The sequence below is a fragment of the Mytilus trossulus genome, unplaced genomic scaffold, assembly GCF_036588685.1.
Source record: "Mytilus trossulus isolate FHL-02 unplaced genomic scaffold, PNRI_Mtr1.1.1.hap1 h1tg000085l___fragment_1__unscaffolded, whole genome shotgun sequence".
Classification (NCBI taxonomy): Eukaryota; Metazoa; Mollusca; class Bivalvia; order Mytilida; family Mytilidae; genus Mytilus; species Mytilus trossulus.
In genome coordinates, this window is record NW_026963295.1 from 4,444,144 (window position 1) to 4,516,232 (window position 72,089).

Genomic DNA, 72,089 nt, shown 5'->3' on the forward strand with positions numbered 1-72,089 from the left:
TCAATCGTCAGGGGGTGCAGTATAATTGCTAACGATAAAACTTATTTACAGAGACCATATGCTGTTTAGGAAGATGCAGAAGTAGTTAAAGTTGTTGTAAATTGGTTTCTGGAGGCGGGTTGACACATTTGCAAACATTCCATATCTTCTTATTTGTATATGTTAGCATGTTTAGATCAACGTCCGTCCTAGAAATAAAAACAATTACGCATCGAAAGCTACAGAAGTCTATAATGTGTTTTAAATCATTAACTTATAACTATTTTTTCGAAGGAATTATGTAAAGTCAAACCTTGTTAACAATGGTAATTACATTGACATTTTTCTCCCGACTTGACGCACTCAGACAGCTTCACCACTCACTTTTTGTTTTTGTTTTGAATAATTATCAATACAGAAAACCTTGAAATTAGTTCAAGTTCACTTGCATAGTATTTGCCTTCGAGTTATTGTTCATATCAATATAATAATGACATTCGTTTTTCGCGCTAATCTTCACTATAAAAAAAGAAACTTTGCAAACATGTTAATTTGAACAAACTTGTTATAATACTATCAAATGTTGCTGAATATATCATTTTCGAGTGCGATAAAATAGAGAATAAAGAGGTTGAATATCGTTTATTATCTGTGTATTGTTGCATGCAATTTTGCAATCTTTTGGTATCTGAATAAACGAAAAAATTGATGAACATTTCTTTTTTAGATATAAAGCAAAAGTATTTTATCGATATTGAAACCTAAGTCGATTTAGAAAAAATAAGGTACAGTAACACACAAAACCTGAATGAATCGCACAACTCTCCAAAAAAATCGAGATAGGGGCATCGATTTGTTTTACATGTACATGTTTTTTGAGAAAAAAAAATATGAAAAAATCTGAGGAAAATTCAAAACGAAAAGTACCTTACATAATGGCAAATTCAAAGCTCAAACACAATAAACGAAGGGAAACCTGGCTTGGAACATTCATTTTTTTATGTGGAAATTCGAAATAGTGGATTTAACCTGGTTGTATAGCTAGCTTAACCTCTCACTTGTATGACAGTCGTTTAAGGATCCACACTTGTCAAAATGTTTTAATTCGGAATAGGACGCCACCATTAAATTCACAGATTAAATGACACTCAATGATAATACATTGGTTAAAGTCTTCCTTTTGAAAACCGTATAAACCGTACTTCATGGAGAGACAGAACATCAGAACACTTTTTAAGCATAATATAGATTTCCTGATTTATGTACACACTATTATTGATCGCAAGTCAAAGAGATATATTATTGTAAACGAAATAACGAGATGTTCAACTCATTAAGATTATATATTTCATATAAAGTAAACTATACGGTATTATCAGACTATTACATAACCTTTTTTATATCGCATGTATTATCAGTCCTGGGTTCAATATCAGCCCAAGAGCCGCATAACGTTACGGAAAGGCATGTGATAATAATCGAAGTATGTGATAAACCTTTCATGTCAGCCCGCTTAGCACCAATTCGCAATATTTGGAATTTACTTGAATTGAATGCTATAATCAAACGGTAAAAATCATATGTTATTTAGTCTTAGTATATGATAATGGTCTTTATCATTAATATATGCCGTACGCTACTTATATGATTTGACCCATTAATGAATTTATCCATGGCTTGGGTACATTGGTGGATACATACATCGTTGGCAATCATACAACGTCTCCTTGTTTTGATAAAGTATTGCATATGATTAAGAGTTTACATCGACTTAACATGTTGTTTATTTTACCATTAAAAAATACCATTACATAAATGCAACTGCTACAAAATTACAACGTTCCAAAACGAATCAGTCATGACGCACTTACGAAGACCAATTACGATAAGTAATTAAGGTATAATTGAACGACATTTGCAAAAGCAATATAAAAGACCAATACGGTTATAAATTTTTTTTATGAAACATGTGGGATATTTGAGAGAAATATCTATAACAAAATGAGGATTTGTATTTGCATTTCAATTTAAAAAAGAAATTGTTTGAACGGTTTAATAGGAAGTAAAAACAAAACCTACAAAATGAGGCAGAGTAATTGCATTTCAATTTAAAAGAAGAGAATATCTAAACGGAAGAACAGAAGATAAAAAACCTTTCTATCAATTTGGAAATATTTAAGGAATGATAACTCGATATTCATGAAGGAACCCAAATGCAATGATTTTTTATTGCCTACACCATATAGCATGCATAGAGAGTGAGACAAAAACTGGGTTCAAGAAGCAAATTCAACCAAACTCATCTGCTTGATAAATCTATGAATCTATTCATTGACGCAGCGTCTGATGGAAAATTAATTAGTTATTTCAAAACGTTTTGCAAATCAACATAAGCAAGGAGCCGTGCAAATGCCTAAAAAGATCAGATATGCTTGATTTAAGAGGAAATTTTGCAATGCACTACAATAAAGGTATAAAATTGAAATCTGGGCCTAGTTGTTCAAAAGTGTCGTTAAATTTAACGATGATTAAGCCTAACGAGTCGTTAAATCTTAACGCAGTCGCTAACTAATCAATCAGTTAAATATTGTTTTTCAAAAAATGTTAACGACAATGTTAGTTAACGCAGTGTTAAAATTTAACGATGTGATTAAAAAAATAAAATTCCCACAATTCTTTGAAAAATTGAACTTCCTGTATTAATCAACATGGCTGCAAATGTGTCTGCAAAATCTACAAGGGAAAGAAAACTCAACTTCACTGCCATTGAGAGTAATTTGATTAGTGAGCTGGCTTCAACCCACCTTTAATTACTCCAGGAGAAGCATTCCCCAGAGGTTACTAATGCCAAGAAACAAGAAATGTGGCAAGACATAACAAGTAAAGTAAATGCCTTGGGTGTGTGTCTCAGGACAGAGACAGAGGTTAGAAACCGTTGGAGAAACCTTACCCGTGGGGCCAAGCAAAACTTCACAACGGTTCAGAGGGAAAGATCACAAACTGGTGGTGGTCCTCCTCCAACCGAGCATTCCCATGCAGAGGAAAACATAATCAATTGTATGAGGGACAGTCCCTGCCTCTTTTCATGGAGTTCCCGGTGGTAAGGAAACTTTAATTGAGGGATCAGAAGTTAATTAATGTTTAAAATGTTATCAAATTACTGTAATAATACTTTTAAAACAGTCTTTTCATTCCAAAATTCACATGACACATTTAATTAAAAGGCTACTTATCGTCTGCAATGTTTACAAATATACAACAGGGGGAATCCCAAATAGTGACCCTGACCTTCGAAATAAAAATAGATGCATTTTTATCGTTACAATCATGAGTTGTAGACTGCGACATTTTCAATGACAGTCTTGTGTGCTTTCTTAAATCATTCCTATAAGATAAATGCTCTGCAGTTTGTGTCAAAATCTCACCTTATGTAGCTTATTTGTTTACAATTCATGATTCCCCCTGCAACTTGGCTGTCCTTGGCCCCGAAAACAAGCCGCTTGTGTCATAGCAAAATATTTATGGGGTGTTAAAGGGTAAATTTTGTGCAACGTTTTTTTTTTTTTTTATATGCATCTATTTGTGTGTTCTCTAATTTGACATTCAATCGTGCATTTAGCTTTTATGCATTAAATTATTGTCTTGCTCATCATAAAATGCGTTTGTTTAAAACATTCTCCCGTGCAGATAACCCATCTCCTTTTATCACCCTTATTCCTGTTAATTTCGGAATCGGCTCCGTTCGCCTTAATAATATGTTCGCCCTGTGTCTGTTCGCTCATCGAGTCCGTTCGCCCTACTTCGGGAAAATAAATATATTCAGGGCATTTAAGTGCCTATATTTAAGTTTACTACTTTTGGCATAAAACCAGTTTCTCAAAGGAAGTAAATGTGTAATATTTCCGTCAGGTAGGCCCTCCTCCTTAGTAAAAAAAAGCAAAAGAGATGAAGGGTCAAATGGAAGAATATCTTCAGAATTGCCAGCCATTAAAATCATTGCCAAAAGTTTGAGATAGCCTGTTGAATGATAATGTTGACAAAACTAAAGGCATCTCTGAGGAAGAGAGAGATGAATTAAATTCATATCTCAGCTTGAAAAACAAAGACAAATTCAATTTATCAGTCAGTTCTGACATTCCATCAATGATGCACAACACTATATCCTTCACAGTCGATCATTCAGGACACAAAGGTACAACTATTTTGAGAGAAAAAAAGTCTTATCTGAAACTTCTGTCACCCCTAAACACCTAAATAACTTACCATGATAAAACATTCATATTTTGTCCTCGTCCACCAAATTCTGGTTTTTGAATATGTTATAGATATTAGATAGGTTAATTTTATATTCTGCTTACAATAAAATACAATTTAAGTTGAAAAAATAGTGGAAAGTAAAAAATAAGAGTTCAGAAATAAACATTCATCAAATACAATAATTATTGATATTATTAACTTATAACCATTTTTAGAAGGAATTATGTAAAGACAATCCTTGTTAACAATGGTAATTACATTGACATTTTTCTCCCGACTTGACGCACTCAGACAGCTTCAACACTCACTTTTTGTTTTTGTTTTGAATAATTATCAATACAGAAAACCTTGAAATGAGTTCAAGTTCACTTGCATTGTATTTGCCTTCGAGTTATTGCTCATATCAATATAATAATGACATTCGTTATTCGCGCTAATCTTCACTATAAAAAAAAGGAACTTTGCAAACATGTTAATTTGAACTTGTTATAATATTATCAAATGTTGCTGAATATATCATTTTCGAGTGCGATAAAATAGAGAATAAAGAGGTTGAATATCGTTCCTTATCTGTGTATTGTTGCATGCAATTTTGCAATCTTTAAGTATCTGAATAAACGAAAAAATTGATGAACATTTCTTTTTTAGATATAAGCAAAAGTATTTTATCGATATTGAAACCTAATAAGTCGATTTAGAAAAATTAAGGTACAGTAACACACAAAACCTGAATGAATCACACAACTCTCAAAAAAAATCGAGAACGAGTGCATCGATTTGTTTTACATGCACATCATTAGCTTTTTTTGAGAATAAAAATTATGAAAAATTCAAAAATCTGAGAAAAATTCAAAACGAAAAGTACCTAACATAATGGCAAATTCAAAAGCTCAAACACAGTGAACGAATGTCATATTCCGGGCTCTGTGCATACATTTTTATGTGGGAATTCGAAAATGTGGATTAAACCTTGTTTTATAGCTAGCTAAACCTCTCACTTGTATGACAGTTGTATAAGAATGAACACTCTGTCAAAATGTTTAAATTGGGAATATGACGTCATCAGTAAATTCACGGGTTAAACGACACTCAATGATAATACCTTGGTTAAAGTCTTCATTTTGAAAATCCTATAAACAATACTTTATGGCGAGACAGATGTTTCTATCAACAAAACATAAAGAAATGCGTTTAGAGCATTAGATAGATTTCCTGATTTTTAGTACACACTATAAGTCAAAAAGATATAGTCTTATAAACAAAATAACTCGAAATGTTTATTCGAAACGTTCAACTCATTAAGATTATTTCATACAAAGTAAACTATACGGTATGGGTCTTTATCATTGTTATGTGCCGTACGCCACTGATATAATTTGACCTGTTATTTATTATATCTATGTCTTGTGAACATTGATGGATATTTACATCGTTGACAACCATACAACGACGCCTTATTTTTATTCATTATTACCATCGGATAAAGATTTAACTTTGACTTAATATACTGATTTTACCATTCCAGTATATTTTCAACTGCTACAAAATTACAACGTTGCAAAACAAATAATTAGTAAATACGCACTTACGAAGAACAATTATGCGAGTAATTAAAGATTGACACAATAACATTTGCAAAAGCAATATAAAGGACCAATACGGTTATAAATATCTTTTTCTTAATTAAACATGTAGGATGTCTGTTAGAAAATATCTAACAAAATGAGGATTTGTATTTGCATTTCAATTTAAAAATGAAATTGGGGCAAAGGTTTAACAGGAGATTGAAAGAAACAACATCAACAAGATAAGGGTTAGTAATTGCATTTAACTTAAGAGAAGATAATTTATAAACGGAATAACAGGAGATGAAAAAAACTTTCTACATGTATCAATTAAGAAACCTTTAAGGAATGATAACTCGATATCTATGAAGGTACATAAATGCAATTATTTTTCAATGCCCACACCATATATATTATTTATAGAGAGTAAGGAGAAAAAATGGATAATAACATTTTTTGAAGGGATTCGTTAAGTCTTTAGTTTTCTATGGTGTGTCATGTGTACTATTATTTGTCTGTTTGTCTTTTTTAATTTTTAGCCATGGCGTTGTCAGTTTATTTTCGATCTATAAGATGGACTGTCCCTCTTGTATCTTTCGACCCTCTTATAAAACATTTTGCAACCAACAAGAGCAAGGACCCTTGTAAATGCAAATAAAGGTATAAAATGGATATCTGGTGTTATTATATATTATATTAAAAAAAATCATTTCTTATCTGGCACATCTTAGTATAATATGTTATGACCTAAATGAATTTAACAGCTAATATTTAAAAACTAACTATTGTACTTTAGACATCGTGATAAAAGGTTTGAAATGAACAAAAATACAACAATGATTACCCAATACAGAATACCAGGGGTTGAAGTCATAACACTTTGTTCAGTGCTTGGAGCACAAAAATCATGCTCGAAACATAAAATCCAGCATTTTGATTGGTTAATTTTTTAGTACGAGTACCAAAAACTGACTCGAAAGTTTTATGACCGCAAGGCCAGGTCTTGTAGATAAAGCGTTTGTCTAGAGTACACGAGTATCACATTGGTAGTTGGATCTGCTTTTTGAGGGTAACCATCAGACATGGGGTAATTGAAATATGTAATTGTAATTGACTGTAATTAATTACAATTTATCCTGTAATTGAATGTAATGTGTAATTGAGCATTTTTCCAATTACATGTAATTGAATGTAATTAATTACATAGCCAAAATTGCCTGTAATTGACAATTACTTTTCAATTACAAGTCAATTACATTTGAAATTTTGGATCAAAAGATTAAATCTTGTGTTTTCTCAAAAAATTATTAAAAGCAATAATCTTAACAAATGTTGTAAGCTGACAAAGAAAAGCCTTCACAGTATACTTTCTGTATTAACACAACCATGGTAGATTCTTCATTTTGTATTGAATGATAAAAAAAATGTACATGTTTAAATTCTTGAAGGGATAATGCATATGAAAAAATCTCACTTGCAAAATTTGTTCACTATATATATGAATGTTGAAAGAAAACATTTTATCAGATTTAAAAATGAGCTCCAAGAGTGTACTGGAACATTTTACTGTTCCTGATGACTTCCAAAATGGAAATACTTTCAAAGGAAAATGTATGCATTGTGGCACCCTCATTAGTGGAAGTTATAAAGTTACATCCAACTTTGTTACACATATGAAGGTAATACTATATAAGAATTTTAAAAATTAATAAATTCATAATGCTTCTTTTTCATTTCTAACCAGATTTCATTTATCTTATATCCTCTAATAGCTTACATTTAAATTGGAAAATATTTTGTTTATTAAATTAATTAGTTGTGATTAAAACTAAAGTTTATTTTTGTTTTAAGAAGTCAGATTTCTAAATCACTTATTTAAGATAAATAATTTGAATAAGCTGGGATAAAAATGAAAATCATTTCAAAAAATAAAAAATAGTGCTCTTTTTTTGTATCATTTACAATCAAATAAATTTAAATAAATGTAAAATTTCAATAGGTAAATTAAAACAATTTAATATTTTCAAGATATTAAATAAGGCCTTTTGTAATTTTCAGAGAAAACACAGAGATTTGTACATTCTGCATTCTGAGAATAAAGAAATTCAACCAACATTGACACAATGCATAAAAAAAAGTGTAAAATATTCACCGTTTGATCCAAAACAGTTAGAAATGACAAATGCTCTTATAATGTTCATAGCTGGGGATCTTTTACCACTCTCTATTGTCGAAAGTGAAGAATTTAAAAACTTGATGGAAAAAGCTGACACTAAGTATCAAGTGCCTAGCAGAAAGCATTTATCTTCGAAACTTCTACATGAAAAATCGGTTGAAATAAAAAATAACCTTGTAAATACTCTTAAAAGAGCTGAAAGTGTGTGTTTAACCATTGATCTCTGGTCTAGTAGACAAATGAGAGGATTTTTGGGAATCACAGGCCACTTTATTTTGGACTGGGCTATGAAGTCTGTCATGATATGCTGTAAACGATTCAAAGGTAGACACACAGCAGAATCCATCAGGAGTGAATATGAAGAAGTTGTTACTTCATTTGAAATAGGTTTAAAAATTGCTGCAATAGTCAGTGACAATGCTAGTAATATCATGAATATGGTCAAAGCATTTTCAATTCCTGGCTTTGATGACTTTAAGGTAGATCATGAGAGTTCTGATGAGGAAATTGATGATGTAGACAAAGAAATTGAAGATTACCAGTCTGATGATTTACATTTATCCGACTGCTTACCCAAACATTCAAGATGCTTTGCACACACCTTACAATTGGTTGTTAAGGATGGCCTGAAAGATTGTTCACCCCACCTTAAAACTGTTATTACAAAGGCATCAAATATTGTCAGTTTTGTTAGGAAATCTATTATTGCTTCAGAAATCCTTGAAGATTATAAAAGATTGCAAGCTGCTAATGCTACAAGATGGAATTCACAACTGCATATGATTTGCTCAGTTTTGAATGTGCCAGAATGAGAATTGGACAAAATAGACTGTAAAACTAAGCTTTCATCCTATGAGAGAAAACTGCTTTCTGAATTATGTACTATACTTGAACCTTTTGACAAAGCTACAGTCCTTGTCCAAGGTGAAAAAACTGTAACTGCTAGCTTGCCAATTCCTGTAACACTTGGATTAAAACACCAGTTAAAACTTATATCAGTTGACTATAATTGTAAAATGATAAAATCATTGAAATCTTCTGTTGAAGAAAGATTGTTTCAGTTTGTAGAGGATGAAGCATATATTCTTGCTAGCTTTTTAGACCCAAGATTTAAGACCAGATGGTGTGAAACTGAACAGATTGATCAGTGTTTAGCTGTTGTTAAGGACAAACTTAGTCAAGTCCCTACATCATCTGAGCCCCCTTGTGATCAAAATTCTCCCCCATGTAAGCGAGCAAAAAATGATGATATTTTCAGTTTCATGCCAGCCCCATTAGTGGAAAGAAAAAGAAACCCTTCAGGGATTTCTGTAAGTTCAGAAATGGATGATTACTTGTCAGATAATTGTATTGATATGTCAGAAGACCCTCTTTTGTATTGGCATAGTAACTGTCAACGTTTACCACGTCTAGCTAAGTTAGCAGTGCAATATTTAGCTATTCCAGCCACATCTGCACCAGTTGAACGCTTATTTAGCACTGCTGGAAAAACATTTAGGCCGGAAAGGTGCCGACTGGCTGATGGAACATTTGAAAAGCTGATGATGGTCAAATGTAATGGGAAAATGCTTAAATAAGTTATATGACACAATACAAAAATGTATATACTAGTTGAACACTGTCTAATTGTTATAACTATAGAGCAATGTATAATACTTATGTACATATCATAGAATAAATGCATGTTTTCAATGTTTTATCTTAATTTTCCTTTCAAATGTAATTGAAGTAATTAATTACATTTGCCAAGTAATTGGAATGTAATAAATTACATTGGTAAAAAAAGTCAAATGTAATGTGTAATTTAATTGAAGATTTTGTAATTGTAATTGAATGTAATTAATTACTTTCAAATGTAATTGACCCCATGTCTGGTAACCATGCTTTTCTATGTTTTATTTATACATTTCTTTGGATTCAGCCGTAAAATTCGTTGAATTTTATAAACGAAAGTACCTACAATGTATTAAAATACAGAAGCAATTAAAGTGACAATCAACACACATACCAACAATATTCCTGTAACGAGAAAAGAATTATTTTACTGTTTATATTTTTAAAATCTAACATTCTAACTACAATCTATCCCTTTAAAAGCCCATTAACAAAATAAAGGTCCTGTATATTATACATGATATAGTAGTATTACTTTTTGATATTTGTAAGAAATGATGTAAATATTATCACACTAATAAGACAATAACAATCAAAACCAAGAAGTAAAAAAAGACTAAAAAAACAAAGGACATTTACATCCACAGTTATAAATAATAAATTAGAAACAACACAAACTCCACTAAAAACCGGGAGTGAAATCAGGTGCTCCGGAAGGGTAAGAATTTCTTGCGCCGTATACGGCACCCGTCGTGTTATTTCTTTGTTCAGTTCGGTAATGATGGTAGGTTATTATGACTGAGGAAGAATATCAGATATGATTTCTGACACACTTTTGTCATAATGGCCAATCAGCTCATGATGGCGACCGTAAAATTTCTTAAGTGATGAATCTTACGGTAGTACAATTTACAAAGGAACTCTCTGAACTGCTGGTATATACAATGATAACATAAAACATAATTGTCCATTAAATGAAATAATACTACTTTCGTCAAGTTTATCAATAATGTTATATATTTGAGGTTCACACTTGAAGCCTGCAGCATTTCGTGTTTTACATAAACATTGTAAAAAGACAAAATAAAAGCCTTTTTTTCAACCAAACGTAGTGTAGTTTTAATTTTTTTTTCATATATTTAGAGATAGTGTCTTACTAGGTTTCGTGTAGCCCAATTAACCTTTCACAAACTTCCAGGTTTTCATCCATTATAAATCATAACTTCAATCATTGTTCTTTAACTACTTACACTTAAATAAACATAATTTTACTAAACCGTTCCAGGACCCAGACAAAAAGGTTTTAGCAAGTTCTTTAACTTGGCAATGAAATATATCTATGATTTATCTATCGTTTCCTCTCACTTCATAACTAACATATAAGTGTAGGGTCGCATCCCATGCAGCTAAGTGAAATTGAATATAAGGAAACAGTAGTATACCGCTATTCAAAACTCATAAATCCATGGACAAAAAACTAAATCGGGGCAACAAACTTAAACCGAGGGAAACGCATTAAAATGTCTGCTCTTTGTTCGGGTTGTGGTCTCTTTGACACATTCCCCATTTATATAAGGCTACTTTATACAGAAATATTCTGTCGGGGATTGTGACAAATGCAGACGACAAGCGACACATCCTACATACATACTTTAATAGCATAGCTCTGTTCTAATAGCAATATGACGTTTAACTACTGATGTTGACAAACATGCAGTGTTACGTTCACTATGACAATTTTCTTTAATATAGTGGAGCGGTGGAGAGGACAATTTTTCAGAAATTTCAATAAGCTAACTATCTCATGGCATTATAAAAGCTCATTGGAAAGCTGAAATCGTGTCCTTTTTGAAAATATGCGTCGTAAATATAAACGCCGGTACAATCTTGCCGTAAATCAAGATCAAAGTTCCTCATTTAAAAATTTCCTATTTTCATCTGCAGAAAAAAAAACATGATATTTTACAGAATTGATAACAAATGAAATAAATTATATAAGTAGTATTAGGTAACAACACATTAGTTCATACTAGATGTTTGTCGATATTTGCAAATGACGTCAAAACTTTTCCAAACCCATTAAATAATTTACAGTAACATAATACCTTGATATTAGAACGAGACAAATAGCATTCTGGAATACTTTAGAATATAAGTGTTCGAAAGAACATCGAAATGGTTTGTTGATAAATCAGACAAAATTTGCAGTCATGTTAATTTTTGTTTAAGTTTTCCGGGATTCGACATGTCACTGAATTTTCTAAAAATGAATGTCAACTGTCCCAATGAATGATGACTTGTCCGATGATGCGATTTTAATTTTTAGTCGACATTACTGCAATGAGTGAAAGCGTGTCATATAACAAATATAAATAGTAAGACATTATTGTTTCCGTACAAAATGAAACGTTGAAAAAGTCAAAATAAAGTTAAAAACAAAGTTCATGATAATTCATCTCTGTCATCAGAAGCGTCGGCTGATACGGCCTGGCCATTGTTGCAACTACCTACATTTTGACAAAACCATAAATCAGTACAAAGAAGACCATGTTCTTTGCAAACACATGCTTCCTGTCAAGATTGTTCTTCTTATACACGGACAAATAATATCTTATAGGATGTCTAATGCCGTCTGTCCTTCAAAGAAAACTGGCTCCAATTGTCATTTTGCACACTTTTTGAACCAAAGTCACATGGTGAGTCATTATCGTGGTTGTCCAAGTTTGCAAACACCAAAACTTTGCTAAGCCACAAAGCACGTTGTGAAAATACTGATTCATATAGCGGAATCTTTATACGAATTTTAACTGTATTTATAGTCAACTGATGTCACCGCATATTGCTTAGGGGTGCAAGCAATAATAGGCAACCGTACGGCCTTCATGAATGAGAAAATCCAATGCCGTATAGTCGGTTATTAAAGACTACGACATAATAAATAACAAAAAGTTACGGCTTTGTTTTTAACAAAACAATGAACAAAAAACAAATATGACCGCAATCATCCAACGAAAACCACCTAGTTACAGGATCCTGATTCTCGAGAGACAAGGTTTTCTAAATGCAACAATGAACAAAATTGAGAATGGAAATGGGGAATGGGTCAAAGAGACCACAACCCGAACAAAGAGCTGACAACAGCCGAAGGCCACTAATGGGTTTTCAATGCAGCGAGAAACTCCCGCCCCCGGAGGCGTTACTGGTCCATAAACAAAAATGTATACTAGTTCAGTGATAATGAAAGTCAAACAAACTCCGAAATATACACAAGAAACTAAATTAAAAAACATACAAGACAAACAAAGACCAGAGGCTCCTGACTTGGGACATGCGCAAAAACGCGGAGAGATTAAACATTCTTTTTCTAGTCAGGGTAAAAAAACTGACATGAAGTGCTAATGAGTAACGCCTATACGTTTTGTAATAATATAATTAAATTTTGCTGAATACATCAGTGTCGATTGGGATAAATTAAAGAATAACGAGGTTTGATAGCGTTCCTAACAGGTGTATTGTTGCATGCAGTTTTTAAAACTATTGGAATCCAAATAAAAGAACAGTTGTATTGTTGATGAATGTTCCTTTTTTTAAATTTAAGCAACAGTAGTTTATCGATATTTAAAGCTCATTAATCGATTGAGAAAAATTAAGGCACAGTTACACACAAAACCTGGGTGAATCGCACACACTCCAAAAGAATCGATACAGAGTGCACCGATTTGCGAAATCCAAAGAAATTTAAAACGGAAGGTTCCTAATCTAATGGCAAATTCAAAAGCTCAATCACATCAAACGAATTGATATCTACTGTCATTATCTTGACTTGGTATATACATTTTCGATGTTGAAAAAGGCGAAATTAACCTGGTTGTATAGCTAGCTAAACGTCTCACTTGTATGACAGTCGTACAAGAATCCACACTTGTTCAACATATCTCAATTGGGATTAGGACGCCACAAGTAAACGAAAAGATTAAACGACACTCAACTATAATAACTGATAAAACAATGGTAAAAGTCTTTAGTTTGAAAATCTTATAAACCGTACTTCATGGCGAGACATAACATCAGAACATATTTTTCTATCGACAAAACCTACAAAATGGTGTTTAAAGCATGATATAGACTACCTGATTTAAGTTCACACTATTATTGATAGCAAGTCAAAGAGAAATATTTTTATTAACGAAATAACTCGAACGGATAACTTTTAATTCGAGACGTTCAACTCATTAAAATTATGTTATACGAAGTAAACTAGACGGTATGGGTATTTATCATTTGTATATGCCGTACGCCACCGGAATGCTTTGACCTATTTTTGCTTTTATCCATGTCTTGTAAACATTGGTGGATATATACATCGTTGACAATCATACAACGTATCCTTAGTTCGATAAAGTATTCCAAATCATTAAGAGTTTACATTCACTTAATATGTTGTTTATTTTTCCATTTAAAAATACCATTACCAAAACGTAACTGCTACAAAATTACAACGTTGCAAAACGAATCAGTAAAGACGCACTAACGAAGACCATTTACGATGAGTAATTAAAATATGATTGAATGACATTTGCAAAAGCAATATAAAAGACTTATACGGTTATAAATATCTTTTTTTTTTATTAAACATGTGGGATGTTTGAGAGAAAATGTCGAACAAAATGAGGAATTGTATGTGCATTTCATTTAAAAAAAGAAATTGTTTAAACGGTTTAATAGGAAGTTGAAACAAAACCTAAAAAATGAGGGTTAGTAATTGCATTTCAATTTAAAAAAAGAAATTGTTTAAACGGTTTAATAGGAAGTTGAAACAAAACCTAAAAAATGAGGGTTAGTAATTGCATTTCAATTTAAAAGACGAGAATATCTAAACGGAATAACAGAAAATGAAAAACCTTTCTATCAATTTAGAAACATTTAAGGTAGGAAGGGTGTCTTCCTCCATCTTGGATTTGGAAATACCAGAAAACTAGATCTTTAATAGAATGTGCAAATTTTTAGAGTAGCAGGTAATTCATGTGTTAGAACTTTCATTTCAATATAGAAAATGACATGTTTTGTCATATTTATGGTTGTTTTTACAAAAAAACATATGGTGTAGTTTATGCTTTATTGCAGAAAATTGGGTTTTCCATGCATTACCTATACAAAATTTGTCAATTTTGAATACCGTGTAGCGTGAAAATAACCCCGTGACCCATTCTTTTTATAAAAAAAAATTTCAAAAGCAGAGTATTTTTTTGGCAAATTATTAAAACATTCTATGGATTATAATTTAGACACCCCATCTTCTTTAAGGAATGATAACTTGATATTTATGAAGGAACCCAAACGCAGTGATTTCCCATTGCCTTCACCATATAGCCTGTGTTTAGAGTGAGACAAAAACTTGTTTCAAGAAGCAAATTCAACCAAACCGATCTGATTGATAGATCTATTAAGTTATTCATTGACGCAACGTCTGATGGAAAATTGCATGTATATGCAAATCAAAAACATTCGATAATTAGTCATTTCAAAACGTTTTGCAAATCAACATGAGCAAGGAGCCGTGCAAATGCCTACAAGGATGGGATATGCTTGATATAATGGGAAATTGTGTAATGCACTACAATAAAGGTATCAAATTGACGTCTGTTGATATTACGTGTAATATTTTTTTTCTTTAAAGTTGAAAATACATATTATTTATTCATATTTTTATTGCACTCCTTAATACAATACGTTATGACCTAAATGACTTATACATGAATAAGTCCGTTTGATTTATCGTTTGAATTATTTTACATTTGTAATTTAGGGGCCTTGTAGCTGACTAGCGGTATCGGCTTTGCTCATTGTTAAATAACCATGTGGTGACCTATAGTTGTTAATTTCTGTTTCATTTGGTCTATGTGCAGAGTTGTCTCATTTGCAATCATATCTTTTTTATAGATTAATCGCTACTCTTTTTTAAAACAAATTATTGCAAGTGTAAAGTGACAATCAGCACAGACGAGAATGATTTTACTGTTGATATTAAAGCTAAGATTCTAACTACAACCTATCCCTTTTAAACTAACAAAATAAAGGTCCTGTACATTATATTAGTAGTACCTTTTAACAGTTGTAAGACATGATGCCAATATCATCACGCTAAGAAAAACTTACGGCAGTACAATGCACTAAGTAAAATTGGGAAAGGAAATGGGGAATGTGTCAAACCGACAACTACCCGACCATAGAGCAGACAACAGCCGAAGTCCACCAATGGGTTTTCAATGTAGCGAGACACTCCCGCACCTGGAGGCGTCCTTCAGCTGGCCCCTTAAAAATATGTATACTAGTTCGGTGATAATGAACGTCATAGTAAAGACTAACAAAGGCCAGAGGCTCCTGACTTGGAACAGGCGCAAATTTGCGACGCGGCTTAACATGTTTATGAGATCTCACCCCTCTCCCTATACCTCTAGCCAATGTAGAAAAGTAAATGCATAACAGTACGCACATTAAAATTCAGTTCAAACGTCCGAGTCTGATGTCAGAAGATGTAACAAAAGAAAATAAACAAAATGACAATAATACATAAATAACAACAGACTACTAGCAGTTAACTGACATGCCAGCTTCGGAACCTCTATTAAACTGATTGAAAGATTATGTCTTCATCATTTGAATAGCAGGCACAATCCCTCCCGTTAGGGGTTTAGTATCATACTGTCATAAAATATATATGAAGAACATAACCCGTGTCATGCCAACAACTGTATTTTAAATAAATGTGTTTAGGTGCGATGCAAAGACCCTATAAATGAATCAATATTAAAGCCAAAATATGCAATCTTTAATGACCTGACAACAGTATCGTAACTATATCCCTTCTTAATAAGTCTGTTTAAAGGTTTTGTAAGCTTTTGAGTTGAATACTGACATTTTTGAGCTCTGTGAAAAATATTACCATAAAAGATTGGATGTGAAATACGTGAACATATAAGATGTCTGCATTTTGAGTTATATTTACGAATTATTTCCTTATACCGATGATACAATTTAGTACATGTTTTGACTAGATTGTGATATCGAAAACCCTGGTGTAATAATTTTTCAGTAATACATAAATTTCCATAGCTAAAATCTAATACGTTATTACAAACACGAGCGAATCGTACAAGTTGAGATATATAAACACCATAAGATGGTGACAAGGGAATGTCTCCATTTAAAATGGATAATTAACGATAGGAAAAGACAAATCATCTCTTTTATCATAAATTTTTGTATAAAGCTTCCCGTAAATGATATAGGTATCAAGATCGAGGACAGGGCAGTGGTCATTGTTAGTATTAGCTTTTTTTAAAGTTAGTTCAACAGGATAAATTTCTTTAGTATACATACTGAAGTCGTCATCATTGAGAGCCAATAGATCATTCAAATATCTAAAAGTATTGTTAAATTTGGTATCAAATGTTGTTTCAATGGGTCTTTGCTAATTTAAGTCATAAATTGTAATTCATAACAATACAAAAACAGGTTTGCAATAAGTGGTGCACAGATAGTCCCCATTGGAATTCCAACTAAGAAACTCTTTGAACTGTTCGTGTATAAAATGAGAATTTAAAACATCATTTTCTATTAAATGAAATAATACTTCTGTCGTCAAGATTATCCTTGATGTTATCTTTTAGAGAACACATTACTTTCACTTTGAAATCATGCATCATTTCGTGTTTTACTTACTCATAAAAAGACAAAATTTTCACCGAAACGTAGAGTAGTTTGAAATTAATTTTCATATCAAGAGACTGTTTTTTGGCAGTTAATATAGTCCAATTTACCTCGAATGAACTTTCTAATTATTCAGCGGAATTTATAATTAAAATCGCTGTTCGTTTCCTACTTACACTTAAATAAAGCAGAGATGATCTGAAACCTTCCAAGGACCAAGACAAAAAGGTTTTAGCCAATTTTGCAATATCTTACTGAAATTACATTGATGATTTATTGATCGTTTTCTGTCACTTTATAACTAAAATATAAATGTGGGCTTGCATCCCATGTAGCTTAGTAACTTGCGGTTACTACATACAGCAACGTCTGTTTTACATTCTGTCAGTGATATTGACAAATGCAGACGACAAGCGACACATTATTCATACATACTTAAAACATGGCTCTGTTTTAATAAGAAGATGAAGTAAAATTACTGATATCGACAAATTATGAAGTGTTATGTTCACCATGACAAAATGTTATGATATATCTGTGTATCAACTCTTCACCGACAAATTCTCTTAGTCTTAGATATTTATTATAAGGAAGAGTCGTCATATTTGTGTATTTACTGATTATGTCCTCCTTCCCTATTGTGATATTGGAATAAAAGAGAGAAAAAAAAACATTTTATAAAGTTTGTTTGTTTGTTTGAAGTACTTATCAAATTTTGCCTTCACCTTGTTCACCATGACAATTCAAATCTCCCTATTTAACACCAAGTACCTATAAATACGAGAAAAACGTGCAAAGGATGTAAATCCAGTCAAGGTTGTTAAACACTTCCATCATCATCATCATACGATAAAAGCGTAGATTGAATGTGGATTCGCAAGGATAATGAAGCATGTATGTAAAAAGCATTCGTGAATTGCAACCAAAAACAAAAAGCTAGTTAAGATAAATAGCAGTTTGTGCTATGTGCGTGATCTATGTATTAATGAAAAAAAATATAATTTCAGTTAGTATAATCTATGTAATACTGATGAATTTTTTAGTCAGTTATTTCGATGCCACAACAAGTCTTTACTACATCTTTTATAAGATACAGAGATTTGGTTAGCAAGTTAAGTTGTACATATAGAAGACTTCTTTCATACGGAATAGCATATGCCATTTGGTTTATGAATGGTTTTGCTCAGACCGAAATTTAAGATACGATCCATGTAAATGTATCCATCATTAAAATAGACTTATTCTACAAGGTCCCCCATTCAAAACTGTAATTAAATCTATGAATTTTTTTTCAGTTATACACATATGCAATTCATGGAACTACAATCTGTCGACACCTACATTTGGCAGTGTACAAGTCACTTTTTTCTCTGACTGTTAATGATTTTTAAAGTTATACTCATTGAATGCTGGATGTGAACTGATTGATGTGTCAGTCTTAGATACTTGCTATTTTAAATTAGTTTTTTAGCTTTGAACTAGCTGTCAGTAACAGCAAAAACTGTTAGATCTGCAATAGGTGTATTTTTGTTGTGGGATGGATGTATACGCTGCCACGTCCAATGTGCTAGATGTTCTGCTTTGCTTCTGTGAAATCCACTTCATTTAAGATATGACAGTTATTTTACCAAACCTCCTTATTTGTATACATTATAGTAAATGGGTTAATCACTAGTATCATGCAAGAATCATCAAAACGGTTAAAGTGTAGAGGTTTCAGTATATTTGTATTTCGAATTTATCCGGAGAGTTTTACATGAAAACATTTAATAGAATTGAGAATGGGAATGGGGAATGTGATAAAGAGACAATCCGACCAGAGAGCACAAAACCGCCGAAAGATATATTTTTTGCAACAAAAAGACAACAATCTAACAAAGTAGCAGACACCAGACAAAAGGCCATTAAACTGATTCAAACACAGCGAGAAATTCCCGCAAACCCGGAGGCGGGCTTCAGTTGGCCTCAAAACAAACATTTGTGCTAGTTCAGTGAAAATAAACGGCATGCTAAACTCGAAACCTTATAAACGAACAAGAATTAAAAGGCACACAAAAAATACAATTGCCAGTGGCTCCTGATTTGGGACAGGCGCAATAGATGTCGTGGGTATATAAATGTTAAGTGTGATCTCAGTCCTTCCCCTTTTAATCCTAGTCAACGTAGAAAAAAAAACGTTCTGTTAAACTTAGTTTAAAGATTGATTGATTGATTGTTGGTTGTTTTACGCCGCATTAGCACAAAAAGGCTATATCGCGGCGAGAGCTAATTCGAATATTTTTACAATTTAAAGCATATTTTTAAAATAAGACAAAAAGTCCTTCAATATACTAAAATTCTTGACTAAAGCAAATTGAGTATATACAAAATAAAAATCAACAGTAAAATAACGTGATAAAAATTAAAATCGATTTAAATATAATAACATTTTTATATTCTATAATAAATTCCAATTTCTTTTAAAAAAGCAACAATATTTGTAAATGGAACATTATTAAATAAATCATACATATTATTGACATTGAAATGCTTCTTACGAATATCAGCAAAGTCAATACAATTAATTAAAACATGTTTAATAGTATACTTGCAGTTGCAAGGAACACATTGTGGTTCATCTTCATTTTTTAAAAGATATTCGTGTGTTATTCTAGTATGACCAATACGACATCTAGTAATAACACACTGATCTTTTCTGCACATAATATTATTAAAAGGTTTGCCTAAATTAGGTTTAATTTCATGCAATTTATTATCATCTTTTTTACTCCATTTATTTTTCAATATATTAAAAACATATTCTCTAATATTAGATTTAAAATCAGTATATGGTATATCACAGTTAGATAGAGGGTCACCCAGGGCATTCTTTGCCTCAAGGTCTACAGCTGTGTTTCTGTTCCGGACCATATGAGTATTTGGACCATACGCGTATGGTCATGACCATATGCGTATACTCATATGGTCCGACCATACGCGTATGGTCCGACCGTACGCGTATGGTCGGACCATATGAGTATAATACTCGTTTGGTTATTAACGGGCCGGACCATATGAGTATTTGGACCATATAGGTATATTTATTTTTTCCAAATGACATTATAAACGTTTCAATAATACAAGAACTTTATCTAAAAAAAACAGTGATGGTTTAAAACATGACAATTTTTTAATTTTATAATCCAAAAAACTACGTAAAAATTTAATATTGATGCCATAGTTAGTTTTCATCGCTAGTAACATTTGTGCATGTAGGCTTGGATGACATTCACTTCCACACGGTATCATAGCTTTTTTGCATTTGCAAGAAATTTGTACACGATCTTTTTCATTTACACATTTCGTTTGCGAGTGAAAAACAAGCCTTTTTTTGCAGCTGCGTACAGTGATACCGAGGTCTTTGGCAATTCTGATGTCTACGGTGTTTTTAAGAAGCTCTAGATCTCAAGTATCGTAAAATGATTGACTGCAATACACCATCTTCACAACACAACTTAAATAAACTAATAGTATGCTACTTTCCAGTGACTTCTTATGTAACAGTTCATTAAGAAATTTTTGGAATTTAATTTTTTAGTCGACATATTGCCATTTACTCGTAATAACAAATCGGTAATGACCATCGGTAATGACCATCGGTATAAAATGTGTTTACTTTAAATTTGACAATTAAGTAAAATAAACAATGTGAAACTTCTTATTTTTATTTAGCTTATCTTTTTATTATAATATAATGATACAATAACCTATATGATAGCGTCTTTTGAATGAACGGTCATACCATATGAAGAGTTTAGAAGTATTAAAGTAAACTGTAACATAGTGTTAATTACCCCGACCATACGCGTATGGTCCGACCATACGCGTATGGTCGGACCATATGAGTATATACCCATATGGTCATGACCATACGCGTATGGTCCAAATACTCATATGGTCCGGAACATTTCCAAGGATTCCAACATGACTCGGAACCCATAGACATATTATTTCTTTCAGAAGAATTTTTAAATTCCTCATTACATATAAAATTTTCAGGATTGTTGGGTTTTTAATTTTAGTATTTCGTATAGCTTGTAAGCATGAAAGTGAATCCGAACATATAATAAATTTGGATTTATCTGAAGAAGCAATAAATTTCAAAGCCAAAATTATTGCTTCTGCTTCAGCAGTAAAGATGGATGCATCAGATGGCAAACGGAGGGTTGCAGCTCTGTCCCTGAAGACAGCAGCAGATGCAACTCTATCACCATCTTTTGATCCATCAGTATAGACAGTTGAAAAATCTAGATAATCGTCTTTAATTTCAGCATAGAATTAAAAGAGGATTTGTTTTATTTTTATTGTGTTCACGGAGATCAAATATCATTTTTGGTTTGGGAAATTCCCATGGAGGACATTTGCAAGTTTGAACTTGAGCAACAGATTTTTAATCAAAAGAAGCTAAATGTGGTTTTAAACGTAAACCTAACGGAGGCATTTTATTTTCATGTTTTGCAAAAAATATCTTCATCAATCGGATTAAAAACACAGCTGTAGGCAGGATTATCTGAGTGGGCTTTTAGTTTGACAGCATATTGAAGTCCAAGCTTCAAACGTCTGTCAGAGAGTGAGTGCTCATCAGCCTCTACATACAGACTCTCAACTGGTGAGGTTTTAAATGCGCCAAGACAGAGACGCAAACCTTGGTGATGCACAGCATCGATAATCTGTATGTAGGACTTCCTTGCAGAGCCATACACTATAGAGCCATAATCTAGTTTAGATCTAACAAGAGATCTATATAAATTGAGTAAAATGTTGCGATCAGCACCCCAGTCAGTGCTGCCGACAACTTTTAAAATATCTAAAGCTTTTAAACATCTCGCTTTTAACATTTTGATATGGGGTAGAAAGGTTAACTTTTTATCGAAAAGTAAACCAAGAAATTTGGTTTCATCAACCATTTTAATTGGGTTGCCGTACAAAGTTAGTTCTGGATCAAGATGCAATTTTCTTTTGTTACAAAAATGCATCCCGACCGTTTTTGAAGTGGAAAATTTAAAACCATTTTCCGAGGCCCATTTTTCAATTCTTCCAAGACATAATTGTAATTGTCTTTCAATGTTATTCATATTTTTGCCTCTGTAACATATTAAAAAATCATCAACGTACAATGAACCTTCAATATTACTTTTTAAAACTTCAACAAGGCTGTTGATTTTAAGACTAAATAATGTAACAGATAAAATACTGCCCTGAGGGACACCCATCTCTTGATAATAAAGATCAGACATGGTCGAATTAACTCTAACATTAAATTGTCTATTAGAGAGAAAATTAGAAATAAAATTAGGCATATTGCCTTTCAACCCTATATCAAATAGATCTTTTAAAATACCATATTTTCATGCAGTATCATAGGCCTTCTCAAGGTCAAAAAAGACCGACACCACATGCTCTTTTTTCGCAAAACCATTACGGACAAATGATTCGAATCGAACAAGATGATCAAGAGTACTGCGACCCTGTCGGAATCCACACTGGATATTGGCTAATAGCCCATTGGATTCCAGGAACCAAACAAGGCGATCATTGACCATCCGTTCGAGTGTTTTACAGACACAACTGGTAAGAGCAATTGGTCGATAATTAATAGGATCCGTATGATCTTTACTTGGTTTTGGAATAGGCACGACGGTTGCAAGCTTCCAGATTGATGGTAAATCACCAGATTCCCAGATGTTATTCATGAGCTGCAAGAGAGCTTCTAGCGAGGAATCTGGCAAGTGTTTTAAAAGTTGGTAGTGAATATTATCAGGCCCACAGGCTGTATCATGGGCTTTTGACAGAGATGTTTTAAGTTCTTCAAGAGAAAATAGTTTATTATAATTTTCACCATTTTTTTATTTAAAGTTTAATTAAATTTTTTCTTTTTGTTTTTTAACTTTTTTAAAGTCTTCCCTGTAGTTGTTACAAGAAGAAGACTTCGCAAAAGTTTCACAAAGTTTGTTGGCAATATCCTTTTCAGATGTTAATAAATTATTGCCGTCTTTCAAATGTTTTACAGTGGCTTTAGAATTTTTACCTTTTATTTTATTTACCATATTCCAAACTTTTGTCATCGGAGTGCGAGATGTAATCCCCGAGACAATTTTTTTCCAGGATGTTCGTCGGGCTTGCCTACAAGTCCGCCGTGCCTTAGCGCGAAAAATACGGAAATTACTCAAGTTTTCCGTCGTTGGTTGTTGATTGAACCGTCTTTCAGATTTTTTACGGTCACCTATGGCTTGATCACAAGCGTCATCAAACCATGGTTTAATGGGATGTTTTGGATTTGCCGAGGTCTTAGGAATAGTTCTGTCAGCAATTGACGTTAGAACTGTATTAAAAGTTAAAATTGGATCTTGCACAGTCTCAAACATCTTTGACTGAAGTTCCGCTCGACAGAGATTCTCAAACAAGGACCAGTCCGCCTTGTCAAGTTTCCAACGTGGTACTCTCTGTTGGGCAGAATTAAAAAGATGTTCAAGTACTATTGGAAAATGATCACTTCCACATAGATCATCATGAACACGCCATGAATAATCCAGAAGCAGAGAGGGATCGCATATAGTGATATCAATAGAAGAATAAGACCCGTTTCCAGGATGAAGATACGTATTAGATCCATCGTTAAAAATGCATAATCCTTCTTGAGAGACAAAGTCCTCAATGATCTCACCTTTGGCATTATGAGTCTTTCTACCCCATAATGGATTGTGGGCATTGAAGTCGCCTATAAGTATAAATGGTGAGGGTAATTGATCAGTGAGGTTTTTGAGTTTTGCTTTATCGATAATTGAATTAGGTGGAATATATATCGAACATAATGTAATTGTTTTGTCTAATGATAAACGAATTGCAACTGCTTGCAGATCCGTTGTGAGTTGGACTGTGCTATGAATGACGTTGTCCTTCACAAAAATGGATGATCCGCCTGCAGCACGTTCATCTACCTTAGAAAATGTGCTATACATGTTGTATCCTTTTAAAGATACGTTGTCACTTTCTTTTAGATGAGTTTCTTGAAGACAAAATGCAATAGGTATAGGTAAAAAAGACTGAACTAGAAGTGTTAACTCGAGAAGATATATTTTAAGACCTCGGCAGTTCCATTGGATTATATTTGTCATTATTTAATAAAAGAAGGGCGAATGCTGTCGAGTTTGCCAGCATTCTTATTTCGCTCACCCTACGATCGTGATCTTTCGGGTGGCGGAACACTTTCGGTTTCCATTTCAGTTTCGATGATAAGTGTTGAAAATCAGTTGTGTGAGGAGAGTCGTCGATCTCCAGGATTACGTGCAGCTGGTGTTACTCCGCCTCGACCCCTACCCTGCGACCTCGAATCAGAAGACTTCTGAGAGGATGTATTTCCTGGCTTCTTTTGGACATCCTTCTTTTCTTGAGAACGTAGAGGAGATGGGGCTCTGGTAGACTGTGTACTGGACGAAGAAGATGAAGGAAGACTTTTGGAGGTGGAAGAATCATCTATGTCACTGGGAAGATCCCAGACAGATTCACCGCTCCAATTGTGTATTTCTACTGTTTCTTTTTTATTTGATTTTTTTTTCTCATTTTTTTTTTTGTGATGATAGTGAGCTCTGTAGGGAAGATTGAGTTGACTGAGTACTTGTTTTGGAAGATATTAGTTTTCTTGGAATTAATATTCTATCGGTAGGTTCTGTTTCAACAGGCAGCATTTTAAAATTGTCCGCATCAATTGGCCAAGTCATGCGAGTTTGTGTATTGACTGAATGAGCGGACAACTTTACTGGCGTACGATGGTCTGTTTGAAACAAGGAGATCATTCGAAACAGAAGCTATCTGTTTAGCTTCTGGATAACTAATGTTTCTTTCTGTTTTAATTTTAATAATATTTTTTTCTTTAAGGTAAACAGGGCAGTCCCTAGACGATGAAAAATGGGATTCACCACAGTTTACACATTTAGAAGATTCAGAGTGACAGTTTGTTCCCTCGTGTCCTTCGTCAGAACACTTGAAGCATCTCTGCTTACCACGACATTGTTTGCTTCCATGACCAAACTTTTGACAAGTAAAGCATCGAATTGGGTTTGGGATAAACATGTCAACTCTGATTCCGAAGCAACCTAAAGTAATAGATGGAGGAGGAGTTGGAGTTCTAAAGGTAAAAAGATAAGTATTTAATTTGATTATATTTCCATTCTTTTTAATTTGAAATCTAATAACATTAGTAACACCTTGGCTTGAAAGTTCCTCACCGATTTCTTCCACTGTAAGGTCACCAAGGTATTGACTTCTGTCTCGAATTATCCCCTTACAGCTGTTCAAACTGTTATGAGGAGAAGCAGAAACAGGAAAGTTTGATATTGTAGACATTGTAAGTAAATTTGTTGATTGACTTTTGTTGGAACATTCAACCAACAAATTGCCAGATCTCATTTTTGAAACTTTTTTAACAGTACCAGCAACGCTTTGAATTTGTTTGTGAATTACAAAGGGCGATACTTTTGAAATTGGTTTTTCATCTGTTCCTTTTATTACAATAAATCTTGGCCAACTGTCATCTTCCCGACAGGGCTCTGATTCATCACATTTTCTTTTCTTATGTATTAAAGCTGATTTAGAGGGTTTGTTTTGTTGTGCCATATGATCCACCGGAGGGTAGTTTAAAGAAAATCCGAGTCCGATGTCAGAAAAGATAACAATGTAAATATTTTTGATTTTAACAAACGAAATCTCTTTATTACTAAACAATTATAACACCAGGGTTTTCGATATCACAAACTTAAAAAAGTATCTTTTTAAATTCGATGATCGGTAAAAAGATATATTTCGGAAATATTAATGAACTTGCATGTACATCTTATACGTTCGGGTACTTCAAATCCAATCTTTTACCATTTGATTAGGGACTTTTTAACATGCTTATGGAAATATTCTATACAAAGCACGAACGTACATTGTTATAACAATACCGTTGTCAAGTCATTAAAGATGGCATTTATTTAGGTAATATTGATTCTCTCAATATCCTTCCATATACATAGACATATGTGTAGATCTTGGCTTGCTTATCGTTTTTCATCTCGACGTTTCTTTATATCTATCCAAGTTTACTTATCTATTTAAATGGCAGACATGCATATTTCTTTTATTAAAATCGTCTATCATGGTTGTATAAGAAACTTGCTGATCATTTTCCTTTCTGGTCATAAATGCTATAACAATTCATCTCTATATATTACAGTTTCATAATGATAATATGTACAAATAAACACGAAATAGGTTTAAACGTCATTACAATGCAAATTTTCTAACGTAAGTAGTCGTATAAGAGAATAATTGTAAATGAACAATAAGAGGATATATACATCGTAACTATTACTTCCCTTTCTTTTTTCTCTAGAGCCTTTGTCAAGATAATAACACAACCTGTATGTAACCCTTATTTTTTTTTATCTTTAGTCATATCGGTCACATTGTTTGTCAAGGGAGATAATCCAAATTGCCAAGTAATTAATATGGGCAGTTAAATTTAGTTTATTTTTACATAGTATGTTTTTGTAAAAGTAAACGTTAACAGACGAAGACGGAAGCTAAATGACGGAAACCAGTCATTTGACCTTAAAGCTGTGTCAGCTTGAATCAGAATGAAAGAGTGACATAAAGAAGAAAATGCGCAATTAGTCTTTTATGATTCTGTACACAATAATGAGAGCTGGAGTATCTTTTCTATATTTCTGTGTTTCTGTAATTTCCTCTTTCTTCAGTTGTTTATTTTTTTCCAATGTTTCTAATAATGGCAATAATAATTCAAATGCTACTGTTCTTCCAACAAAACAAAGAATACAACCTGAAATAGATTTCAACATACATAAATCTACAAAATACATAAAAAGGATATACTCATGAAAAATACCTTTCTAGATGTCATTCAACCGGAAAATGTTAATAATAAATTTGATGAGTCCTAACACAATTGCCTAACATAAGGATTTTTTATAACATAAGCAACACGACGGGTGCCACATGTGGAGAAGGATCTGCTTACCATTCCGGAGCACCTGAGATCACTCCTAGATTTTGGTGGGGTTTTTGTTGCTTATTCTTTAGTTTTATATGTTGTGTCATGTGTTCCATTGTTTGTCTTTTTGTCTTCTTTCATTTTTAGCCACGCGTTGTTGCTTTATTTTCGAATTATGAGTTAAACTGTCCCTCTGGTATCTTTCGTCCTTCTTTTGCATAGAGACATATTTGAATGAAAAAAATGAAATCGGGAAAAATAGTTGATTATTTTGATAGAGCCTGTGTTTGTTTTAAACATTAACATTTTCTATGTGTTTCTCTCAATAAGGGTTGTGTTACTGTCCCTATATATATTCAATAATGACGTTTAATTTATAACCTCTTCCAAACGCACTTTGATTTATATCATACTATCAATTTTGTTGTGTTTTTACTATACGGTTTTGCAATACACGATATATAATGAATGTTAATGCACTGATTATATTTTCGGATACAATAGTAATAAGCTACGCATTTTAGATACAGAGTAAACTGTTCTGTGATATCTTCTGCTATAGGCATTCACAAGGTCTATATTGCAGGAATGTAGGATCAGCCTAGAACTGAAACAGATTTATTAAATTATCCTCATGACAACATTATTTTAAAATAAAAGAAGAATGTGTCCATGATGCCCTAGCTTGTAATTATATATTTTCAGTTTTATTGGTTTTCTATTTGTTACTCTTATGTAATAATGTGTTGTAATTGACAATGAGCCAATCAACCAGCTGATACCTAACAATGAAGAAGTAAACAATTTAAGGTCATCGTACGGTTTACAACAATAGGCAAAATGAATACTTCATAGTAAGCTATAAAAGGCCCAAAATGACAAGTGTAACATTATTCAAATTAGAAATTATCAGAATAATTTTTGTACAAAACAATAATCGATAATTCAATATCATTCATGTTTCCAACAATAAACGACAATCACTGAAATTCAGGCTCCGTATTAAGAACAAGTTAATACATATTATGGCCGAGTAAAACATGTTGCGGGCGCTATATCATCTTCTGTCCTTGAACGGTAGTGTAATGGCATAGCATACAAAAAACTCGTCTGAGAAAGCTTAGCACATCAGATTGACATAAAAAAGCTAACAAAGTAATTAAAGACACTGACTTCAGATTTGCGATTACTCGATCTTATCCAGTTGAAGGCATAAACCAAAAAATAAGGAAAACATTGTTCTTTTTTTAAAATATTCACCCGTCTTACCATGTCAAAAAATGAACTTAGGGAACATATATTTTTTCTAGTGAGCTTCCTCCAGGCATGCTTGGAGGATGCTCCGAGCATTTTAGTGAAGCTAATATCGTTAATACACCATTACATTCCCATTAATGGCAATCAAATATAAAAGTAATAGTTAAGAGCTTGTATGAGCTTTTTGTGAGCCTTTTGTACGCCCGAATTAATAAAGTTTTACTAAGTTACCCTAGAAAATTAGTTAATTGACACAAAAATAGATAAATCAAAACTTGAGATTAAACAGTTTAGGGACATTTAATCAACATGAGAACGAATAGCTCTAATATAACTAAAACATATGTATACAAAGCCGATCATAATAACACAACAGTGGTTGTAAAAAATGGATTAAATCAAACCAGAAACAAATCACCTTAACAGTTATAATTACTTGAAAATAAAAATGTTGTTGTCAAATCTATAAAAAATATTGTTGAAAAACTATATAGGAAAAAAGAAATAGATTCACAAACTTATAATTTTTTTGAAGAATGATAACGAATCAAAACATTAACACATGTATCTTCTTCCGAAAATTCATAAAATCAGTCTAGAAATAATTAATGAGGCATTTAGAACTGGTCAAATAGTTAGCAACATAAACATTTCCTACCGACCAATCATCCATAAGTGTAACTCTACCACGAGACGCATTGAAAGATTACTGGATCTAATTCTAAAACCATTATTGAAGAGTCATCACTTTTACATTCAAGATACCAAAGACTTCATTTATAAAATAGAGTCGCACAACGTACATTAAGAATGCATTCTCCATGTCTATTATGTAACAGTTATCAATGCATTTTCATCAGTTGACAAACTAGAATATACTTTAAAAATTTTAAACACACAGAATAAACGGCATTTGTAGAGTTAAGAAACATTGAACTTGAAGTAAATGGACATGTATACAAACAAATAATACGAGCGCCTATTGGTGGTATATGATTTACATCAGTCTGGTCTATTAAAAATATCTTAGATATAAAGTTCCAATGGATAGAAAACATCAAATTGCACTGCGAATACAAAGACGACAGTTTTATGTTCTTCACAGGGACATTAAAACAGGTTGAAAATTTCTTTAACACAGCAAACAACATATTGTCCCTCTGCTTAAAATCACATTTGAGGTGTCTAGATTTAGCTTGACCTATTTATTTACCGAAGTGTACAGAGGTAAAAGATTCAAAAATAATAACATACTTGATGTTCAATTAAAAAAAAAACACGAAACGTACCAATATTTGAATATTAAATGTTTATCTAATTCAGCGATGTGACTATTATTTCTAATATGACATATATATTAACACACTGTAATACTTTTTAATGTTTGTGTAGGAAGGGCTCTAAGACTTGTGATTAGTAAATATTGATACGTTTTGCGTTTTTGTATATTTGATTTTACAAAAAGTAAGTTATTATTATGGAATCTTTCACCTTTGTACACGTCGGTAAATTCTAAATAGGTCATATTAAATCTAGACACTTCAAATGTGGTTTTAAGCAGAGAGTCAATGGTGTTCGCTGTGTTGAAGAAATCTTCAATCTGTTTTAATGTGCCTGTGAAGAACATAAAATTGACGTCTTGGTATTGACAGTACAATTTGATGTTTTCTATCCATTGGAACTTATCTAAGATATTTTTAATAGGACAGACAGATGTAAATCTGCATGTCGGAAAAAATATACCACCCAAAAGGCGCTCCAATAACTTGTTTGTATAACTGTCAAGTTAATTCAAGTTCCTTGTTTCTTAACTTTACAAATGCCGTTTATTGTGTTTGTTTGAAATTTTTAAAGCATATTCTTGTTTGTCAACTGATGAAAATGCATTGATAACTGTTTCTTCTTAGTTATTAATCTTCATATTTGTGTACATTGACGCTACATCATAGGCAAACAAAATGCATTCTTTCTTAACCTTGTGCGACTCTATTTTATAAATGAAGTCTTTCGTATCTTGATTGTAAAAGTGATGACTCTTCAATAATAGTTTTAGAATTAGATCCAGTAATCTTTCAATGCGTCTCGTGGTAGAGTTACACTTATGGATGATTGGTCAGTAAGAAATGTGTATGTTGCTACCTATTTGACCAGTTTTAAATGCCTCATTAATTATTTCTAGATTGATTTAATGTATTTTTGGAAGAAGGTATATGTGTCCATGTTTTAATTCGTTATCATTCTTCAAAAAAGTATAAGTTTATGAATCTCTTTTTTCCTATATAGTTTTCAACAATATCTTTTATAGATTTGACAACAACGTTAATATTTATTTGTATGTGATTATAATTGTTAAGGTGACTTATTACTGTTTGGATGTATTCGATTTTATTTAAAACCACTGTTGTGTTATTTTTATCAGCTTTATATAAATATGTTTTAGTTATATTAGAGCTTTTCCATCTCATGTTGATGAAATGTCCCTAAACTGTTTAACCTCAAGTTTTAATGTATCTATTTTTTGTGTCATTTAACTAATTTTCTAGGGCAACATAGTAAAACTTTATTATTACAGGCGTACAAAAGGCTCACAAAAAGCTCTTACAAGCTCTTAACTATAAACTCTTCTATTTGATTGACATTAATGGGAGTGTAATGGTGTATTAACGATATTAGCTTCTCTAAAATACTTGGAGCATCCCCCAAGCATGCCTGAAGGAATCTCACTGGAATAAATATATGTTCCCTTAAAAACGGGATGATAAATCTGACAACTTTCAAATTGTTAGCTTGAAGGAAAGAGAACCGTAGTTTGACAATGATGTCATGCATATGTAATATGTGTACTGCTTTAATCTCTGTTCATTCGTTTGATGTGTTTGGCTTTTGATTTTGGACTTTCCTTTTTTAACTTTCCTCGGAGTTCAGTATTTTTGTGTTTTTACTTTTTACGACACTAATAAAATTGAGTATGGAAGTGTCTATTTTCGGGAGTATATAGATACCTGTCAATCATGCATTGTATTATCTAACGTTGTACAGTTTCTTATATATATATAAAGCAAACAGGTTCAGATTATTTCGGTAATTTTGTCGTGTAAATGTTTACACAGGCATTTAAGCAAGAAGTTTGGCTAGCCTTAAAATAAGGTTCAACCCATCATGTTGTCTAAACATGTCCTGTACCAAGTCAGGTATATGGAAAAAAAAACTCGTCATAGATACCAGGATAAAAATCTTATATTTACGACGGACGCGCGTTTCGTCTACAAAAGACTCATCAGTGACGCTTGAATCAAAAAATGTTAAAAGGCCAAAGAAAGAACGAAGTTTAACAAAGCAGAGGCTGTGACTATAAGTAATATTTACAAACTTTTTACCTGGTTTTCCAAGTCTTATCATTTCGTACACTGAGTCTTCCGGAATGTCACCTTTTCCAAAAGCACCAGATATACAAATGGCGTCGTACGAACCTGCAGAATAGAATAAGTAATGCAATATATCTTAGAATGCAGTCATTATTACAAATAAATTATAGAAAAACGAAATATTATATTTGTTCGAAGCACTTTTCTAGATTTATCTTCATCAGGAAGGTTCAAAGCCGAATAGTTTAAAGTCAAGGATGTATAAGAATCAAAACAATTGCACATGATTGTTTATAACTATGAAACTGGTTGAATCAGAACAATCATGAAATTATCTAGTATACATGTACATGTTACTAAATACGATTAATTGGAAGGTACGATTTATTACGATATAGGTTGAGCAAAGTGACTACGATAATCCATACTTCTTACTATTTCAATTCTTGAAATGTTGTAGAACAGTTGGCAAAATGAACACTACACTAGTAATTGTAATTTGTGTTTAAATCATCTGATGCGTCTGACGTATACAAAGTTTAATTTTATCAACAGTTTCTTATATCCCTCTATTTATTCACAAATATGTATAGTAACGTTACTAATCAGATAATAAAATTGCTATTTACATTGACAAATAAGCCTTTAAATATAACTTTGTCTTGTCAAGTCTTTTCAGATAAATAAACTCATCATAGATACCAGGACTAAAATTTTACATTTACGCCAGACGCGCGTTTCGTCTTCAAAAGACTCATCAGTGACGCTCGAATAAAAAAATGTTTAAAAGGCCAAATAAAGAACGAAGCTAAAGAGCATTGAAGACCAAAATTTCCTTAAAGTTTTGCCAAATACAGCTAAGGTAATCTATTCCTGATACACTTCTGACAATCTTTTTAATTGTCAAGTTTACTAAATATTAGTCCCTAACTTGTTTCTTAAAAAACAATGCTTACCTTCTTTAATTTTTGTAGGTTCTGATGTAAAGAATTTACAGTAAAGGTTGCGATATATCTGTTTCTGTTTTGCCAAGGTCAGCATGCCCTGTGACGGATCAATTCCATCAAAAATACGGAATCCAAGCTCATGCAGCTGTAAAAAATATATAATGATTTATTTCATTTTTATCTTCTAAAATTGACAATAAATATAAATTATAATCATTATACATGTTGTCAACATTTTAGATATGGAAAGTTAATTTTATTCAACATACATCAATTTGTGTCAATTTTCAAACTGTGATATAGAGATTTGATTTTGCTTTACAACACATTAACAAACACAACATGTTGAGGATATCAAAAGTTTTGAAACACCTTCATGACCATGTTTATGTTTTAGAAAACTGCAGTGGTATTATATGGATAAATGTATTCCAATAACTAGACATTTCGCTGGGACTCTGGTTATGTGAGTCCATTGTCTTTTGATTTGTTTCAATTGATTTAAACATGAATTTAGGTACAAAACATTTGATTTTAACAGAAAGTGTAATCAGAACAAAGAAAAAACGCATGGAAAAGGTTTAGTTTCTTGCATTTTACTATTTTCACGCTTAAAGTCAAGAGAAATAAAAAATAAAATCCTATTCGAGAAATCGAAAACGCGCATTTGTGAAATCAGGCGTTGTTCGAATATTTAATCAATAATATCTAGCTTAAGCGGTATGGGCTTTGTTCATTGTTCAAGGCCGTACGGTGATCTATAGTTGTTAATGTCTGTGTCATTTTGGTCTCCTGGGACAGTTGTCCCATTGGCAATCATACCACATCTTCTTTTTTTAGAAGGTATTCTATGTTTAGGTTTGAAGACTTAAATACAATTTACTTACGCGTTTTCCAACCAGACCAGTTCCAACTCCTAGATCAAGTATTTCCACTCTGTCTCGGTTGTCAGTTATATATGTTCCTACTGTTTCTGCACAAATATACGGACTTTGCCAACCCTCTTCTCCAAATACCTAAAAGTATGATAAAAAACGGAGAATTGATGTGGGTATATATCGCAATAACGCAAATGTGCATAAATACACACAAACAAAAAATTACACGTTCTTGAATAGAGTTTCTTATACTTATAAAACTTAGTAAATATATATCTATAACAATCCTAATTCCGTTAGTCATATTTGACCTGTGATGAATTTGGTTATTCCATTTAGATCCTTAATGATTAATAGCCTCTAATGTTTTACGTGTGCATACTTGGTATTCCAAAAAACACTTCGTGTAGATGTTCATGATTTGACCCCAAGAACATTCTTGTGATACAAATATAAAATTTGTTAGAGTGCTGAAGCAGCACTTTATATATTGTAGTCCTTCAGCATTTGTCTTAAAGAGCATCTTTAATTTACCTAATTTACATCTGATTGTATGACAAGAATATAAATCTAACCTGTTCATATGTAGTACAGAAATTATCATATTCTTTAATCCTTTCCTCCTGTGTTGGATTACCATCGGACAAATACCATACCCGCTGTTTTTTGCTGTCATCATCTTCCATTTTTTCTTTGGATTGTCTATGAATGGAAAGTTTATTTCTGTTAAGGGAAACAAAATGCAAAATTAATTGTTACATTGTATTTTAACTTTTGTATTTTGCGACTTTTTTTTAAATAAGCGATTGTTATATTTCCCCACCAAAAAAATGGTTACACATTATTCTTTGCAACAAAGAGTATAATTACAAAAATACCGAACGCCGAAGTTAATTCAAAACTGAAAGTTTTCAAATCAAAAAGCAAAATCAAAAGCACAAACAAATTAAACGAACGGATAACCACTGTCATATTCTTTAATTTGTACAGCATTTTCTGAAGTAGAAATATTAATTTTTGCAAAACATATTGCATACATCATGTACATAACGACGTTTATTTAATTTGTATTTGTTAAAGAGTAATTGAATAACAGATTTGTGAACATTTTGATTATTTCAATGAATACACTCGATGACATCCCTTGTCTCTGATGGGGTCTTTTTAATTTCGAATGAATGAATGATTTATTTGCAAAAAAATTATATCCTATGGCAGTTAAAACATTTAGTACATATATGACACAATGATAAACAGCAGGAAACAACAAGAGTTCAAATTGTGTTCTGTCAGCAAATCACTAAATACTTTAAGCAAAATACCGTCATCAGTTTTCTCTAGTTTCTGTAAATGACATTTTTTCCTAGGTTATTTCAGGAACGAATTTGGATCAAATAATTACATATATTGTAAATAGAGTGACTTATCCAATAATCAGTTCTTCACAGTCAGAAGCATAACAAGAATGCTACTTTTTAAAGTCAATATTCATTCATTTTAATACCTATGCTAACAACACATTACGTCTACAGATTGATTGACCTATAACCATAGTTAACTTTTGTTTTTAATAACCTCTTTTATCTTAATATGCATAGACCGCTGATGGCAGACTTATTATTATTTCAATGTTGTCTCTGATTTCAATGTTTTGAAATAAACCATTAATAATTTAGACTGATTTTATGATCCATAGTGATCAGTACCATGATATTTCCTTTTTTTGTTATATATACTGTTACATGATACAACCAAGAAGAAAATATATATATGTTCACTATATAATGCTATGCAATTGGGATACACATTTTTTTATAATGAAAAATTTATGATTTAAGATAAAATCAAAAGATAAATTATAAGAGATATATTGTATGAACAAAATAAGATCAAACTAATTTGTATATCTATTTTTTTCCTGACACCGCCAAATTTTCATACTAAAACGACCATATCGATCTCTTCAACAGAAAATAATGTGACAAATAAAAATGATATACAAAATGTAAAGTTTTGACATCAAAATCATTCACATTTACCTGTAAATAAGACCAACACTGTGTTTATATCCAGCAGAGTTTATATTATAATTTCAAACAAGGAAGAAATATAAACACAATGAAAGTTATTTTTAATTATGTAATGGTTATTAAAGAACACGTTTCCGGATCAATACACGTAATACGTCATGGATAATAATAGATAATTTAATAATATTAAGCATATTTGAAATATATTTAAGCAGAAAAATTGTTTTCTTTAGTTTTTGTCTATCAGAAACCAGAACAAATTTTAATTATTTTTTTTATCAAAATTAAAATGAGAAGTAAATATTATAACCTCCCCTTAATAACTTACGTGACTGCTTCCCTAAAGATATAGGAATATTGGTGGTTGTGTTGTGTAAAAGGAATATATAAATGTTTGGATAATAGTACGTCTTTTAATAGGACGTGACACTTTATACTTTAGTTACATAATATCTGTTTACATGAATGTTATATCATTTAGCCTGCTTAAAAAGTGCTATGAACATTTTGCACTATTAATTTTATCTCACAGAATGTCCTTCGATTAAAACGATAAATACCCGATCTTAATTCATATTATATGAGTCAAAAGCTATACTGTTCGTTAATGACAGTGACCTCTTCTGATTTTCGGTCATGGCAAAAATGGTTATTCCCGTATTAGCCTTCAAATCTAATGAGTCAAATGTGATAAAAAAAATTCTTAATTTTCAAAATCTATCAAATCCCTCTCAAAATTAATAGATTTTTTTTAAAGGTAGATATAATAGGATAATCATTATAAACTATGACGTAGAGAGACTAACAGCTGTACGATAGAGAGTTGATTTATCCGTGAAAACATCACTGTAGATTGTTTAAATCGAATCAAAAGAAGAATGAAAAAAACAGTTCAATTCAAAGATGATAAAATTAAGTGCAATTTAGGACATTATTGTCGATTTGACCGATGTTCAGTTATTTTACTAGTGTTCTATGCTTCAATCATACATCAAATATAAATAAACGAAAAGAGACATGTGTGTGCACGTAGTACGATGGATAACCTTGATTTTCCTAGATTAAAAATGTATGATGTTGTTAATCTGAAGTCTCAAAAGCTAAACTTTTCTCAATTTTTTGCCGAAATTACCATCTTTCACACAATGTTCAAAACATGCAAAATTGACATTTTTGTCATCTGATATGATTTAACTTACCTCAATTTATATAAAACCAGTATCAATTTAAGATTATTTTCTAAAAAAAGTCAAACACTTAACATGCTTAATGTTCATTTGAAATATGTTAATTTAAAAAAAATCGCGTTTTGTCACTGAAAAATGTATTAACAATTGTATTTTTGAGGAAAATACAGATATTTAACTTTTTCAATTTTTCTGAGTTTGACCTTTCGTATGATTATATTTTGTATATATTGTGATTACAAAGTGATTATATAACAGTGGTCATCATCCCTTTTATTTTCTATTTATTGAGTAAGATTGGAGAGTTTACTTCGCTTAATTACTGTTTAAGAGGATAAAGAATAAGAAATAAATACTAAAGTCTCCACTTAATAATTAATGTGTTTGCTTCCCCATAGAAATGAAAATAGTTTGGGATTATGTTGCGCAAAATTTATATGTGAATGTTTAAGGATGTCATGTTTTTGAATTCTTGTCATATTTTCGATTTTCTCAGGTTTTATCCATCCAAATGTATTAAATTTTTTTTTACACGACACCCCACTTTTGTCTTCATAAATCTGTTTAAAGGGTAAAAAACAATTCCAATGTTAACAAATAGTAAAGTCTGAAGAAAACCCTATTCCCGCCATTTTCTAAATGTCTCGTATTTTGAAAACTACACACGAGACTAATGATTTTATTACTTTATTTTGTTTAAATATCAAAGTTGTTTTCATTTTAAGCAATCACATGAAATCCTTGTTATTTTAAATTAGAGCAGCAGACATCCTTAAACATAAACTTAATTACCCAAAGACAGGACAAAAATTGTTGTGTACATGCAACACGACAACACAGTCATCCATATAATAAAACATTTTCAATTGAATGTGACACTTTATATCTTTATAACTTAATATCGGTACACCTGAATATGTTATCGTTTGGTCTGTTTTAAAAGTGCTCTGAAACATTTTGCACTATTAATTTTATCTAATGTAATGACCTTAAATTGTTTCAATAACTAACATATATTAATTCAATATATATGAGTCAAAAACGTTTACCACAGTTACTTTTTGTCAAATTTTTTTGGCTGATTTGGCAGATGTTGAATGTTAAGACTTTTACAAGTAAACAATTTAATTATTTGTGGACGTGGAAAGATAGATAACTATAATTCTAAAGTGGTTTTTTTTTATTAAAAACATGATGATGTCCGCAATCGGAAATCTCAAAAGTAGTTTTTTGTCTCCATTTTGGCCGAATTCTCAACTTTGAGACATTTTTTGGCATCTAATTATATCGATAATGAATTCATTTACATCAATTATTTTTCTTTTACCTTAAGTTAAAAGTTCCTGACGGGTAGATCTAATAAAGAAATAAAATATGCATATGCGGCATACATTAGTATGTGCAACAGTTGAATGTTAAGATTTGCAATAAAAATTGATAATTCTGTTTTGTCGAAATTATATTTAAGTGAGCAAGTGCCCTAGCCTAAAGGTTTTGAGATTCTTGTGGAATACTCAGCCTAATGGGAATGGAGAATGTTTTTCTTTATAAAACAACTCATGTGCGAAAGTTTCAATTTACCCAAAAAATGAAACAGACAAATTACTCACTCTTGCAGAAGACGGCTTCATTAGCCGTACCGTGGGTCCCCAATGCTTTTCAACTTTGACTTTAAAAATATTTAGATCCGAGCGTCACTGATGAGTCTTATGAAGATTAAACACGCGTCTGTTGTTTTAAATTATAAGCCTGGTACCTTAAATAACTATCCTTCTCTTTTTTTAAAGTGATTTTCTATTTAGAAAATATATTGTTTATTATTGAAATTAGAGGTTAAAGCATAAAATCCCCCTTTCACAACTATAACAATAACATGGACTAATCTTTCAAAGGAAAAGATGTGTTATACAATTAGTGACGCAGTTTGTATGCAAATTTTTTACGCTATATTTAATAAGCAAATCTTAAGTTTAATAGAATTAAGTAAGAATAATTGTATGATGCAATGGTAAGCAAAGACAGACAAAACTTCATGTAGAAATATTCTGGAAGCTAATGAATGTCAAGATGTACTTAACCGGTATCGAAGGTTATACGCAAGAAATTAATAACGTGTTGTTTTCAATATTTCACATCACTGGGTCGATACCTCTGCTGGTGGACTATCAGTCCCCGAGGGTATCATCAGCTCAGTAGTCAGTATTTCGGTACTGACATGATTTAACAAACTTTACTAAATTTTGTCCGTTTATAAATTTATAAATTATTAAGAAACTAAGGTTTCAACTCCCTCAGGCAAAGTTGGCTTTAGATGAATTTGGCTATTTATTTTAGGTATTTTTGACATACAGCTCTTCAACGGTTTCGGTACTTATACATCTTTGGATTTCAAATGTTTGGCTTTGAGCGTTCCTGATGAAGGTAAATCCAGAAAAGCGCTTCGGACGCAAGAAATTAATAACGTGTTGTTTTCAATATTTTATAGTCTCATTTTGTAATATAGACGTGATAGATGTACTTTAACATATATTAACCAGAATACATATAGATAAGTTGTACTTAAAGATTTATCCACAAAAATATTTACATCTGTTGTACTTGAAGATGTACAATCAAGAACATATAGATAACTTGTACTTTAAGATAAATTGTGTGCTTATTTATCATTTAATATTGTCTCTAATAATGTACGTATGTCGTATTTGCCTCTTGTAAAATGAAATAACAACAATACCGAACTCTAAAATATATATACATAAACAGAATGTCCCTAGACAAAAGGCATAATCAAAAGCGAAATTACATGGATATCAACTGTCATGTTCCTGACTTGGTTCCGGCATTTCCTTTTTACAAAATTGTGGATTAAACCTTGTTTTTTAGCTAGCGAAACCTCTTTATTCTTGAATATAAAATATGTCCTTGGTGAAATAAACACTAAAATCACATTAAACAGATGACTTGTGAGTAGATTTGTATTTGTAATGATTTGTTTCAAACATATAATTTTAACGTTGCTTGTCTGAATTATTTGAGATGAACGCAAACATACACAATGGGACGATTTCTATATAAATAATTCATTAAAGCGTCATATATATTTACACTCAGATGTATTGCACTAAATAACAACCTTCTCGTTTAAGGTTCAATTAAGGTAAACTTTCCATATTTAAGGACAAAGACGTCTTTCATAAAGAACTTAGTTATTGACCTGGACTCATATAAAGTATTATACAGTATGCGACTTTGGTTTCGACCATATTTGTTGACCTCGTTTGTAATTGTTAAATATATATTTTCGAAATAATTATTATAGAGACAAGTGCCATAAACGAACGGATTGAAATTTTTATGGGTTGTTCAGCATTCTTTGAAAGATGTTTTCTCTAAAATATGTATCACGTTCGATCATTTTGACTTTAACCAAAAAATACACAGGCTAAAACTCACTTTCCAGAGGACTGCTTTATTCTCTTTTTTAAAGTTGGCTTGAGATGAATTTGGCTATTTATTTTAGGTATTTTTGACATACAGCTCTTCAACGGTTTCGGTACTTATACATCTTTGGATTTCAAATGTTTGGCTTTGAGCGTTCCTGATGAAGGTAAATCCAGAAAAGCGCTTCGGACGCAAGAAATTAATAACGTGTTGTTTTCAATATTTTATAGTCTCATTTTGTAATATAGACGTGATAGATGTACTTTAACATATATTAACCAGAATACATATAGATAAGTTGTACTTAAAGATTTATCCACAAAAATATTTACATCTGTTGTACTTGAAGATGTACAATCAAGAACATATAGATAACTTGTACTTTAAGATAAATTGTGTGCTTATTTATCATTTAATATTGTCTCTAATAATGTACGTATGTCGTATTTGCCTCTTGTAAAATGAAATAACAACAATACCGAACTCTAAAATATATATACATAAACAGAATGTCCCTAGACAAAAGGCATAATCAAAAGCGAAATTACATGGATATCAACTGTCATGTTCCTGACTTGGTTCCGGCATTTCCTTTTTACAAAATTGTGGATTAAACCTTGTTTTTTAGCTAGCGAAACCTCTTTATTCTTGAATATAAAATATGTCCTTGGTGAAATAAACACTAAAATCACATTAAACAGATGACTTGTGAGTAGATTTGTATTTGTAATGATTTGTTTCAAACATATAATTTTAACGTTGCTTGTCTGAATTATTTGAGATGAACGCAAACATACACAATGGGACGATTTCTATATAAATAATTCATTAAAGCGTCATATATATTTACACTCAGATGTATTGCACTAAATAACAACCTTCTCGTTTAAGGTTCAATTAAGGTAAACTTTCCATATTTAAGGACAAAGACGTCTTTCATAAAGAACTTAGTTATTGACCTGGACTCATATAAAGTATTATACAGTATGCGACTTTGGTTTCGACCATATTTGTTGACCTCGTTTGTAATTGTTAAATATATATTTTCGAAATAATTATTATAGAGACAAGTGCCATAAACGAACGGATTGAAATTTTTATGGGTTGTTCAGCATTCTTTGAAAGATGTTTTCTCTAAAATATGTATCACGTTCGATCATTTTGACTTTAACCAAAAAATACACAGGCTAAAACTCACTTTCCAGAGGACTGCTTTATTCTCTTTTTTAAAGTTGTTTTTTTGTAAAAAAAAAAACGTATTCCATTTAATTAATTAGAAAATACATTGTTTATAATTGAGATTAGAGGTTCAATCATAACATACTTCTTTGTAACTGTAATATGAAATAATATATTCAAGGAAGATATATTTTATACAATGTGTACACAGTTTGTAATGCAAATTGAATTCTCTCTTTTTTATTAGCACCATGGTAATATAATCAATTTAACAACAAGATAAATTAATATTTCATATGCAATTTGAGGCATAGATAGTCAGACCGTAAGATAGAACTACAACTGTCAATAGTAAGTCAAGTAATAGTCTCATTTTTGTTTTATCTAACATGACCAATTTAAATGTACTTTGAGATATATGAACAAGAATATGTATAGACAAGTTGTACTGTAAGATATATTTGCAAAAATATAGATCTGTTATGACTTATGACTTTACCGTGGCTGGTATGAATTAATTGAGATGACCGCATGTATATACAGTGGGATAATTTCTAAATGTTTGATTCATTAGAGTAATATAAATATTTACACTCAAATGAATTGTATTATATTTCTACCTTTTCGTGTAAGGTTAAATTAAGGTGAACTTTCCATATGTAAGTACATATACCTCTCTTATCAAGAACATATTTATTGACCTCGCATTTTATCAAGTATTAACAATTGTGTGTCTCTGATATAATGCATATATGTTGACCTCGTTTGTAAACACTATTTGCATGAATTTCTTAGACTGTTCTGATATCAGTCAAAAAATAGTTTTACGGTCATATGGTACATCTAGTAACCCAATTACAGTCATGAAAGTCAAACATGTCAAATGTCAAATTGCTCCGGGAACATGTTTATAAAACCTGACAGTGATCCTTGTCTAAACGCAGCATAAGAGTTCAACGTATACTCGTGAATTTAAATTGATCTTTCTGATGGTAGCCAGCTGAAATAGATTTCGCTAGGTTTTTTTCATTGCATTTTTCTCTAACTTTTTGACGAAAACATAAAAGTACAAGAAAATTAAAACACGCATGTATAGCAATCTGACAACCATTTATTTTTATCAATGAGAAGCTTAATTTCTATTAAACAACAGTAAGTTACTAAAGCGTTCAGTTGAGTATTATAGAGTAGACTCCCTTATATGTTCCTTGTCCCTATTCACGATGATTACGATCAATTGAAACTAAGTTTTTCCAGTTTAACTGTGTTGTAATGAACACTGAAAGGTGACCGGGTCAACTCAAATATCGATCGTAAAAATAAATGCATCATTAGACTAATATATCGTCACCAAGTGTGATCCCCGGTAAATATTTGCTAAAAATAGTATCCAACTGTACCGAAAACATCAAACATTTATTAGGGGCGTTAAGGTATAAAAGTACGCACAACGTCAAATTATAAGGTAACGGACAACTCAATATGCTATGTATGCACGTTATTTATCATTGTAAAATTGCCAAAGTTATAATGAAAATGTAACTATATTTGGAAATGCAGAATAAATAAATAAATAAATTCTCTCTCATTATCCATTATACTAATTTAGCACTGTTTAAGTTCCATGGTTTATGTTCAAATTATTATTCAAAACATTTTATCTAAAAACATACATCGAAACGAATAAATCAATGCTAGAATTTGACCACGTTGGCTGAGGATTGAATAAAATGCCCATGTCCCCGTAGCTGTTATAGTTTTAACTTCTTTCAAGCCTGGTTTCAGGATAAGCGGACGCAAAAAACGGATACAAATCATATGGTTTTTTTTATTTATTTCCCCTTTAACGAGTCGATATGATTCGACAATTATAGAAATTTTCATCAATGGTTTACATTTTGTATTATTTAACTTCATTTTTCAATCTCGCCAAAAAAACATGCACAATTTTGTTCTTTGGCTGATAAGTATTTTCGAAATACTATTAATTTCATATGTTCACTACGATAAATGGACATATGACTCTGTGTTATTACTACTGTACAGATATCTTACCTTTAAAAAGCACTTGTTCAGTAGACCAATGTGAAAGGAAAAATGGTTAAGTGGTTCATCACCTTGTCCCATATAAAGGATACATTATCAAATCTTATCAAAACCGAATACATCTGGTAATCATATAACACGTGACAACTTCTTCGCGCTTTGAAATGTGTGAAGTTCAAGGATTTATGATCAACAAACGCACTTGAAAATTTTACCGTGGTTTATCAATTTAGAGATTGATATCAATTACCAACTAAGTAACAGTAACAGTAGTGACAATGTCATGGCTTAAAAATAAAAACACAAACAGACAAATTATCCATGTAGCCCACAAGCTACAACTAGAAAACTAAAGACTCAGTAACACTTACTCCACCAAAAAACTGAGGGTAGATCTCAGATAATCTAGAAGGGGACGCAGATCATGTTTCACATGTGACAACCGTCGTGTTGATCATTTAAGTACGAACACGGAAAAAGTCTAATATCGGTAGATCACATTCGAGAAAAGGGAATGCAGTTGTAGTTACAAATGTACAACTAGTTTTTTTCATCAAGGATATCATGATAGGAAATACAAGCCCGTAAATATCGTATCAATTAGATTATATGTACTCCGTATGCAGGCGCTGCTGGATGTTGCTACAAAGACATAGAAAATTGAAATCAACTATGTTGTCGTAAAGTTTTTTTTTCAATTGACCATCATTGTCCATTTCTAGATGTAAGTCAAGATATGAGGCTGACTTAACTGTATCCGTAGTATCCCTTATCTCTAGTTCGATGGGATTGATGCGTTCAACAAATTCACCAATTGTTGATTTTTTTAGTGAGGGAACAGCATCTTTATAGTTATAAGTGTTGCATAAATGATATATAAAAGAAACTCAGGAACCGTCTTGTCTTATTGGCATCATACCACATCTTCGTTTTATATAACATAAAAATTAGATTAAGGTGGTATGGGTGTTTTTCGCCATCTTGGATTGTGGAAACAGATAATCTAAGGTCCAGATTTTCAATCAAGTTAGCATGCAGGAAAGCAGTTACTTCATGTGAATTTTCATTTAAAAGGACAAATTTATGAGATTATAACTTATAATTATGAATAATTTATCCAAGGGCTTGTACAGAAAGGAGAAAGAAAATTAGCCCAGTCTTTTAATTTCACCTTTCGGTATATTGATGATGTACTGTCTCTTAATAATAATAGATTCAGTGATCACTTACATTTAATATATCCAAGTGAACTTGAAATTAAAGATACTACCGACACAGATAAATCTGCTTCATATTTAGACCTTTTTCACGAAATGACTACTGATGGTAGGTTAAATACCAAAAGTTATTACAAACGCGATGATTTTAATTTTCCTATAGTCAACTTTCCATTTCTGTGTAGGTACATCCCAGCGGCACCAACATATGCAGTATATGTGTCTCAATTGATACGTTACTCTAGAGCTAGCTCAAATTACGCTGATTTTGTGGAACGAGGAATACTGCTTTCTCAAAAGTTGCTAAGACAGGGCTATGAATCAATCAAACTAAGGTCATCACTCAAGAAATACGATCGCCATCATTCGCTGATTGGCCATAATGACAAAAGTGTGTCAGATATCATATCTGGTATTTTTCCTCAATCATAATAACCTGCCATTATTACCGAATTGAACAAAGAAATAACACGACGGGTGCCGCATACGCTGCAGGACATGCTTACCATTCCGGAGCACCTGAGTTTCTCCCGGTTTAAATGGACTTTGTGTTGTTTCTTATTATTATTTGTAACTGTTGATGTAAATGTCTTTTGGTGTTATGAGTCTTTGTTTACTCCTTGGTTTTGATTGGTATTGTCTTGTTCAAGTGTAAATTATTTTAGCTTGATTTTTAATGTTATTTTTTGGAATTTTATGAAGAGGTAACTCTGAAATGGTCTACATGGATTTTTGCCATTTTAAATTCTAGCCGGAAAAAAACACTTGGTGACCATATTTTTTTCTTTTGATATTCTCAAAGCATTTTCTAAAAGCTATCTTCTCGTATTCTATTTTACAATTCTATTATTCAGTTTAGCTTCTTATCAAATAATGATGATTTTTCCGGTACAATTCATACAAAATATGACATTTTGTCAAAACCTGTAGCTTGAGAAAATACGCGGTGACATATCATTTTTATTATATTTTTGAACATGTATCAATAAATACTTTGTTTTGTCAAAATTTCAACAAATTTTATCTTTTTTAATTTAGACTTCCATACCACCTGAAGGTCATAATTCAAGGTAAAAGAAATGCTTGTTTTGCTTGTTTGGGCATTTTCTTCCAAAATTGATTAGCTATATATTAAAGAAAAGATGCACAATATTATTGGAAGTTGTGGCAGTTATGATACATGTATATTCCGTTTATAGTGATCTTATTACATCTTATAGAATCCGGATTTATTGACCCTGAAATTGGAATTTGTAAGGTTGAGGGATTATTTTTTTCTAACTGAGAAAAGTGTAAGCCCTGTGATTTTACAGGGTAGGGTGACAAAAAGCGAACAAATACGAAACGGAAATGACTTTTAATCAAAGTAGAAGAAGTACGAAACAATATATTTAAAATCAGCATTCAGTAAATATTAATAGACACCGGAAATGATCTTTTATACACTTATTCTAGTAATTGTCTCTCTTATTTGAAAAAAACAATGACATAGAAACTATATGGTTTTTTTTAAATCAGCGTAAGGGAATAAACAGGAAATGACCTGCTGTTATAAACCAGAAGTGGTTGATCATCTTTCTTTTTTTATTCTTGGAATTAGTGCAACAAAGATTATCTTTTGAGACCAGATGTGACAATTCATAAACAAGAATTAGTAAAGTATCCCCTTATTGTAAGCAAAACTATATAGAAACCATTCATATTTTAGAATTAGCTTTAAGAGACAGGCTTACAATCATTTTCTGAGTACCTATTTTACTTGAATTTGTGGTATATAAGTTGGTTTGTCTATTGATCGCTATAAAAGAAAAAAAATAAATCTAAGGGACTACTTTACCACGTTTTTGTTAACTGCACAAAATCAGATACCCCGTCAGTAATCAACGGATATCATATCAAATATGTTGTTATCTTATAGTTCTATTATGTGTGTGTTGCATTGCCGTTTGATTTTTGTTGCACGTCAGTGTTTCTGTTGTTTCGTTGTTTTCTCGTTATAGTTGATGTGTTTTCCTAGGTTTTTATTTGCCATCCAGATTTGTTTATAAAAGTTTAAAAGGGTACAACATTACCATACAGTAACAATAAAATGAACAAATGTTAGATATTTGGGATAAAAGATATCCTCCATCAGTATGATCACGATGTAAAATGAAACATGTCAATCTATTTTAATTATGAAACTATCAAATTCTATAAATTTATACACAAACATAGTTTAAGCGAACATCAGAGATGCTGGTACAACTCTTTGTATCTTTATATATTGTGCTGAAAATGAATACCTTTATTTGCACTGAATTGCTAACTGTCAGAAGTCAGGCATTTAAAACCAAGTTCATCTGATTAAGAAGAGAGTCAAAACATGCCTTTCGATTTGAATTTGTTCAACCTATTTATTATTTAAAAACAAACATTACAAATGATCTTAAGGTAGTACCCAACACTTAAACTAAAATTAATTTGGCTCGTTTAATTTTCTTAAAATTTTGACAGTTTATTAACCATTTGACAAAAATATAAAAATTTCCAAACTTTTGAACCAACCGTTTTATCAGAAAAAATACACTGGTTATATAGCAGTTTGACAGACACTTATTTTGATCATTGAGAAGCTTAATATTCCCTTAACAACACAGCGAAATCAAAACGTTTAGCTGATTTCACAGAGTTATCTCCCTGTAGTGTTAGGTACCAACTAAATATGAAAACTTTAACTCCTTTTGTCGCTGGTGGAAAGTGATCTCAGTAGACAGCATATCACACATTTGTTTTAATTTTATATATAGATCTGTATTCAAAATGGCACAACACTAGTTATGTCAGATCCTTAAGATTGCCTTTCCCATAATTACCCAAACATTTTATATTTGTTTAAAGACATAGTGAAGCGCAGATAAAATTTATGTAAACTATACGTCTCATATGTTTATTAAAAATAAATCGGCTCATAGTTTTTAATTATTTTATTTTTTTAAATCCATTTAAACATTTATTTTTTTATTTCAAAAAGACATAAAGGTCGAATATTGTTTTTTTTTCAAGCTGAAAATAGATTGGTATAATAAACGGGTATTACGAAGAACACAAAAAACAAACATTTGGTGAAAATATACAATTTTAAAATACTTTTCAACAAAAACTGTCAAATCCATAAAAAATGTTAAAACGAGTAAAATACAGCTGTCATGTATTATGTATATCTGACTCGGTTCAGACACTTTTCGAAAAAAATCGGGATTTGCTAAACATCCCACGTGTAAGACAGACGTATATTCTTCATAAAAACAAACTGGGTTATACTACAAGAAGGCAAAATAGGTACCTGATATAAGATTTGGAATCAAACAGAATCTATTTTGTAATATTACATCAAAACGACAACAATATTCAAATAAACATTCACATAAATTTAACAAAGACACCAATGAATCGTGTTATTTCTACTCGAATAATATTGTTCTAACCTATTTAACCCCTTTTAACATTGTTCATTACAAAAACTACAGTAGTTAAAACATAAATATCATCAGACATTTTCTCCCCAGTTTAGCTGTTTTAACAGGTACATTAGTTGTATATAGCCATACGTATGTGGTATCACATGGATAATTAGATATATCTCTAGACTAAAACGGTCGCTAAACTATATAGTTAAGTACACACTTTCTCTAAATGAATATAATGCTTCAATACAAATTTACACAAAGTTTGCTTGATTTTACAGTTGCAGATAAATCAATCCCGTAAGGTTTTGTTTGTTATTAGCATGACGTAATTTTTCACTATGCAGTGGTTATTCAGATTGCCTGTTGTGAGGTCGACGAGACTGGTTCTATTGATGACCTGCAGATCAATTCCTTCAAACTTACTCGAAACTGTTTTGACATACCAACATATACCAATACATTCATCAGAAAGGAAACCACAAGTATGAGATTCGAAAACTGTATACCATCACTAGTTCTTAACCAATTGTGTACCGTAGGAAAAAACGTTGCAAGCGAAATCTTGAATGTAGTCGGAAATTCTCCCAGAACGAATATAAGCGAGACTAGGACAAGCATTACCGTTGTTCGTGTTTTGCTTCGCTGGTCAGATGACCTTCCGGAAACCATCTTTCTTCTGTTAACAGTTACCATACAAGCAATCATAGAAAAAGTCACGAACAATGCTGGAATAAGATGGAGAGTAAACAACCGAATGAACCATATTATGTCTGATATTTCATCTATGATATCGTTGTGGACGAGGTAATGTGTTTTGCAATACAAAACAGAACTATTGTCATTAGTTATTTTTGTCACACCTTCAATTCTACGAACTAAAAAAAACGGAATTTTCATGCTTGTGACAAATACAAACGATACAACTGAAAATACCACCGTGGTTTTCTGTCCGCATATACGTGGTCCTGAGAACGGGAAAAGACAAATCACACATCTTTGACAAGCAAGATAAGTTGTAGTTAAAATCGACGTAGAATGAAAAATAAATGCAAAAGAACCAGCTACGAGGTTAATATAGCAACCACTTACACTTAGAAGATTTCCAGCTATATACGATGAAAAAGTATACATGGTACCAAAAAATATCGTAGCTGTATCATATATTGCTATGAGAGAAAGAATAACGGAAACCGATGTTTTGTTTCTAGGCGACAACCATGCTACTACTACTATAATGTTCGTGCTTAAAACTGCAACTAATAGTACAGGTTTTATGATAAGAACATAGAGTTGTTCTTTATACAACGGATCCATTTCTCCTTTTCCAACCTACAAGTAAACCAAAACACTTTTAAACAGTATGGAATATGTAGCAATTTTTATTGATGCACTGTAGAATTACTGTCATGTTTTAGTTTTATTATTATTGTTTAATGCAATTTTTATTTGCTTCGCTTTAGATTACACGTTTGGATTGTAGTTTAATAAATATACAACGAAATTTCCACTCTATGACACTACAAAGAAACGCTCGTTGTCCACATAAGACTCGTCAGAGGCTTTCGAATGAAACAGTTGGAAGTTTTAAAATACAATGTTGAAGTACATTCAAGTCGAAATGGTCAAAACATTTGACATATGCGTTTACCATATATTTTCCGATTGCTAAATACATTGACGGATATTTGAAAACACTTTTAATATTTTATGGATGTGTTTGAGCATTTGATTTTGCCATTTGATTGGAGACTTTCCTTTTTTAAATTTTCATCGAAGTTCAGTACTTTTGTGATTTCATTTTTAATATATGCATGGTATACGTAAAAAGACACATGTTTTCATGTGCAAGGTATTCAGTAATTGAAACAAAAAATAGCTTAAGGTTTTGTTAGTAATATATAAAATGAAGGTAACTAGTTTAAAGAGGAACTCTATCTTATATCATATAATATAACGGAGTTTTTAGATATTGCATCAAATCAAAACGTACATAAGGCGTTGGCATTTAATTCATGTCAGATATCAGAGTAAAAAAAAGAAGATGCTTTTCATTTTTATTTATCCACTGTCAATTCTATCGTCTTTAAAGTAGATTCGAAAACTTTACAAACAGTCTTAATATTAAACTACACATCAGTCCCTTTTAATCAAAGTATAACCATGAATAAGTATATATATAAAAACAAATGGGTTTTATCATTAGTCACCAGAAGAATTCAAAACTACTTCAATTCTCTTCAGTTTTTTAATTTTTTTTCATTCGAGCGTCCTTAAAGAATGTTTTGTAGACGAAACGTGCGTATGGCTCCAATACGACATAATGATATCTTAATTTGAATTACATTGGTATAAAATCCACTCTTTGATTTTGTTATATTATGCTATCCAAAATGCTTTTTCTTAATATGCACTACATCAAGCTCTAAAAAAACTTAAAAAAACACTTACCTTGCAAGCAGAAAAAAAATCGTGATGCTTAAACTATGTGCTTAAGACTTTTATACCAATCGCGTCTTAGTGAAAAGCATTTGAAAAATGTAAATGACTAATTATATTGTGGGCACAAAATGATTAATGAATCGCAGATTACTTATCCCGATGTGTGTCTGTCAAAATATGAAATTAACTAAATGACAAAGTAGAACCAATTGGTTTTTTTATGGTAATTTCTTTCCTAGTAATCACTGAAAAAGTCTAGTTCAATTTGTTCTTAATTTTCTTATCAAACCATCAATTTCATGTTTTTTTGTAAAAATCAGGGTTCATTGATCAACTTTTGATAAATAACATTGTAAGACCATTTCCCATTTGTGTTTCGAGATAAAGAGCCTTTCTTGTTTTTAATTTAAATTATGATGAAAAAAACAACCATAATTATGTCAATAAAATTAAAAAAGATTTTTTTTTAATGAATAGCAATCACCACCTTTGAAAAAAATGGTTTCTCATATTATTGGTTTAATTCATAATTTAACCTTTGAAATTCAATTAGGTAGAAGTCTATTTGAAAAGCTTATTCATAAACAAATTGAAGTCTTATTTTCTCTTCTAATAAGTCGATGCTTTTGTATGGATACGGCACATTTCATTCTTGTTGTTTGAGTATGTATGGAATAGCAAGTTCATTGTCCGTCTCAGGGCAAAAGGGGACTTAAAACCTATCATTCAACGAAGATCAAGTCAGTACATGTTTTATCATAATACTAAAAAAGGGGCGAAAGATAATGAGGGAACAGTCAAACTCATGAATCGAAAATAAACTGACAACGCCATGGCTAAATTTAAACAGATAAACAGACAAATAATAGTACACAAGAAACAACATAGAAATTAAACTGAGTAGACTGAGCAACACGAACCCCAACAAAAACTGGGGATGATATCAAGTTATCCGAAAGACACAACATGCACAACGGATAATAATTGTCGAGGCTAAATCAGCTATGGTAATATGAAAATCAGGAGGACAACCACACTATTGTTATTCGTGTCTAAAGCTACGTCCCGCACTGACGTCATTCCAAGAAATAAAGCAGATAAAACGCCACCACGTAAATTCCGTAACATTATCAACATCATCTTATCCTGTAGCTGCATTTAAAATCATTTAAAGTACAATGACGCCTACAGTCAAACAGTTTCATGAAAGGCAAATATATGGAAGCTACATGTTTTGACTAGTCAAATAGCTCAATAAAACTCAGAATGGAAATGGGGAATGTGTCAAAGATACAACAACCCGACCTTAGGGTAGACAACAGCAGAAGGTCACCAACAGGTCTTCAATGCAGCGGGAAATTCCCGCACCCGGTGGTGTCCTGCAACTGGCCCCCAAAACAAATATATACACTTGTTCAGTGATAATGAACGCCATACTATACTTCAAAGTGTACACAAGAAACTAAAATAAGAAATACTACAAGACAAACAAGGGACAGAGGCTCTTGACTTGGGACAGGCACAAACATGCGGCTGGGTTAAACATTTCTTTAAGATATCAACCCTCTCCCTTTACCTTTACCCAATGTAAAAAGGTAAACAATACGCACATTAAAATTAAGTTCAAGAGATTTCCGAGTCTAATGTCAGAAGATGTAACCAAAGAAAATATACGAAATGACAATAATACATAAATAACAACAATACAATTGAGAATGGAAATGGGGAATGTTTCAAAGAGACAACAACCCGACTAACTACTAGCAGTTAACTGACATTCCAGCTCTAGACTTCTATTAAACTGATTGAAAGAGTATGTCTTCTACATATGAATATCAGGCACAATTCATCCCCTAAGGGGTTAAGTATCATACCGTCAAAACATATATGAAAAGAACATAACCCATGTAATGTCAACAACTGTTTTTTTTAACTAAATGTGTTTAGTTCCGAAGTAAAGACCCTATAAGTGAATCAATATTAACGCCAAAATATGCGATCTTTAATGTCCTGACAATAGTATTGTAATTATATCCCTTCTTAATAAGTCTATTTTAAGGTTTTTGAAGCTTATGAGGTGAATACTGACGTTTGTGTGCTTCATAAAAAGTTGGATGTGAAATACCTGAATGTATAAGAAGTCTGCATGTTGAGCTATATTTACGAATGATGTCCTTGTATCGATGATAAAATTTAGTAAATGTTTTGACTAGTTTGTGATATCGAAAACCCTGGTGTAACAATTTTTCATTAATACATAAATTTATCGCGTTCAAATCTATAAGGTCGATGCATACACGAGCAAATCGTACAAGTTGAAATATATAAACACTGTAAGGTCGTGACAAGGGAAAGTCACCATCTAAAAATGGATGAATAAGGATAGGAAATGAAAAATCCTCTCTTTTATCATAAATTTTAGTATTAAGCTTTCCGTTAATGATATAGATATCAAGATCGAGAAAAGGGTAGTGCTCATTTATAATATAATCTTTGTTTAAAGTAAGTGCAATAACAGGATAAATTTCTTTAGTATACATTCTTATTATTGAGAGCCAAAATATCATCCAAATATATAAAAGTAAAGTTAAATTTGTTTATCAGATGTTGTTGCGATTGGTCATATGTTTGTCATAAACTGTAACTTATAGCGATACATATACAGGTCTGCAATAAGTGGTGCACACTTAGTCCCCATTATAATTCCGATTACCTGACGATATACGGAATTTCTTACAAAAGTGTTATTTAGAAAAAATTAAAGGGCAAGTATAGTAACAAAGCATGTCCAGTTGTTTATTGTTGCTTAAAAATTACCTGAAAGAGTTTGAATATATAAATACCAATTTAATTTGGTGTGTGATTTTTTTCTTAATGATAATGTGAGCCTTGTAATTTGAAAATAGTCAAAATCATGCGTACTTATGTTTAGAGAAATTGATATAAGAAAAGGAAAACCAAAGTTTCAACTCTTTAAATTTGATCTTGTTTTTTTACTATGCTTTTTTTATTGTGGAATTCTGTCTGATGAGATAACATGAGCCCTTGCTATCTAAATGTTGATTAGAGAATGACTGATGAGGACACAAAATTGAAAGGTCTAAATAGTTATTACTGTAAACACTAGGAAGTCAAAACTAAGATTTTGAGTTCGACTTTAATCTGAACCGAACGGGCCTCGGTGGCCAAGTGGTCTAAGTAGTAACTACTGTAAACACTAGAAAGTCAACACTGAGGTTTTGAGTACGACCCCCGCTCGTGTGTATGCACACGACATCAATTTGAATCGACTAACATTGTCAGTTGTCCTATCGAAGGTCGTTTGTTTATACCGGGCACTGCGGCTTCCTCCATCAATATTTCAATAAGTTGGTTATCTATGAAAAACTATTAAATATGTATTGGTAAATAGTTAAAATGAGTTATGGTACTGTACTGGTTTCAAGTAGTTTAAGTACTCTTCCTTTGTTATTTTTAGGGTTTTTTTTTGGTCAGTGCCTTTCAATTTTTTTTTCAGTTTTTATTTTATATTAACTTCTAGTATCATAAAAAGTTCAACCGAGAATTGGACGCTCACACATATGATAAAATTTGTCATATTCTTCAATTTTTTTAATGTCGGAAACTGTAAGTTGATGGATTTTGTTTGTTGCAATAGAACATGTTTATTATGCTTTATTTTTTAGCATGCACTTGGTTTGTTAAATAAGCTGTTCAGTCTTGGAGTGAGGTCTTTTTTATGAAAAAGAAACACGAATCTATTTAAACGTAGTAAACAATCAGTGGGACAGCCTATGCTATTTACGAGTGTTTTCTGGTGTTCACGCATCAGGAAAAGAAGACATTCTCTACAATTTATGGGATGGCGCTGTAATAAGCGTACACACAAATATGTAGCCAATGTTACAGACAACACATTTATCAAAACATCTTATCATTAAACATTATTTGTAGTTCAGTTCTAATTGCAATAGATTATATCATACGAAAGAAAGAAAAGAAAACTAAGTGCTTCGTTATTTAGATATGACAAATCAAGTGACAACATGCGTTAAATGACAAACAAAAAAAAACGCAAGTATTACCTGTCGCCTTAAAATAACTGAAACGGTTACATTCTAAAGTCATTTTATTGGTTGATATATGAATAAATTATAACCAGAAACATTGGGCACGTATCTCTGTAAGACATTTACCGTCCCGAGTTAAAATAACAAAAAGAATATCAACTTCTTGAACTATATAAATTAAGATTTGTGTTTCTCAATAGAAACTAAACAAAGCAGCAACATCGACTCTGTCTATCTCGCATTCATATATTACCGATTAGATTTCTTAAACTGTCACAGGAAAGACGTATTGTTGCTTGAAGAAAAAAAATGTTCAAAAAAGGAAACCGAGACATTAAATAGTAATTTAAAGCTACTACATGTATGTATGTTGTTTTTATCACAAAAATGGAAAGAAAATTGAAACTTTTTTGGTATTCACTATTTTTGCATTTCGCCATTTTTCCTTTATTGGTGAATTGATATTATAGTTATTAGTTGAAAGTTTAAAGAAGGATAACTCCTGCAAACAAAGAAAGTTATAGAAATTTGCCCTTGAAAAGTGTGTTAATTGTGTACGTCAAAAATGTTAGAATTTGTCAGTTGTACACACTACTTAAAGAAATATTAAATAAGAAAGCCATAAGATTGTTAAAAAAAATTGTTCTAAATGAGGGATGAAAGATATAAAAAAAGACAGTCAATACTGTGTAAATTAGAGACAAAATTCGAAAATAAACTGGTTAAAAAAGAACAGTCAGACAAAAAATAGAACACAAAACACAGCATACACCCACGTAAAAACTAACTAAAGGGTTAACCAACATGTGGCGGAAAGGTCCGAAAATCCGGCTGAGATTCAAAAATCCGGCTCCACATGTAGCACCAATCGTGTTGCTCATTTCATAACAAAAAAATTAAATCGGTGGGTCACCAGCAAAAGGGTTTTTACTTATAACTAACTGTGAACGGCAATCCTTCATCAGTAAATTCACGATTAGAAACGTTCAGGCGTTGCAGGAATGTTGCCACATACATATGAAAAGTTACCAATTGTGAAGCTGAAATCTTTTCTTTTTTCGTGAGGTGTTGTTTTTGATAAACCTTCATTGTCACTTTGTGAATTAAAATTAAGATATGAGGCAGACTTTTTTGTATCAGTTTTATCTATAATATAAAGTTCGGAGAAATAGCTGCATTCAACATTGTAACCAAATATTAATGTATTTTAGATTGGTATTAGAGCCAATGTGACAACTCTCCATCCAAGTGACAATCTTGCCTTTAACACGGAGCCTTAGCTCAGATCGAACAGCAAGCTAAAAAGAACCCAAAATGACAAGCGTAATTCTGTTCTAAAAAAACAACGGTCTAATCTATGTAAATATATAGAAACGGGGAAACATTTATGAACCACATCAAGAAACGACAACCAGGTTATTGACTAAGGACAGGTGCAAAAAATGCAGCGGGTTTGTGCATGCCAGTTTAACAGAATATTGTGTTTGATTCAGACTGATTGTCTTTAAAGTATAACATATCTCTTCCTTTTTTACATTGGCCATTTTTTTAGTTTTCTTTTACTTCGGAGAGTGGAACAGTGTGTCAAATGTATACAGTCAACTGTGTTAAAACTTTTGCAAAATTAAAAAGTATTAGATTGTATGTACTCTCAAAGATGTGTTTAGAATCCACAGCTGTTTCACGTCAACTTTAGAATATGAAGTTTAAAAATATCTTTGAAGTCCAATTTTGATTGCTGATACAATTGATGTAAATAAGTAAGAAAGGAGTTTATTTCGTGGAGCATTTGGTCGACACACATACTGTACCGTTGTTTATAAGAAAATAGCCACCATGCATTTGAGGTATCCAATAAACATATGATTATCCACAATTTCATCTTAGTTATGAGTCACTGAGTTTCGACGTAAAATGTCAATACCTTGTAAGTGAAGTGTTAAAACACTCATGAATCGAAAAGAAATATTTGGTTAAGGTTATAGTTTTAAGGTAAATATTGCATGTGTATGCATCTCCTCTTAAACATTTTTGTTAAACTACAAAAGTCAGACAGACAAAAAATAATGTCTAATAAAGGCAAAAATAGTATACCGCTGTTCAAAACTCATAAATCCATGGACAAAAACCAAAATCGGGGTAACAAACTTAAACTGAGGGAAACGCATTAAATATTATAGGCGAACAACGACACAACATTATAATATAACACACACAGAAACGGACTCAGCATTTGACAAAATCCTATGACAATAACAAATATAACAGCAAAATCAAATACATGAATTTTGGATAGATAAGTACCGTGACACGTCTTATAGTAATGTGAATTCACACTAAAAAAATAAGGGAATTTAGTTGAGATAACATTATTTTAACAGTCAAAATAAACGTCTAAATTTTTAAAGGATAGGACGACTATGATCTTGAACAAATAGTTATACGACCTTCTGTGAACTAGAAGTAGCAATTATTTATGGTTTCACTTTTTCAACGGAAAAGAATAAGGAAAGTAAATATGCATACAGAAACCAAGTATTATAGCAACACTGGAAATTACCTTTTTGTAATCACGAAGTAGATTAGTTGTCACTTATTTGAAAAAATAAGTACATAGACACCTAATATTTGTGTAAAGTGTAAAGTAAGCCAACATTCTCTCTGATATTAAAAAAGGTCCTCAGAATCCATACAAATTTTGGAATCAGTATGAATGTTATAATCATATGACGATAGGGAACGATTCAAAGTAAACCTTTCAATTGTTCGGTGAGCAATTTGTTTTACATTCAATTTGTATTTTGTTTATATAACTATTTGTTGATATACAATTTGAACACGATTATCAAGAAAAGACTCAAATCAAATCACAAAACGTCTTTACCACGTATTGAGGTATATGGTCAAGGTCAGCAACCAAATCAGAAGTCAACAGCTGTCATCTTAATGTTGTTGTTTTTTTGGTTTTTTTTTATTATGAGCACCGAATGTGGAGGCAATTCTCTCCATATTAAAAACTAAAATGTGGTTTGATTGCAAATTGAACAACTCTCCACAAAAGACTAAAATAACACAGAAGTTACCAACTACAGGTCACCGTACGGCCTTCAATAATTATGATAGCCCACATTACATAGTCATCTATAAAAGGCTTTAAAATGACCATGTAAAAAAAATTTAAACGAAAAACTAACGACCTATTTGATGTAAAAAAAAGAACAAAAACAAAAATAAAACATGTCTCGTTGATCTTTTAATAAATAATTTGGACTCCGTCATATGTCAGTTATTTTAGTTGAGGGTACCTTTTCGTTTAAGGTTCGTTTACGTAATATATATATCAACGCGGTTACAAGTATTTATACATTATTGGCTTTTGTGATTATATGCTTGAGTGTTCCTGATACAGATTTATAACAAACAGTGCTTCGAACCAACCAAATTCGTGACCCCGTAATTCCGTCTGTTCTTCCGATTAGAATCATCCTGTGATTCCGTCATTTCTTCCGATTCGAATCGAAAGTAATTTTAATACACAATAGAAAGGAGACTAATGTATGACATATATGGGTGATTGCATGGTTTACTGAATATAGAAATGTGATCACAGTGCTAGCACGACATTATAAAACATTTATAAAAATGAGAATGGAAATGGGGAATGTGTCAAAGAGACAAAAAGCCGACAATAGAACAGACAACCGCAGAAGGTCACCAACAAGTCTTCAATGCAGCGAGAAATTCGCGTACCCGGAGGCGTCCTTCAGCTGGCCCCTCAACAAATATATATTACATATATATAGACAGATATTATCATCAATTCTCTGTATGCATCAACCAACAGCTGGCCACATAAAAAAAAAATGTTTTAGAAAAACTACCTCTAACATCACAGTTAGTTATATTATTCATAAAAATCAGTTTAAAATCTTAATCATCCAAGTCCTTCTTGTCGGTTGCTAAGGACCATAAATTTCCTTAGCAACCAAGGAAAAATTTACCTCAAAATGACCAAATTTCAATTATGGACAGCTCATCTATTATGGCAGATAGCTTTACAAAGTTTATCATTAAATGAACAGCAGAATATGCTTTATAAAAATCTATTCATCAAAGTAAATCATATAGGGTAATATACAGCATAGAATATCAGAGCTAAAAGGTATTTTAGGTACTGTGGATCTTAAGCAAAAAGTGTAAAATTCGACCAAATTTGGTCCCTGAAACATTTTTTTTGCAGAAATATAGCCAAAACATGACTCACTACACTTAAAGATGCGGTATCTAGCTAATCATTTATGAAAAAATATCTCTGGGGAAACATATTTAAAAAAAATGGCGGATAATTCAAATTGGGTCATATTTGGGGTGTAATCTGTTCATGTAGGCCAATTTTTCATATGTTTGCTATCATACCAGACAATTTCAACCATATAAACCAACTAACATGTTATATATTGAGGTTGGTGTTTGTTATAAATGTTTGTTCAAATGACTGACCTATGGTTGATAACCACAAACCTTAATGCAAACCTTAAAAAAGAGGGAAAGGGGGGGAGGGGTATTTTGACAAAATTTTTTTTTTTTTTTTTTTTTTTTGCAGAAAAAAAATAGAAATAGAGAGGCACTAAAATCATACAATTTTGGTATGGATACTTCAATTGATTTTCTTTAAATACAGAAATAAACGAAATAGGTTCATTACTAGGTTCGTTATGCTTTTGGAATATTTTTGGTTTTATGTTAAAAATTGAGGAGTTTGAGAATCAATTTATTTTACAGGGTATACTTTCAGTAATTTAGTAAAAATTTTGCATTTAGACTGATGATATAACTTTTTTTTCTTCAATTCAGTTTAAAGTAAAGGTTAGAGAACAAGATACTACACCTTTGTTGAAAAACCGTAATTTTGGGATGAAGTGTTCTTTAGGCAGATGCTAATTTTATTCCCTTCCCTTTCATGAATGTGACCTACCGAATTAGATTTTTTATCAGATTTGTTATCACATAAGCAACACGATGGGTGCCACTTGTGGAGCAGGATCTGTTAACCCTTCCGGAGCACCTGAGATCACCCATAGTTTTTGGTGGGGTTTGTGTTGTTTATTCTTTAGTTTTCCATGTTGTGTCATGTGTACTATTGTTTGTCTGTTTGTCTTTTTCATTTTTACCATGGCGTTGTCAGTTTGTTTTAGATTTATTAGTTTGACTGTCCCTTTGGTATCTTTCGTCTCTCTTCTTCAATAAGTATCAGTGTCAGTACTACTGGTGTTCTTTCGTGTTCACACTTCAATTATTTTTAAAAGAAACCAGATGCTCCGCAGGGCGTAGCTTTATACGACCGCAGAGGTTGAACCCTGAACGGTTGGGGCAAGTATGGACACAACATTCAAGCTGGAGTCCGCTCTAAATTTGGATTGTGATTAAATAGTTGACGCAGCATAGGTTTCTGACACAGAATGAATGTATTCAAATGAACTTAAAATTTTTGTTTTCTCTTAGAGCAATTCACTATGCTGTTGAATATTAATCCTCTCAAAAAAATGTTTGAAGAAATTTTCTTTTTATTTATGAAATTTCAAATGAGAAAAATTGAACCCAATTTTTTAATCACATCCCCCTTTCCCTTATTCCAAAACTAATTTCAATTAAAATATTCTAATGGAGTTTGCAACAATTACTACTCATTTAAATACATCATAAAATATTAAGATGTAAAAAAACTGCTTGTTATCACTGAATGATAAAGATTATTTAAATTTATCAGTTGGTAGTAAAAAGTGAATATACATTGTATATTGTATATAACAAAGATTTAAGTTGATTCTGGACAAAGAAAGATAACTCAAATTAAAAAAAATCTTGCAGATATTTCTTGCTTACTATACTGGACAAAGAAAGATAACTCTTAATTAAAAAAAAAATGCAATTTCACAATATTGTGAAATAAGATATTTCTTGCCATTGCACAATACTGTGCAATTGAAAAGACTTGCTATTGCACAATACTTAATATAATAATTTTAGATCCTGATTTGGACCAACTTGAAAACTGGGCCCATCATCAAAAATCTAAGTACATGTTTAGATTCAGCATATCAAAGAGGCCCAAGAATTTAATTTTTGTTAAAATCAAACTTAGTTTAATTTTGGACCCTTTGCACTTTAATTAAAACCAATTTTAAAACTGGAACAAAAATTAAGAATCTACATACACAGTTAGATTTGGCATATCAAAGAACCCCAATTATTCAATTTTTGATGAAATCAAACAATGTTTAATTTTGGACCTCGATTTGGGCCAACTTGAAAACTGGGCCAATAATCAAAAATCTAAGTACATTTTTAGATTCAGCATATCAAAGAACCCCAAGGTTTCAATTTTTGTTAAAATCAAACTAAGTTTAATTTTGGACCCTTTGGACCTTAATGTAGACCAATTTGAAAACGGGACCAAAAATTAAGAACCTACATACACAGTTAGATTCGGCATATTTAAGAACCCCAATTATTCAATTTTGATGAAATCAAACAAAGTTTAATTTTGGACCCTTTGGGCCCCTTTTTCCTTAACTGTTGGGACCAAAACTCCCAAAATCAATACCAACCTTCCTTTTGTGGTCATAAACTTTGTGTTTAAATTTCATTGATTTTTATTTACTTTAACTAAAGTTATTGTGCGAAAACCAAGAATAATGCTTATTTGGGCCCTTTTTTGGCCCCTAATTCCTAAACTGTTGAAACCAAAACTCCCAAAATCAATCCCAACCTTTCGTTTGTGGTCATAAACCTTGTGTCAAAATTTCATAGATTTCTATTAACTTAAACTAAAGTTATAGTGCGAAAACCAAGAAAATGCTTATTTGGGCCCTTTTTGGCCCCTAATTCCTAAAATGTTGGGACCAAAACTCCCAAAATCAATACCAGCCTTCCTTTTATGGTCATAAACCTTGTGTTAAAATTTCATAGATTTCTATTCAGTTTTACTAAAGTTAGAGTGCGAAAACTAAAAGTATTCGGACGACAACGACGACGCAGACGACGACGCCAACGTGATAGCAATATACGACGAAATTTTTTTCAAAATTTGCGGTCGTATAAAAAGGTTTTCGTATTTTTTTAAAGTGTTTTTTTGTTGTTGTTATATAGATATAGATAATTGCTAATTGCCTTTATAGATACTGATTGTCTTTGGCCCAACATGATAAGTTCTGCATGTATTCACGTTATTTTTAATAAATTTGTTTACTTTAAATTGCTTGAACTATAAATTATTTTGTATTGGAGGTTTGAGTCAATACCCGTTTAGTTTCACATCAATTTATATGTATCATACACATGGTACAGTTGTAAAAATATTTTAAACAATATATTTCAAAAACAAGAATAAGAACTAGAGGCTCTTACTATAAAGAGCCTGTGTCGCTCACCTTGTGTATATATATAAAACAAAGGACACAGATGGATTCATGACAAAATTGTATGTTGGTGATATCGATGTGTTTGTAGATCTTACTTTACTGAACATTCTTGCTACTTACAATTTTCTCTATCAATAATAAACTTTACCCTTTAGTTTCAAGAAAAAATATTATGTAAAAATTTACAAAAATTTACCAAATTCATTGAAATTGTTTAAAATTGACTATAAGGGGCAATAACTCATAAAGGGGTCAACTGACCATTTTGGTCATGTTGACTTATTTGCAGATCTTACTCTGCCGAACATTATTGCTTTTTACAGTTTTAGTTCTATCTATAAAAGTAACCAATATTAACTCAAACGGCAACATTTCTTTTAAAATTACAAATTGGAGGGGGGAGGGCACCAACCCGACAACCAGTTAACCAATTCATCTGAAATTTTTTGTCAAATTTGCTCTCAATGCTTTGATTTCAGAGTTATAAGCCAAAATCTACATTTTCCCTCTATGTTCTATTTTTAGCCATGGCAGCCATCTTTGTTGATCGGCTGGGTCATTGTAGACACGTTTAAACTAGATACCTTAATTATGATTGTGGCAAAGATTAGTTTAATTTAACCCAGTAGTTTCAGAGGAGAAGATTTTTGTATAAGGTTACAAAAATTTACGAAAATTGAAATAAAGGGCTGCGCTTTATCGCATGATACGCCCGTTGCTCTTTTAACTTATCATTTGTGCTTTAAATGAATTTATATGATCAACTAGAAATAGTGTGAGCCCTGTCGAATGGTAAATACCCCCCCCCCCCCCCCCAAAAAAAAAAATGGGCACTTTTAAGGCTTCCTCAAATTTAACTAGGATGTTACATCAATATATTCACTAAAGTTTCACCAAAGTTGCATAAAATCCCCCTTTTTAAGTATAAAAATTCATTACTTAAGAAAACGTAAAATCTAAAATTTATAAAAATGGAAAGGGAGCTTATGTCAATAGATATAAACAATTTATCAAAGTTGCATAAAAATTTTGTGAAAGTGTTAATTATTGTCCCGAAATTGGAAAATTCCCCCTTTTTTAAGCATAAAAATACATTACACGGAAATGGAAAATCTGAAATTTATAAAAATTGAAAGGGAGCTTACATCAATAGATATAAACAATTCACCAAAGTTTCATGGACATTAGTGAAAACCTTTTTGAGTTATTGTCCGAAGTGTTAAAAATCCCCCTTTTTATAAATAAAGCCCCATAAATCCAAAACTTTATATCTGAAATTTATGAAATTTGAAAGGGAGCTTTCGTCAATAAATACAAACAATTCACTAAAGTTTCATGGAAATTGGTGAAAGTGTTGTTGAGTTATTGTCCGAAGTGTGGATGACGGACGGACAGACTGACGGACGGACAGACTGACGGACGGACAGCAGTTTACCATAATATGTCCCGTCTAAAAGTCGGGCGTATAAAAATGACTATAAAGGGCAATAACTCCTTACGAGGTCAACTGACCATTTCAGTCATCCTGACTTATTTGTAGATCTTACTTTGCTGAACATTATTGCTGTTTACAGATTATCTCTATTTATAATAACTTTCAAGATAATAAGAAAAAAAACAGAAAAATTTCCTAAAAATTACCAATTCAGAGGCCGCAACCTAACAACCGGTTGTCCAATTCATCTGAAAATTTCAGGGCAAATATCTCTTGATATTGCAGCAATGCAGTGTATTAAATGTCACAAATTATGTCCGGCAAATGTTTTTAAAATGGACAGACAACATATATATTATAAGTATATCACTATCTTTGGAATACATTTTTTTTCTATCTCATGAACGAAGATTTTTAAAGAGAGGAAATTACTCATTTTTAAAAATTACATCCAGATTAGTTTGAGCCTTTGAGCATGCACTTTTTAATTGCTGGCATATGTAATATGATATAATTACTCTCAATACATCTAAAAATAGTTGTTTTCATTAGAAAGGACTATTTTATCATGAAAATATTCATATGAAATATTTATTTACAAATAGAACCTAAAAAAGGGGGAGTTTCAGGGTAAATTACAATGACTAATATTCCTCTATTGGCAACTTTCTGCAACATTTCCCCAAGATTTTTTTTGCAGCATTTAGTTGACAAAACATCCATAATTTCTTATTTTATAGTCCTTTATGTCAGGATTTCTGCGTTTTCTGTAAAATCAGGTGTTAAAATGACAAAAATCGGCTAAATTCATGCCGATTTTTGTGATAAGTGGACCATCTGATGTACCAAATAACTGTTTTTATTCGAAAAATTTGTAAGTTGGCAGTTTAAATGATTTAAATCTTCTCTTATGTCCATGAAAATAACAAAAAATGATATGCCTTATCCCAATTTTACCATAAAATACAATGTTAGCCATTTCTCCTTGCTATACTCATATATACATATGATGTCACATGGTTTCCATGGCAACCAGACTATTCAGATTTTTTTTATTAATTTTTTTTTAATTAGACTGTTAGTTTGGACTATTTCAACTTAAAAAAAAGTAATCGAAAAAAAATAATCTGGCCAAAATTTTTCATATTTGGTCTATTGTTACAGAGAATTGATGTTATATGTTCTGATGATTTACAGAACTTATTTATGACTCGTTTCTGTGTGAAATGTAATTCCTTTGGGCTTTTATGTCAGAACTATACCTTCACCTCCCTTATGGTAAGCATTCGTTGCTGTATATGATTTTGTAGATGTGTTTATTGGTCTTTACAGTTCCTCGTTTGAAATGTTCTACATTTAGATTTAAGGTCCTCACGGTATTGGTTTCCTCATTATTGATAGTATTACGGGTATTCCTAGTTATTAACTTTTAGTGGTTGTCTCATTGGCAATCTTACTCCATCATATCAAAATAAAATGCTGAATTTGAAATACAAATGTAGGCTCATTCTTTCCAATAAAAGAAAATGATTATATTTCGGGTTTAAGATACGTAAAAAAATACGCATCGACTTGAATTTCATACAACTTACAAATGTGTTAATCATTAAGAAACACATTTGAATTGTGAATAAATCTACATAAATGCCAGTAATGTAATAATAGTTTTTAATCAAAATCAATATTCTATCATAGTAACTCCCTATATCAGTACGTACTTATATATACAGTTGTCGAAACATAAACATAATTAGATACCGTCTGAGGTTAAGACAGATGTATTTTTTATATGTTTATACTTATGTGGTTTAACAGGGAAGATAAAATGAAAAAGTATCCATGAATTGTATTTATTTATCTGTTTCTAAATAAAATAGTGTTTACACTAACAGGGATACACTAAGATCAGTATGTTTTTACAAGTCCGGAATTGTTACTCAATTATCAAATTAATTAAATCGAAAGTCAAACGCCTGATCTTGAATGGCAACATAAGCAAAATCATGAAATCCTGTATCGACAAAACTAGATTGGTTCCCATGAATATCAACAAATCCACAGTATCAGCATTTGTGTTATAAATCTTTAGTTTGCTGAAATTTTACAGATGTGAACACCAGTTCTGTTTTTTCTTTTCTTTCAAGCATACATGCATTGAGTTTTTTTTCTAATAGCGTGAAGTTCCTTTTCACCATTCAATGCATATGCTGATTCCTGTTCATAATGTCTGCTGTACTTTATGACGAGCTTGGTTCTGTTGTTGACCTACAGAGCAATTCCTTCAAACTATCTCGGAACTGCTTTGACATTCCCACATATACCAATATATTTAGCAAAAATGAAATAACAAGTACCACATTTCCAAACTGTATCCCATCTTCTGTTGAAAACCAGTTTGGTACTGCAGGTAAAAACGCATCAAGGAAAATGCCCAATGTTGTCGGAAATTCTCCCAGGACAAATATAAGCATTACTAGGACAAGCATAACCGTTGTTTTCTTTTTGCTTCGCTGGTCAGATGACCTTCCGGAAACCATCTTTCTTCTGTTTACAGTAAGCACACATGCAATCATAGAAAAAGTCACAACAAATGCTGGCATGAGATGTAGTGTGAACAACCGAATTAACCAAATTATGTCTGGAATTTCATCCATAATATCTTTGTTGATGATATAAGGGGCTTTGCAATACAAGACCGAGCCATTTTCATCTGACCTTTTTACCTCACCTTCTATATTACGAACTAAAAGAAAAGGAATTTGCACGCTTGTAACAAATACAAACGATACAACTGAAAATAATACCGTGGTTTTCTGTCCGCATATACGTGGTCCTGAGAATGGGAAAAGACAAATCACACATCTTTGACAAGCAAGATACGTTGTTGTTAGAATCGATGAAGAATGGAAAATAAATGCAAACGACTCAGCTACATGGTTAATATAGCAACCACTGACACTTAGAAGATGTCCTGCGACGTAAGTTGAAATGGTATAAATTGTGCTGAACAATATCGTAGCGGTATCATAGAATGCAATGACAGAAAGAATAATCGAAACGGGGGATCTGTTTTTTGGCGACAACCAAGCTACTACTACAATAATGTTTGTGCTTAAAACTGCAACTAACAGCACAGGTTTTATGATAAGAACATATAGTGATTCTCCAATTAACGGATACATTTCTGCTTTTGAAAGCCTGCAAGTAAAACATAATTAACTTTACGCCAACTTAAAATCTATAAAATAATTATTATCACTTTTATGATATCTTTAATATTTGTTGCTTTTGTTGAGGTTTTTGTCATGTAAATTACAAATTTTGATTGCAGTCTTAAGACAAGTAACGAAAGACACAACACAGCTAAATATGTTATCTTGGTATTTAAAAGGCTACATTTGATACGAAATTGTAGACCATTTAAACCTAAATGATTGAACAGTTTGGCCAAATATCTTTCTAATTAATATTTATGTTTTTCTTTTAAAAAAAATGACTTCATTGTCAGATAATTCCCTTGGTAAGGTTAACATAAATGGTAAAAGAGTAATAGACCACTTGCGAATTCGTCCGTCACAGGGAAAACTCGTCAATAAGCCGCGCGTTTGTGACGTCATTCACCAGATACAGGGAATCGCCTGTATCTCTGCACTATTAACGTTCGTCAAGCATTTTAGTGATCATCATTGTGCAAGATAAAACTAGAAATATTTTTTTGTTTTGTAATTACTTAATCACAATTCCCTAATGCTAGCACTGCTGATTGTCAATTATGAGAATTTAGTTTGCCAAATAAATTGAGCAATATAGTATTATAATTTTCCAACCACTCGATCAACATTCTAACGGAGCGACGATGCAACTAAACGCACGAATGATGGTCACTAAAACCAGAGTTTTTGACGTAAATGCATCGAACTCGAAATTTTTCTACTGCTCTTTGATTAGTTTTAAATGTTGACGTCATATCGAGGTATTACAGATATAGTGTATAACTATCTCTATATGTGTGTACATTTTGGTGGTTTAGAAAAAAAACTGTATAGATGAAAAACGACTGATTTGTTGAATAGATATGTGTTAAAAGTTATAATATTTAACCCAAAGTATTTCATGAAATTTGAATATATAAACTCAGAATTTAATTACTGATTAGACAATTATTACAGTGTCAAGTACAGGTTATAAACATAGTTGAGATTTAAATATCATAAACAGAATTTAAATTGTGATTACATTGACAGATTGGTAGCTTTATCTGCAAAATATTTGCATTTCGACATTGTATGTTTGTCCGTTTTGTATTTGTTAAAATTATGATAGATAAACAAATGAAGGCAAAACATTGAACAGCTTTTAAGAAGCGAAAAAAATATTAAGGGTTTAATTATTCGTTCAAATAAAAAAAAAATGAATTCGAAAATTGTTGTATATAAAATTTCAAAGACCTCACGGTTTGTTTGGAAAACTTCGGAAATTTCCCGGAAAAATATTAAATCGACAATATGCTACACTACTAACCATTGATTTGATATGTTTTGCGGTTTGTCATCATTTACTCTACCATAATTCATGAAATTTAAAAAACACTCACCTTTAAAACTAAAAACAGCTTGGTGTTCAACCGTTAGTTATCAGTTGCTGAAGACTTTTATACCAATTTGGTCTGAGGTGGAAAGCATTGAAATGCAAATGAATACTATAGTGTTGGTTGTAAATCTGTCGATGAAAAGCTGATTGTTCATTACGTTTTATGTCCATCAAAGGCATGAAATCAACAAAATTACAACGTAAAATATCTTTGATATAATTTGATGGTAATGTCTTTCTCTATAATCAGTAAAAATTGAAATTACGTTTTTTTTTCAATAACTCCACAATTTTTGTAATGAATGTAGTTTTAAAGGCCAATGTTATAAATTATATTGAACACCAATGTATACATTTTTTTATCTTAATGTATTCTCATGCTTATTTCTTTGTCCGTGATTACTGAGGGTAAAAATTCCTTCTTTTCTAATTTCATAATCGCACAATCAGCATACTTTCTTTATATAGGTCATATATAAAAAGAACTGCAACGTTGATGGATCACATTACATTCCTCTATGTTCGGATTTTTTCATTTTATTATTGGTAAACTCAGTAGATAAAAGTTAAGTATGCTTCAGCTTAAGTTTTGAAAAACAAAAACAAGCGTTATTATTGCAAACAAGAAAGTCAACGGTGCTTTTTAAGATATCAATTACCATCTATGAATAAAAGTACAATACAAATTTTTATTATGTAATTGAATTTACCCATAACTTAACCTTCATGATAAAAATTTTTTGAATTCTAAGGAAATTTTAACAATATTAGAACAACAAAACTAATGTAAAATATTTAGTCACTAAGAGCACACTTAGATTAACTACTGTATCAGGTATGTGACATGAAAGACTTTGCATTTACTAATTATTAAAAGTTATATTGTGTTATTCAACAGTTATACGTGCTACGGTATTGGTATTGCTTTATAAAAACAAAAAATCTATTTTCTTTTATTTATATCAAGAGATCCCTGTAATAACTTATGTGTTATTAATCCAAACAAGATTGATCTAAGATGGGTACGACCTATTTTAATATTTTGTTCAAATCTCCAAATCTGCCGCCTTTTCAGTTAATTACCCAATTCATGTACTTTGTGATTTTTTTATTGTATTTTGTATTTACCCGTTTTTGTTTATTTTAATGAGAACTTGTTTTGTACGTTATATCTTTTTTTCTAAATTGAACAGAAATTATGTTTCTAACATGTAACATGATCTTACCAACTTATTTTTTGCATCTCTTAGGACTGAATGAAAGACAATACATGATGATATAAAACACCTCTATCGTGTAAATTGTGAGTTTAACCAGCATGGATAATGTATATATAAAAGACTGCAGAAAACAATAGCTCATTTCATTGACTTAAAAGGGGAAAAGTAAATCGTCAGCCGAATAGAAAAGAAAGGTCGCCTACTATTTAAAAAATAAAATACAAAAAGACAACTATAGTATACCGGTGTTCAAGTGTCATGCATAAATAGAAAAGAAAACAAATTCTGGTTACAAACTAAAACTGAGATTAACACACCAAACTTTAAAAGGGGAAAAAAGAATATCAGGAAGACTAAAGTGCATCAAAAACAAACTTCAACATACATTGTACATAGAAACTAACTATTTGAAAAACACGTACAGTATTACTGATATGGTACATGACATTCAAGAAAAAAGACTAATTTTACCGACAACTCGACAGGCCAAAGATGAAGGGCAATATTGTTTTGATTCAAGAAGGTTTGTGTTCAAATTTGTTTTCCGAGATATATCTCAAAATATAGATCGGAGAAAAGAATATTGTTGTCATGTCTGCTCCCGTATACAAGTTATATAATGTATGGTGTTTTCTCTTAAGATCGCCAAAAATATGTAAATTTATTGACATGCATCAATCAGCACATTGAAACCTTGCAATGTGTAAATCAATTTTTTCGAGCCTTACTTCAATCAGCTATGCAGAATTTCAATGTGTTTGCATATGTCTTAAAACTATTTGCCACTGTGAGATGAAATTGAAACGAAATCAATCTGGCTAAGCATATTGCAATGTGTATGACCTGTTTTTTTTAAGGCAGTCATGTTAACGAGGTTGATACACTTTTGACATTCGGTTCTGTATTTCATGTTCACAAACAAAACGTGATTTGTCAGCATAAGTAAAATTTTCAACAGCAATGTTTAAAACTTGTACACGTTGTTAAAAACCAAATCAGAAGACCAAAGATATACGGTTATATAGATATGAGAAGATGTGCAAATGAGACAACTCTCCATCCAAGTCACAATTCGTAAAAGGAAAATAAGTATAGGTCTTCAACACGATACCCATCTCATCACCCCAAGTTTTTGTAGGGATTCGTGTTTCTTATTCTGTAGTTTCTATGTTATGTGTTGTATACTATGATTTGTATTTTCTTGTTTAGCCATGGGGTTGTTAGTTTATTTTCCATTAATGAGTTTGGATGTCCCTCTGGTACTTTTCTATCTCCTTCATATAAAGTATGCATCATCATAAATCTGTAGCTGCTGTAGCCTGCTATCTTTTCATATCTTTCTTATGGTCGGTTGAAAACAAAACGTTACGACAAACGAGATGATTTCAGATTTCCAATTGTGAACTTTCCATTTCTAAGTAGCAACATTCCAGCTGCACCTGCATACGGGGTATATATCTCCCAATTGATACGATATTCCCGTGCTTGCATTTCCTATCAGAATTTTCTTGATAGACGGTTGCTGCTTACAAGGAAGCTATTAAACCAAGAGTTCAAATGGTGAAGTTGAAATAATCCCTTCGTTAATTTTACGGACGCCAACACGAGTTGGTTGGCCGTTATGGAATATGTTCATCACGTCGTTACTACTATCCCCTTCCCTTTCATGAATGTGACCTACCGAATTAGACTATTTACCAGATTTGTAACCACATAATCAACAGGACGGGTGCCACATTTGGAGGAGGATCTATTTACCCTTCCGGAGCACCTGAGATCACCCCTAGTTTGTGGTGGGGTTCATGTTGTTTATTCTTTAGTTTCCTATGTTGTGTCATGTGTACTATTTTTTATCTGTTTGTCTTTTTCATTTTTAGCCATAGCGTTGTCAGTTTGTTTTAGAATTATGAGTTTGACTGTCCCTTTGGTATCTTTCGTCTCTCTCTTTTCACATTAGGACACGATATTTCTCGTATCACACTACATGTAGTACACGAAGTAAGATAAAAGAATATGAAACGAAAAAGATCGTTCATTGATTGGCTTATCAGTCTAAAGAAACGATATTGTTATATTTCAATCGGGGTTTTATTAGGCCACGATTGATGTTCAAAGTTAAAAACAATATACGTTTCCTTCATGTTAACTGATATATATGATTTCTCTGATAATATACAAAGGATTATAGTTCCTTGTTTTCAAAATTCCAATAGGGCACATACTTTATATAATTGTATCAATCAACCATTTTTTTTACACATTTCGGCCATTGGCCTTCTTCGGTTCTTTGTTTTTCCTCTGAACTACATGGCTGACATTACATTTGTATTTCTTTTTCAATTATTGAAAAGATGTTATAGATAAATGTTCTTGAAAACGTCATGACATCACAAAACAATCACATGACGTCATAATACTTTTGTATGAATGAAAGTTAAATTATGAAAGCTTTGATAAAGTCATTCCTTTTTAACGTTAATTCAAAATGGTCTAATTGTATTTAGTTTTTGCATCCACTAAGCCTCAATATATGTCCTGTAATTTGCAAATTTATCGTAAGGGAGTAGGTCCAGTAAGATCCCTTTTT

General features: G+C 31.7%; 3 protein-coding genes across 3 annotated transcripts; all 3 read right to left on the reverse strand.

Moving 5' to 3' along the window:
- Positions 1-24,586: 24,586 nt before the first annotated feature.
- Positions 24,587-25,953, reverse strand: LOC134699864 (uncharacterized). The gene is made up of 2 exons (XM_063561270.1): positions 25,098-25,953; positions 24,587-24,873 (listed from the first exon to the last, which is right to left on the reverse strand). Exons 1-2 carry the CDS (start codon positions 25,951-25,953, stop codon positions 24,587-24,589), a joined length of 1,143 nt encoding a protein of 380 aa, XP_063417340.1.
- A 493-nt stretch (positions 25,954-26,446) lies between these two features.
- LOC134699782 (uncharacterized) lies at positions 26,447-36,182 on the reverse strand. The gene is made up of 6 exons (XM_063561197.1): positions 36,137-36,182; positions 34,354-34,501; positions 33,788-33,916; positions 32,910-33,045; positions 31,966-32,058; positions 26,447-27,160 (listed from the first exon to the last, which is right to left on the reverse strand). Exons 2-6 carry the CDS (start codon positions 34,462-34,464, stop codon positions 26,991-26,993), a joined length of 639 nt encoding a protein of 212 aa, XP_063417267.1. The 5' UTR covers positions 34,465-34,501; positions 36,137-36,182; the 3' UTR covers positions 26,447-26,990.
- Positions 36,183-65,929: 29,747 nt separating this feature from the next.
- On the reverse strand, positions 65,930-66,874 carry LOC134699865 (sex peptide receptor-like). The gene has a single exon (XM_063561271.1). The coding sequence runs from the start codon at positions 66,872-66,874 to the stop codon at positions 65,930-65,932; it is 945 nt and encodes a 314-aa protein (XP_063417341.1).
- Positions 66,875-72,089: the final 5,215 nt, after the last annotated feature.

Excerpts from the sequence above, each read along its gene's own strand:
- LOC134699864 (XM_063561270.1), bottom strand. The coding sequence starts at position 25,953 with ATGGCACAACAAAACAAACCCTCTAAATCAGCTTTAATACATAAGAAA. Across the intron at positions 24,874-25,097 it reads AAACAGACCATCGTACGCCA|AAACAGTAGAAATACACAAT; the intron begins GTAAAGTTGTCC and ends CAAATAAAAAAG.
- LOC134699782 (XM_063561197.1), bottom strand. The coding sequence starts at position 34,464 with ATGGAAGATGATGACAGCAAAAAACAGCGGGTATGGTATTTGTCCGAT. Across the intron at positions 33,917-34,353 it reads TCTGTACTACATATGAACAG|GTATTTGGAGAAGAGGGTTG; the intron begins GTTAGATTTATA and ends TCATACTTTTAG. Across the intron at positions 33,046-33,787 it reads CTGGTCTGGTTGGAAAACGC|CTGCATGAGCTTGGATTCCG; the intron begins GTAAGTAAATTG and ends TATTTTTTACAG.
- LOC134699865 (XM_063561271.1), bottom strand. The coding sequence starts at position 66,874 with ATGTATCCGTTAATTGGAGAATCACTATATGTTCTTATCATAAAACCT.